We start from the raw sequence: 71,544 nt of genomic DNA, 5'->3' as shown, positions 1-71,544 counted from the left end.
TGGGGTTTGAACTCAGGACCTGTGCTCGCTAGGCAGGCCCTCTGCCACTTGAGCCAGTCCACCAGCTCTTTTTGCATTGGTTATTTTTGAAATAGGGTCTATGCCCAGGGTGATTGGGAGTGCATTCCTGCTATTTGTGCTTCCTGCATAGGTGCAATGACAGGCACATTCTACTGTGCCCAGTCATTGGCTGAGATGGGGTCTCGTGAACTTTTTGCCCAGGCAGGCCTTGAACCTCTGTCTCCAGAGTAGCTAGGATTATAAGTGTGAGCCACCATGCCTAGTCCTTTGTCCCAATTTTAAAATCAAGCCACAGGGCTTTAAGTGAGTTCTGTATCATCAAAGTATAAAATTTGAATGCTATTCTAGAACTTAGAGAGAAAAGGGAAAGTGAAAATAATTTTATGGAGCCAGAATAAAATTCACACCAAAACCTGACAAAGAGGGTACGAAAACAAAAGCCCATGTCAGTTGATACAAAAACTTGAAGTGTTAGCTAATCAAACCTGAAACAAAATATTAAAATAATGCAACACAACTAGGTGGGACTCAGCCCAAGAACGCAAGGATGTTTTACTATTAGGAAATAATTAGTATTTAAAAAATAATTGGGAAGTCAGGCATTGTGATACATGCCTGTAATCCCAGAAGTGGAGATAGGAGGATCCTGGCCTGAGGCTGGCCTGAGCAAAAATGGGAGACTTTATCTGAAAAACAAATGAAAGCAAAAGGACTGGGATAGTGGCTCAAGTGGCAGAGAACCTGCCTAGTGAGCACAGGCCTTGAATTCAATCTCCAACACTGCCAAAACAAAAATAGGGAGACAATTTCCCATATTAAAAGGTTATGAGAAAAAACAACAACTCAACCTGAAGCCAAAAATGACATTTATGGGGAAAAGGTACAGTCACACTTAAAACAGGAGATTGACACCTCCTGATTTTACCAAGAGAAACAGACTCCAAGAAAAAATGAACACTCTATTGAATAAATGGGGGGCTCCCCATTAAAGACAGAAATAAGTCAGGTACCCCATGTTACTTCACAGAATGCTGAAAGACTAGCTAATAGACTTAAAAATATCCTAAACTCCAGTGGCTCACTCCTGTAATCCTAACTACTTGGGAGGCTGAAATCAGGAGGACTGGAGTTTGAGGTCAGCAAAAAGTTCATGAGATTCTGTCTCCAAAATAATTAGAGCAAAATAAAATGGACTGGAGATGTGGCTCAACCAGCAGAGCACCTGCTCTGTAAGTGTGAAGTCCTGAGTTCAAACCCCAGTCCCACCCCCACCCTCCTGCAAAAAGGTAATAAGATAACAAAATTGTCCTTATTTTCAAGTGACTTAATTGTAGACTGGACAGAGCTGAATTCTTGTGAAAATTCATCAGGACAAGAAGGGAATTCAGTAAGTGTGACTATGAAATTGAAAGGAGCTCATTTTCCTGTGCTAATTCACCTGTGATGTCCCCTCTATTCCACACACTTTGTCTTGCACTAAAACTTGGCAGCTCCTATTGTTTTGGACAGTCACCCCTTTCTTCTAGGTTTTGTTTTTGCATATTCATTTCATATTTGCATTTTAGTATTTGCATATATATATTTGCATGGACCCAAGCAGAATACACTTTGTTATGTTCTGCTGCCGTTCTGCGGATTGAGTTGTGATGCTCATTCCCAGGGCCCCTCAGTCTGTTCTGGGTCTCAGGGTCTGAGCCTTATGGCTATGTCACCTGAGCAGCCTGGTGGCTGGTTGGCTTTCAGGTAGGCTCAGGGCAGGCAGAGGAGAAGGGGTCAGAGGCAGGAGTGCTCCTTCTATTCCTGCCTGCAGCTCCTGCTTGGGCCAGGTTCCTGTGTATCCTGTCCTGGCACCTTCAGTCCTGGGGTGACATGGATTCTAGCTGGTCCTCATGCCCAAGTGACCTGACTTCCCTCCTGGTTCCCATAACCCTGCCTGTGCCTCTGTAAGCAAACAGGTGAGCTGCTGAGGAATACGGGACATTGGGGATCAATGTCTGCAAACTCCCATAGGTGGCACTCTGTGTGCAGGGTAGTTTGTTGCACAGACCCCCCCCTCCTGTGTCATCATCATGGTGGTTTACATAATGGATCTGTTCTAAGTGGAGGGAGGAAAGCTGAGCCCCTTTGCTGCTGTTGAGTCTATTTCTCCTCAGATTTACTGTAGTTTTTCTTTTGTAATTTGGAGCCATGTTGTTTGGCACATCAATTTTCCTGACACTTAGCACTTTATTGTGTAGTATGTGCTTCATCACTACAAAGTGCTATTCTTTCTCCCATAATTCACTTCCAGCAAATCCTCTTGACTGCTCTGGATAGCACAGCCTGGATCTGCTATGCTCACCCTCATCTGGTCCGTGTCTGTCTATTCACTTTCAGGTTCTCCATGACTTTGTTTTAGATGTGTCTTTTTTTTTTTTTTAAGGTACTGGGTGAAAGAATAAAGCTGTCTCCCACTGGAGTAATGGCCCCAGTCCTTTTGTTTGTGTTTTATATTTCAGTAGGGTCTTGCTCAGGGCTGCCCTGGATCTCCCAGTCCTCCTGCCTCTGCCTCTGAGTAGCTGGCAGCATCTCTTTGCTTTCAGCAGGGAAATTCTTTCAGTGTGAGCTTGCCTTGCTAGGCTTCCTAGGCTTCCCGATGAATCTGTCAGTCTTAGCCCCATGACAGCCCATGTTGTTTCCTGAGGGTTTCGCCTCCACTTTATTGAGGTAGGTGACCATTAAACATTGTAAACATTAAAGGTATATAATTCAATGATTTCATAACTGCAAACATTAGCCACAACCAAGCTAATTAGCGTTCCTATGATTTCCTATGACTTGGTTTTGGTTTTTGTGCTAAGGACCCTTAAGATCTACCCTCTTGACAAATTTCAGGTGCACATACAATATTGTTAACTATAGTCACATCCTTGTATCTTAGCTCTCCAGGACACATGTGTCTCCAATAAAGGACACTTTGTACCCTTTGAGTAGCATCTCCCCATTTTACCTCCCCTAAGTCCCTGGGAACAACCATTGTACTCTGTTTCTAAAACCTTGACATTTTTTGATTTCACACATAATGAGATTTTGTGTTATTTGTCCTTCTGTGCCTGGCTTATTGTATTTAAAGTAATGTCCTCTAGATTCATTCATATTGTCATAAGTTGCAGGATTTCCTTCTTTTTATAGGCTGTATAATATTCCATTGTGTATAGAAGTTGCATCTTCTTTAACCATTCATCTATCCACGAACATTTAAGTGTATTCCATTTCTTTGCTAGTTTAAAACTACTGTAATCAGCAAGGGAGTGCAATGTCCGTGACACACTGATTTCATTTCTGTTGGCTGTACACCCAAAAGTGGACCACATGACAGTCCAGTTTTAATTTTCTGAGAATCTTCCGTGCCATTCCATAATGGCTGTGGTAATCTACACTCCCATCGACAACGTGTGCCAGGGTTCCCTCTCCTCCACATCCTGGCCAGCACTGATCTGTTGTTTTGAAAATAGCCAACGTTTCCAGTACTTGCATGTTTGACACTGTCTATCGCTCAACAGGGTGTAGCAGGATTTTTTTTTTGGACTACAATTTATTTCCTATGAATTTTTAGCACATTCTTCTGGATTCCTGGCATCCAGTGGTGCTGGGATGATTCTGAAGGCAGCCCAAATTTCCTGTTTTAAGAAACTTAAAATTTTACACTTTCCTCTAGACGTCTAAAGAATTTATTTATCCTGAATAAGGTGTACTAGAGCATCATTTGGCGTTGATTTTCCTGAATTATTTTCTCTGAAATATGGCATGTCCTTAATCTTCAGATACAACTCTTCCTTTCTCTCCAGACACTGTCTTCTCATTTACCATGGGTGTCTTCATTTCCATTTGGTAGAGTTGCTATTGTAGGTACCAACTATCTATAAGTTGGAACTCATTTGCTCTTCATGTCCACTGATTCCTTTTTAGTTACTTTTGTCTTTTCATTCTGTATTCCTTTATTTTTTACTTTTTCATTTTTTGGGGGACACTGGGGTTTGAACCCAGGGTTTTAAGCTTGCTAGGCTGGTTCTCTTACCACTTACCACGTGAGCCACTCTGCCAGCCCTGTTTTGTGTTGGGTATTTTTGAGATAGGGTCTTGCAAACTATTTGCCAGGGCTGGCTTCCAACTGCAGTCCTCCTGATCTCTGCTTCCTGAGTTGCTGGGATTACAGGTGTGCACACCAGCACCCGGATCTATATTCCTTTTGATTCTATTCCGTGTTTCCTCTATGGTGGAAGGTCAGTTGTCAGCCATCACTGTCTCACCATTCCTCTTTCCTACCATTCATCAATCCCTTTTAATTCTGGTGCATTTTCCAGATGCACCAGAACCCTTCCCTTTCCTCCACATTCCTCAGCACAACCACCTGTTTTCAGCCCTTTCTCTGGCTTTCTGTCCATGTGCAAATTTCTGTAAGAGGATGGATGTGCTGTTGTTCCTCCCCTCCCCCAAGAGCACAATATCCATCCTTTTTGCCTAGTGTGTTAAAAAATTAGATCGATTTTTGTGATGTCCTACTTTCCATACCTGCTGTGCTGTTGCTTTGCATGTTAACGTATGCAGATGGACTGTGAGTCTTTTTTGATGTAGTTGGGCGTGGAACACTTCTGCTGGTTTTGCTCTCTTCTGAAGTGTGACTCCTTGTGAGGGCTGGATGTATAGGGTCCTGATGATGCACTGGCTCCCGCTGCGGGGTGGGGTGCAGGGCTGCTGCAGCAGAGTGGGGACCCATGCCTGCCTCTGCTCTGCTTGGTCACTCTGAGGCTTGTCACTATGTCCTCTCCCTCTCAGGGAATGCTTACGTTTTTAACCCCAAGGGGCTTCCTCGGCTTTACTTCAAGTCACAGCCCCAGCTACCACCCTCCTCCACAGCCACCTCCTCTCCCAGCTGATGTCCCTGGGGGCAGAGGAGCCCAAGCAGACCCCTAGGGTGGGGACCCCACCTGTGCTGTCCTCCCAGGTACCTGAGTGCACTGCTTCTTCTCTTCTGCCCTCTGCTCTGCTGAGGCCACATTTATTTACTGGAGAACCAGTCCTTGGCGAGAACAGTGTTTGCGGTTTCCCCCAGGGCTCAGCAGGCTGGCATCCTGGGGCCACCTCAGCACTCATGTCCCCTCTGGCCCCTATTCCCACCACACCCTTGCTCGCCTAGTTTCCTCCAGGTTGGTCTCTTGTGCGGACCTGAGAGGGACCTTCACAGAGTTGTGTCAACTTCTCTGTGACAGCTGTAGCCCACCTCACCTCTTCCTCATTCCCACCATTACTTTGTCAGATGATGTTAAAGATATCACATATAAATTAAAGCAGGACTTCTCTCAGTTGTTATCAGGTACCATCCAAGCCATCACGGTTGCTATGGGAACAAGATGGGAAGGTCCCGGGTGCTCAGCTGCTCACCTGCCTGCTGCTGTACCTCAGGACTCCTCAGATGGGTTGTGCGTCCAACAAGCTGTACCTCAGGACTCCTCAGATGGGTTGTGCGTCCAACAAGCCCCCTTATCCAAAGAGCCAGGAATGATGGGGGTAGGCTGCTTTCTAGAGTGCTCCAGTTGTAAGGCATAAGTGCCGCCTTCACTCCTGTCCCCATGGGAAATGCTCACACCAGCCCACTCAGGACATTGCTTCCGTATAATGAGCAGGGTGGCATTTGAAATGGGACTGGATAGAGAAAGTCAAATCAAAGACCTAGGCTTAATAAAGAGCCTCTCACCCAAGAAGAGCATCAAATAAGAAAAAAGGCAAAGAAACCTCGAAAAAAACATTCACAGGACATGACCCCTCATTTCATGGAGGATGAAATCCCCAGTGGCTAAGAGGCATAGGAAATGTGCCCAGCTGACCTTGCTGGCAGGTGCCCATTAATATGACCACACGACACTACCAGCCAGGGCCTGATAATGGCGAGAGAGGTGAGGGCTGGGGCAAGGCAGGTCTCTCAGCTTGCCTTTGACATCAGCAGGGTGAGCAGTACTGAGGTCCAGTAAATTTGCCTCCCACACACCCCAGAATGCATTGTGATTCTCTCCCTCCAAATGCCTGGCCTGCAGAGGAGGGCGTGAGCAAGGAGGATGCTGGGTTTTGTTTATGACAGTCGAAGATTCCTCCAAGAAGGAATTGGAGAAGTAAATTCTGGTATATTCCTACACACATACTCCAACAGCAATTAAAATAAATGAACTAGAGATATAGGAACCAACTCCAAGAGAGCTTAAAGCTATAGTGAGTGAAGAAAGTTGTTTCAGAATTATAAATTCAGTATGACCCTGTGCAAACATGAACATGAACAAAGCCTCTGCATACCTTCTTTTGGGGTACAGACCCATAGAATGACGGGCAGCATTAGGGTAGGGTCTGCTTGTCAGCTGGGGAGGGGAGTGGACTTGGGGAGGGGCACAGCACTGACTTCAGTCACTGCTCTATTATTTTACTTCTTTGCACATCTTCTGGGCACTATGGGATTAGCATCTGTTAATTCGGGGTGATGGGTACAGTTTTGTGTCTCAGTAGCTTTTTAGAAAGATTTCATTACACTTTCAATGGTAAAAATCTCTAGAAATCTCAACAGGGTAGCATGTGGAAATGCACAGAGGGTTGGGGTAGCAGAGCAGGCCGCTGGGTGGCCAGGCACCTGTATGGTCCCTGCTGAACTCTGGACCTGAGATCCCAGGCCCATGGGCAGTCTGTTTCTTATCCCCTATCCTGGCCTGGCCTGGCCTGTACAGCTGCTCTGGTCACCTTGTATGGAGTAAGTGAAAGCAGTGAATTGTCTCTTCTCCTAACTGTCTCCTGGGCAGGGACAGAGTTGCATTCATACCTGTCTTCAGGGACCTGGCTCAGAGGGACCATCTACATGTGCCTGAAACTGCAGGGGGTTGACCCATCTCTTGGGCCCCCACCTCACGCACTCTGGCCCAGTCTTAACTGGAGCCGGGATGTCTATGAGCCTGGGAAGGGGCCAGCTCAGGAGGGCATTTGCTCGACAGCCCTGTCTGCTTTCCTCTCATTCCCAGAGCTCCATGAGACACCTTGGAAAGGACCAGACACAGGGCAGTGACTCCTTGTCTCCTTGTCTGCCTCAGGGACTCAGGAGCAGAGCTTCAGAGTGCTTCACGTGCCTGTCCTGGGCTTAGATTTTTGAAGGAAGACTTGTGGCACAAACAATAGCACTGTGGCCTTGTAATTTTGGATGCGAATATTCATTGCTCCACAGTCCTGGGCATCTCTTCAGGCATCCAGGTTGCTGACTTGTCCAGCATCAAGGAGGATGCCTCTGAAGGGAGTTGAACATAGAGAAGTGGGCATCTTCATCCCAAAACTCCCATGGAGGGTGAAGATGGGAACTGGACAGGTCAGGTTCAAGCAGCTGGGAGGACAAGGCTGGGGTCGGGGAAGCTCACCTGGTCTCCGTGCTTTGTATTTATGAATTTTGAGTTTTCAGATAAATGGTAATGAACCTTATTCACTCATTAATTCATACAGTAGAAATCTACATCTTCATCTGCCGTGTGCCAGGCCCTGGCTGGGTGGTTGGAAGGGTCACAGTAAGGGGTCCCCACCTCTATGTGGGAATCCAGCTTGGTACAGTAGTGTCTGAGCTCGGAGCTGGAGGCAAGTGAGAAAGAGGCAAATGAGATTGGAGGGAGAGGTCTGGGTTGCAGGAGCAGTTTCCTTGTTGGTAAAGTGATGGGCCTGAACTAGATAATTTCTAATTTGTGACCCAGCTCTGTAACATTAAAAAATGAGCTGTGCCATGTGCAAAAGGCACCCAGTTGTATATGAAGTGGCATGTGCCTGAGCTTTGTCACAGAATATAGGAGTCCTCTTTTACCCGGAGTTTCACTTCCTATAGTTAACCAGAATCCTGAAATATTAAATTGGAAATTCCAGAAATAATAAATGCATCATTTAAAAAATGCATGCTGTTCAAAATATAATGTTTAATCAAAAAAGAGAACTGAAAAATAGCCCTTTTAGTATGGCATCATTTATACACATTGTAGAAGCACATAAAAATACTCTATATCACTCACGTATACCCATATACAATATAAATCCAAGAAAAGATTACTGAAAAGATTCACATAAAATCTCATACCATTCTGCTGTGTCCTGTCTAGGATGTGAATCATCCCCTCCTCCAGTGTATCCACCCTGAATAATGCCTAAGTTACAAGTCAAATTTGATTACAGGCATGTATAGAAAAAACATATGCAGGGTTCTGAACTAGTCTCAGTTTCAGGCATCCACTGCGGGTGTTGGAATGCACCGCTTGCAGATAAGGGGGGGATGACTGTAGACATAAAGACTAAACAGACATAGAATAGAAGGGAGATAAAAAAAAGGCTGTTACAATCCTTTAATCTCAAAAATTTGCACCTCTTGAATTTTTAGACTTTTTTTTAAAGAGAAGTTTCTGTCAAATATTAGTGTCATTCACTTCTTCATTTTCCATTATCACTGGCTTCAGTAATCTGCTCCACTTTGTACCAAAAGCTCAGAGGCATGAAATGGATTAGCTCTTGGAAAACTGGGAGGTGAGTCTATTTTTCTACTGATTATAAAAGACACATTTTAATAGGGAAATTTTGGGAAGTTTAGAAAAATCTGAAGAGAAAACAAAAATCACCAATAACATTATCACCCAGAGGTCAGTATCATATTTTATGCATTTCTTCCTAACCTTCCTATGGGATACATACATTCAAATATAGAAATCTTAAAACTGCAGAAGATGATACACACTTGTATATCCACAGTGCAGTGTTAACGGCTCTCCATAGAGCCCACACTCATCAGTTTTACTTTCTAAGGAATTAAAACACAGTGTGCAGTTGGGACCATGGAACCCCCCGTTCCCCAGCTCACCCCAACCATCATCATGATTCATTGTCAATCTCTCCAGCCCATTTTCTTGGGTTTTTATATTATTATACAGATAAACATGAGTGATTTAGAGTATTTTGGTGTGCTTGTAAGATAAGAATGTCAATTAAATGATGCCATACTAAAAATGTCCATTTGAAGTTCTTTTTTTTGATTGAACATTTTATTTTTGAAAACTATCGAGGCTGATTGATAGAGATCTAGGCTTTCTTTATGTGTTGGTCATATTCAACAAATGAATATTCCCTGTTTTATGTATCCATTCTCTTCGTGTTGGACGTTTTGAGTTGTTTGCAATAGTAAATAACTCGGATACGGTGCCTGTGGGGGATGTTCATGTGTATTTCTCCTTGTGCACTTGAACTTCTGAAACCCAGAAGTGGAATCATTGGGTCACAATGGGCTCTTGCAGTTAGTAGTGTATTTTGAGCTGCTAGACTAAGTGTGTGCCTTCTCTACATATATGTAGAGAAAGAAAAGCCAAGAAACATTTCTCAATGAGAAATTGTGTATACTAACCATTCTTTAAAAACCTCATCACTTTAAATATTGACTATTTTCATTTTATAGATGTAGCAACACTTTATAGATGTAGCAACATGGCCTGGCATGTTCAGGTGAATTGGAGCTACGCAATCCTGGGAACCAGCACGATTACATTTGTCTGCCAGGGAGCCCACGGCATCTATGAGATTCAGAGTTTGCCTCTCACACACTGAGTGACTTTAGCAATTCCCTTGGTTTCTGGGAGTCTTGGAGTGCCTACCTGGACCAAGGCACTGTAATAATAGTCAGCGCCTAGGGCTGCTGGGGGTATGAAATGTGGACACAGCACTGAGCATCAGTGTCAGGTCATTACTGAGAGCTGCTGAGCATTTGGTTTACTGTCTCAGACTAGTTTTCGCCCAGTGCATTGGTTCTCCAAGAATGTAAAGGCTTCATTGGCTTTTACATGTATCAGGTCCAAAGCTTTTAAACTTCAAGATGCATGGCATCTCCTGAAGTGCACTCTGACCTGCAGGTCTGGGTGAGGTTAGATTTTGAATTGAGAGGCAGCTGTCTCCTGCTGGTGCTGCTGAACTGGGCAGACAGGGTCTGTGCCACTTGGTATCTTTCCGGGGCCTCACTTCCATCTGGACTCAGTCTTGTTCCACATGTAGGCAGCACGCATGTGTGGGCTGTGGTTAGGAAGTCCCTCTCTCCCTGGGGGGACCAGGGGCTCTTCAACAGCATTATGGTTGTAAGGAGCTCAGGTGCTTTTATTGGTTCTTGGTTACTATGAAGTCATAAGAAAACAAGTCTTTGTTCTCTCTGTGTTTCTTCTAAGTCTTAATTTTTGTAGTAGGGCTAGGAAGTAGGAAAACAAAATAAACAAAAACTTGGCCCATTCTGAGTTACTGATAAGTATTTCACTTAAATTAGATTCTCTGAGGCCAGGTGTGATGCCTGTAACCTACCTACTCAGGAAGTCAAGATCAGGACAGGAGGATCTGATTCAAGGCCAGTCTGGGCCCAAAGTTCATGAGCTCCCATCTCAACCAATGGCTGGGCATAGTGGTATATGCCTGTCACCTCCAGGTACATGGGGAAGCACAGGCAGGAGGATTGTGCCAGGCTGGCCAGACATAAAGCAAGACCCTATTTCAAAAATAATGCTAAAAGGGCTGGCAGAGTGGCTCAAGTGGTAGAGCTACCGCCAAGCAAGCATGAAGCCCTGAATTCAAATCACCAAAAAAAAATAAAAGGTCCTCTCAGCATTACTGTCCAAATGATTGCATCCTTCAAATCCAGATGTTGAAGTCTAAACTTCTTTGGGGGGCGATTGAGTAGTGAGGATGGGGCCCTCAGGTATGGGATTAGTGTCTGCTGTGGTTTGGATGCGTGTCCCCAAAGTCCTGTGTGTGTTTAAAGGTTGGTCGCCAGAGTGGTGTTATTTGCAGGCAGAGAAACCTTTGTGGCAGGTGTTTAGGTCACTGGGGCATGCCCTTGAAGGAAAGTGTGAGACCCTGGTCTTCCCTGGCTTATGATTGAATTAGTTTTGCTCCACATGTGATCCCTACCATTGTCATCTAACAACCCCACCAGATACCCAAGGTAATAGGCCCCCTGAATCTTGAACCAGAGTCTCCAAAACTATGAGCCAAACAAACCTTTTCTCTTCATAAGTTAACTGTCTCGGGTATTTCATCGTAGAGATATGACGCTGACTAGCACAGTCTCTTATAAAAGGACACTATAGGAAACTCTGTCCCTCTCTGCATCCTACCATGTGAAGACACAGACTGGAAGCCAAGAAGTGGGACCGCACCAGAACCCAAGCATGCCGGTGCTCTGACATTGGGCTTCTGTTCCCAGAGCTGTGAGGGTGGTTGAGAAGTCACCTGGTTTATGGATTTTGTAACGAATGGACTAACTCAGCAACATTTTGATATCATTAAAAATTTTTTGACCACTTGTTAAAAATAAAAAAGTATGCTTAACTTAGGAGCTGTGGATAAAGAATGGAGAGTGTGTCACCTGGATGTGACAACATCACAGAAAATGACATACTCAGCTTGTGGATAGGTTCTTGTGTCCACACATGCTAGATTGGGGAAAGGGAGAAGGGCATTTGCCTCCTCATATCCTCCCCCTCCCTCTCCCACCCTAGAAGGACCCCAAAGCAAACAACCTTCCCCCAATACCTGCATGCTTCCAGGTGCCTAGAGGCAGTGAGGTGAGAGTGAGTCCTGTGGCTGCATCTTGTGTGCCCTGGGCAGAGTCCCGGCCTCTTTTGTGTGACCTTTCTCTGCCTGGCTCTACCATACCCTGTTCTTGAGCTGTTTCTCTCACTGATATCACCTCTACTGCATGGCCACTGAGAACAGGACAGGGCTGTGTGGGGTCTGGGCCCTGCCCTGTTCCCTGAAGGTCACCATAGCTCCACTCCCTGCCTGGCAGTTCCCTTCCTGCCATGTTCTGCTCATATCTTCTCCTCTCCTAATTCCCTACATCTCGGATCGTCCAGTCATCTGACATGCTCCTGGAGATCTCAAGCTGTCTGCTTGTGGGTCCCCAACATTGGCTGTGGCATCCCTAGGCCTTTTAGCCCAGCAGTCCACTACCTCACCATCTGTGGTTGGCCCTCTGGGCTCACAGTTGCCCAGCAAACTCCTCCATCTGGGCATCTTCTCATGCCATAGCCACCTATTCTTCCAGGGGCAGTACTCAGGAATTTCCTGCATGGTGGTGCTAAGCAGCATGGTGCAGTGTGCACCATGTGACTGGGTTGCCTCCAGCCTCAGCAAGGCTGTTTGTGCTGCCAGCTGTCTGCACAGATCCTTAACTCTTTCTGCTCCTCAGTACTCAACTTTCATGCCCTTAGCTCTCAGTGCGGGGGCGGGGGGAGGGTTCAGTGCCTCTCCTTCTTTGTTTAACTAAGAACATCGGGTGCACCTACAAAGCCCCCCTTCATTGTCACCCAGTTTCACACACCCTGCACACATCTCAGAGGACAAGGTTTCCTTTTGTGTCCACTCAAAAGCATATTTCCTTGTGCCTTGTTCCCAGCTCCCTGATGCTGCAATAAGAGTTTAACATCTGTCCCCTCTCTGCACAGACCATGAGCTCCCTAAGGCCAGGGACCATGATTTCTCTTTCTAGACTTACTCTTGTTCAAGGATTTCCCATCCCTACCCTTTGTTCCAGTGGCTCTCCATTAACATTTGTCCAGCCTCCTTTTCTCACTGGCTTTTGGACTAGTTGACACAACCGGGATACAATTCTGGCCCAATGAGTTCTAAATGGAAATCACAGTCTTCTCTCTTAAATTGATACAAGCCCAGAACCACCCTCACCTAGCTGTCCACCCTAGAAGCCTGAAGCTGTTACTGGCTGTCTCCTTATCAAATGAGCACTGCTCAGTCACATTCCTCATCTGTCCCATTTATTTCCACCCTTCCTTTTCCTAGTATTCAGCAGTGGAGTTCAGGCTGGACCTGTTGGTGGTTGCCTGGATCTTGGGCACCAGCTATTCTGTTTCAGCCATAGAGCCTCAGGGAAAAGCCAGGGCCAGGCGCCCACCTTATCCCATGTTGCGATTTGTGTTGCCAACTAGGTAAAGGGGGTGGGTGGAACCCACCTTCATCTGGATGTCCAGCTCCCCTGATTGCCAGCAGTCATTTGGCCAGTAAAAACTCAAAGCTTGCTGTATAACTTAGATTGGAAGCACTGTCTATTCTGCAAAGTGAGAAACAATAATTCTACCAATTAACACAAAATAATAATCAGAAAGCATCTACAGAATATTTCACAAAAATTCTGAGTGACGTATTACTCAAAATCTATCTGATAAAGGCCCACTCCCCCAAATGTTAAACCCAGTATCAGGAGAAAAGAAAGGAAATCCCAGACTTCCAGCCTGTACCATTATAATAAAGAACTTTAGAAATATGAGAAACAATATTTTATTTTTACTGAATTGGTAAGCTCAATTCCCAAATTTTATGAAGATCAAATAGAGTCATTAATAGCATCATTAATCAACTCCAAGGAAACAGAAGAAGTCTGGGGAGGCAGCTTCAGGCTTCGTGCGCAGCTCCGTTGGAGATGGCTGTCCTCGCACAGTGCTCAGGGCTTACGCTGTAAATCATACAGGTTGATCATGGAGCCCAGGCAAAGGCAGCTGTGTTTGTTTCTCCTGCATCCTTCATCACTGCTCCCCAGCCAGCGCTTCCACCAGAGCCTGTTTTTTGTCTGGATGGTGGACCAGCGGTCACGGACAGCACACAGCACAGGGATTTTCTCCTTTCTACCACGGGGACCATTCTGCACTCCCCAGAGTCATGGGAGTGATTTCCTGCTGAGCCTTCTCTTTACAAAGCTAGGGGTTCCCAAAATCCAAGCAAGGAGCTGGAGGTGGTAGGGATGTCTGAAGGTTACCAAGATAGTGGTAAGCATGCCTAGCTCAGCAGGAGTGGGGGAGCCCTGCCTGAGCCCATGCATGCCTGGTTTCAGCCCTTGTCCAAGCCTGAGGGCCAATCCCAAGACAGGAAGCATGTGGGTGGCAGAGGGAACATCGTTGCCCAGGTTGGAGCATGCAACAGTGCCTGAGAGGGAGGGCCTTCTAGACAGCCGAGGGTGCTGTGGTTCTTTCTTTGGTCAGTGCTCTGCTCTTACAGCTGCCTCTCCCTTCGCACAGGTGTGTTGTTTACTAAACAGCTGATACTGTGGAGTTTCATCTGGTGATCTTATAGGCACTTGTTTTTGTTCTTATGGTGCTTAGCCTTGCGCATGCTAAGTCAGTGCTTGGCCACTGAGCTGCACCCCAGTTCCCTGGAAACACTTGTTGAATCACTTTTCTCCTCCCAAACCACAGGCTCTGAGATTCCAGTGACCTGCTTCAGGCCGCACACCATGGATAGGACCCTCACTTGCACTCCCTCCATTTCTTTTCCTGGTGTCCGGCCACAAGAATTGGGTCCTATTGAAAGGGACTCCTGCTCACCCATATGCTTGTCACAGGAACTCTGGCAGGCCAGAGTGAACCTGCCCGGAGTGAACTCCATAGGCTTCTAAGTACAGAGGACATTAAGACAAATAACTGCTCAATAACACTGGGAAGTCAAGTCTCCAGATCCATGGGATCCTTAAAACAGAAGGGAGAGGGAGTTTGTTCCTTCTCTTGGCCTCTGGGCACAGCCTGGGTGGCAGGGGCTCATCCTGGTGTTGGAGGTGCACCTGAGTCAGGCTTGTTGGAGCAGGCTGAGGGCTCAGCACTGTCCTCTGACCCTTGGCCAAGGCCGCTGTCCAAGGCTACTTAAAGAGGGTTCTGTCTGAGCTAATGTCAGCAATTGGAAGGCAGAGGCAGAGGGTCCTGGGCTCCAGCCTGGGCTACATAGGGAGACCCTGACTTAGAGAGAGAGAGAGAGAGAGAGAGAGAGAGAGAGAGAGAGAAGAGAGATTGTCTTTGTTCTGTTCATTTCCATTGATTTGTCTATCTTTATGACAATACCATCCTGTGTTATATTATAATTACTATAGCTTTATAAGAAATCTTGAAATCAGGGAGTATTTGTCCTTCTTTGTAAATTTGTTTTAGTTATTCTAGGTTCTCAGCATTTACATATAGATTTTGTCAGTAGGTATAAAAAATCCCTTGCCTGGGATCATTGTGAATCTATAGGTGAATTGAGAGAGAGAATTGACACCTTAATAATACTTGATCTTGACCCCCATGAGATACTGCATCCATGGCGAACGTCTGTGTAACTTGGAGGAGGGCAGCCCGGGCAGCAGTACCTACACCCGGCATGGCTACATTTTTTCATCACTTGTGGGCTGCCTGACCAAGACCAGTGAGAACAGCGCGCTTCCTGTGATATCCGTGATGAGAGAAACAGAGTCCCAACTACTTCCAGATGTGGGAGCTATTGTCACCTGTAAGGTCTCTAGCATCAATTCTCATTTTGCCAAAGTACACATCTTATACGTAGGGTCCACACCACTTAAAAATTCTTTTCGAGAAACAATTCGCAAGGAAGATGTCCGAGCAACTGAGAAAGACAAGGTTGTTGGTTGAAATTTATAAGAGTTTCTGCCCAGGTGACATTGTCTTAGCCAAAGTGATCTCCCTAGGTGATGCACAGTCCAACTACCTGCTGACCACTGCCGAAAATGAGCTAGGAGTAGTGGTGGCCCACAGTGAATCAGGTGTTCAGATGATTCCCATCAGCTGGTGTGAAATGCAGTGCCCTAAGACCCACACAAAAGAATTCCGGAAAGTGGCCCGAGTACAGCCTGAATTCTTACAGACCTAGGAAGCACATTTTACCCCAAGGACAGGGTAAGCTATTTCCGAGAGTATATGTATGAAATAACATAAGGATGTCTTGGTCTTTATTCAGATACCTGGGGTCAGTCGGCAACCACCTTTGAAACATTTGCCAGAAATTTATTATGTGTTTGGAACATTATTCTTGTGAAAACTTTTAGTGAATTTCACTCCTGAATGATGAAATTTTTCTTTTGGAGGCCCCAGCAAACAAAACTGTAATGTTAGAAATAGCCTATTCCTCTGACAGTCCTGATTAATGTATTTTTTACTGTGATCAAGAAAACATTTTTATTAAAAAGGTTTTATAGTTTCTGTTGTCTCGAGTAGGGAAAGGAATCTAAATGGTATCCCGACTTGTAGAGTCGTTAACTGACAACAATGCCTGATTGACTTTCAAAAAAAAAAAATACTTGATCTTCCAACCCATGAACACAACAGACATAATTTTTAATTTCACTTAGCAGTTTTTTTGCAGTTTCCAAATGTCTTGCCAAATTTCTCCCTGATTGTTTCTATTTTCTGATTCTACTTATGGTATCTAGAAAATTTTTTAACTTTAAATTTTTTAACTTATGAATTTTTATTGCTAGCATGCAATTGTTTACAATTTATGACAATTGTCATATAATTGGTTTATTTTGCTTATTAATCTTGTGACCTGCAAACTTACTATATTCAGTATTCATTAGTTCTGGTCATTAAATTTTATCCATTGGATTTTCTACATAGATGATCACAGCATCTGTGATCATGTCTTCCTCTCCAACCTGGATGACTTTGTTTTTCTTGCCTTATTGAACTGACTTGTCCTCCAAGGCAGTGTTGCATAGAAATGCCAAGTGGACGTACCTGCCTTGTTCCTGATCTTAGGGAACACATTCGGTCTTTCCCCTTTAAGTATGAGCTTTTGTAGGTTTTTCCCTCACACCAATTTAGGGGCCATACCAATCTAGGGTGGCCTTGTTTTAGCTTGATGACATCTGCAAGGATTCTTTCCAAATATGTCGTATTCACAGGTTCCATTTCTTAAGGAATATGCTTGATTCAGTGTAATAATATTCCCTTATTGCTCCCTTAACCTCTGCAGTAAAGTCACTTTTCTCTTTAATGATTTTGGTAATTTGTGATCTCTTTCTCTGCCTATAGGTTTGACAGTATTATTAGTTTGCAAGGAACTGGCTTTTGGTTTCATTGATTACCGTTTTTTCTGTATTTCTATTATTTCCTTTCTTACTTTGAGTTAAATTTTCTTTTTTCTAATTTCTGAAGAGGGAAGCTATGGTCCTTTCTTCTTTTCTGATAGAGGAGGTTAGTGTTCCTTTCATGACATCTAACACATTTCAGTGTTATGTTTTAATTTCCTGTCACTTGGAGCAGTTCCTGATTTCGCTTTTGCTTTCTTCTGTTTCCTGTTATTTAGAAGAGTGTTTCTTACTTTCCAGATACTTGGGAGCTTTCCATGTGTCTCTCTGCTAACAATTTAGAACATAATTCCCTTGTCACCAGAGAACAGACTTGGTATTCGTGAGCCCTTTCAGATTTGCACAGATCTGTTTTATGGCCACAATATGGTTCATCTACATAAGTGTTCTGAGCATATTTGAAGAGTGTGTAGTCTTTTTGTTGTGCAGAGCGTTCTGTAAATATCTTTTGGGTCAGATTGGTTGACAGTGTGGTTAAAATCTTCCATATTTGTACTCATTTCTGTCTATTATTCTGTCAATTATTGAGAATAGGTTTTGAAACTTCTGACCATAATTGTGGATTTTCCTATTGGTTCTTGCATTTCTACCAGTTTTTAACTGTATAATCTGAAACTCTGTGAGGGGCATAAATGAGGAAGTTCTTGTGTTCTTGTGATGAGATGACAACTTTGTTATTAGAAAATAAACTTTCTGGCCCATGGCAATATATATTTTTTTGCCCTGACACTTGTTTTTTTTCTGATATTAATGTATTCATGTCCTCCCTGCCTTTCTTTTGCTTAGTGTCTTCAGAATGACTTCTTTTTTCATGATTTTATTTTAAAATCATGTCTTTACTTAAAGTGAATTTCCTATAGTCAGCATATAGTTGGATATTGCTTGCTTACCTAAATGGACAATATTATCCATTTAATTGGGGAATATTTAGCCCATTTATATTTAGTGTGATTACCACTATTGTTAGGTTTGAATCTATTTCCTTGCTACTTGTTTTATGGTGCTCCATCCATTTTTCATCTCTTTCTCCTCTATTTGTGACTTTTTCTAATTAATTACATATTTCAAAAATATTTATTCAAAAATATTTAGTTAATTAAATATTTTTTTAAAAAACAACCTTGTGATTCATTTTGTTGCATTATTTTGGTGATTGCTTTAAGTTTTATAGTATATCTCTCTAACTTATGGTCTAGCTTTATGGCACCGGACTGAGAGCCTGTTCCTGAAATTTGAGGCCTGGGTGGCTCCCATGCTTGGTTCTAGTCCTAGCTGTGGTTTCCTGTTCCCATCTGCCAATTGTGACACACAAGTTAGTTGACTGATTTCTTTCTTGTGAGTTCTATTTTCTTGCTTCTCTTCATACCTGCTGATTGTCAGTCAATGTAGACATTATGGGTTTTACATTGTTGGGTCCTGGATACCTCTATAATTGCATCAACATTCTCAAGCTTTGTTTTGAGATCCAAGTTATGTACTTGGAAACGGTTTGATCCTTTGGGTCTTGCTTTTAAAACTTGGTAGGAGCATTGCTCATTCAAAGTCTAATATTCAGTACCACTGAGGCCTCGTGAACCTTGAGGCTCTTATTTTCAGGTGGTCAGCGGGAACAGGCCATGTTTGAGTGTCAGGAACTACTACCATCTCCAATCTGTTGGAGTGGTTCTTTCTCTGGCCCTGGGTAATTTCCTCAGGAGTATACACTGACCAGTCCTCAGCTGGAAACTGTGCCAGATTCTGCATAGCTATCCAGAGTTTTCTTTTGAAGTGCTTTTTCCTGCTCAGTGCTCTGGAGAGGTCCTGGTTTTCCTGGACTTTCAGCTCTATCTCTTCAACTTAGGGAGTCCTCTAGGCTTCTTCTGGATTCACCCTCCTCATGTCTTGGCCTGGGGCCTCTATCAGGACAATAAACTGGGCCAATTTTAAGGCTTATTTTATTTCCCCCATCTTTGAGGGCTCATTATCCTTTGTTGCTCTAAGTATAGTGTTCTGCAAATCTGTGATTCATTTATTTTGTCAGGTTTTGTTGCTTTGTTTCAGGTGTGCTATTTAGAAGTGGTTCGTCCCCTAAGGGTTCATGTGCTAGGAACTTGGATTCTAGTAATGTGATGTTGAGAAGTAGAAACCTATAAGAGGGGGTACCTGTTAGGAGTTGGTAGGTTGTTGGGGTTATTGTCCTCAAAAGGTATTAAAGAAGTTCTCCTAGCATATTCAGTCAATTCTTGTGAGAGAACTGTTATTAAAGACTGCCTGGCCCTGCTCCTTGCTCTGGATTCCTGTCCCTCTCACATGTACTCTCGTCATAATGCCATTACAGTTAGGTCCTCATCAAGGGCCAAACCAATGGGGCCACTGGATGTTGGATTTTCCATGTCTAAAATTGTGAGTTAAATGAACCTCTTTTCTTTTCAAGTTTTTCAGTCTCTGGTATTTTGTTATACTAACAGAAAGAGAGCTAATACAGGGTTGGAGGGTATAGGTAATCTTTGTTATCTCCTCTTAGCTCTATGCAGACTCCTCTATTCTGACTGTCATAAGGCCTGACTTTAAGCATGCACACCACTGCAGAAGCTGCATGAAGCTCAAGTTCACGTTATCTTTGGTCTCATCAGAAATATCTCTCATCTTCGAGAACTCTTTAAACTCTATTTTTGTTACTTGAAAGTCAGAATGTAATTCTCCTGTTGAGATTTAAATTTTTCTTTCAACTTTACTGCAATTAATTTGTCAGTGAGTCACTACAGATTCCAACAGAGTTTCACCACAAGTGAATAAAAATGGTCACTTTGTGAATGTCTTATTTACAAACTATAAATATGTTTAGCCACACACACATGATGTGTGCTATTTAAGGATATTGAAAAACAGAATGAAAAGTGCATTGAGTTTTTAACTGGATAGCTATGTAAACCAAGCCTGCTTTTCCTCTGCATCTGTATTTTGTAAGCATTAAATGAGATATGTGAAGTCCTAGAACACTTAGCCAGTGTTGGCAGGCCACCTTGTCCAACACCCCCCCGCACTTCCTCTTTCCCATTTTACATAATTTCATTTGGCTGAAATATGCCACAAACAATGGGAAATTGGGGCTTAAGAAACTGCAACATGCATGGAAATCCCTTTCTCCGATGAGTACAGGCAGGAACACACACACCATCTTGTCAGTTTTTTGGGGTGGCATTTGCCACATGGAGTGCTTTGCTTGAGGGAATCCACCCCCCTCCCCATATGGATTCCCACCAGCACATGATGGTGTCACAGCTGCTCATGGTCACCGGTCTCTTGAGGGAATTGTCCTGTGGATTGAGTTCCCTGTTGGGGAGGGGAAGAGGCTTGAGTGGGGCAAAGCTGGATTCCAAGGCTCCTGGTTCCTACTTCTGTGCTTGTTCTCAAGGTTTGAGATGTGCAGTGTACAATCGGCAGGGGATTATCAGAACCATGCGGGGTTCATTTGGACTGTGACTCAGGTCATGGGAGACTCACATGCTCTCAGCATCATCTTAGATCTGTTGGCAGCGAGGAGGATAAGTGGAATCACTGGCTCGTGTCTGTCCTCTTGCTGTGTGGGACACGAAGGGTGCCAAGTTAAATTATGCCCTCAGTCCCTGCTGCTCGCGATCCATAGTTCAATCCTCCCTTCTCCCTAAGCTGCCATACCCTTCACGAAGATCCCTCTACTTCCCTATTAATGAAAATTTGAAAGTGAGAGAACCAGAAAGAATAATTACAAAATTCCCACAGTCCCTTCTGACAAAGACAACCATTTTGGGATACTTTTTTCCATTTTTTTAAAATTTAAGTATGAGTTTTTGTTCTTCTCATTTTATTCTTTTAACACAGCTATGACCATACTCCATATACGTTTTCATATTCAGAAGTTTTCATCACATATTATAACAGAAAATCTCCCACATTTATTTTGCATTCTCTTTTTGTTTGCAGAACTGGGGTTTGAACTCAGGGCTTCACACTGCTAGGCAGGTGACTATCACTTGAGCCACTCTGCTAGCATATTTTACATTCTTTATAAAAATAATCTGTGGCTACAGACGATCCTACCCAGGCAATATTTTAGAGAACTTTAACAAGTTGGACATACAACTTTTACTGTTACCAAATTCTGGGTCAAAAATGATTAGAAAAAAGTTTAGAATGTTTGATGACAAATTGTTTTTAATGTGAAAATTCAGTTGAACATTGTAAAAAGCACATAAAGAAAAATAATAAAAAGTCTAAGAGAACACAAAATAAAAGCAAACTTCTCCATCTAACCATTTTCAATGCCCACCACCAAGTCCATTTTTAACCATTCGTAACTTGTTTCCCTGGAAATTTCCTTTCCAACTGGAAATAAGAGTTGTCAATCACTCTAAACGTCTTCAAAAGTAATTTTAGTCCTAGAACTCAGCAACGGCAAAAGTCATATGTCTTCCAATCAAGTCCCTGTCTACATCGCAGGGCCAGTGGCTGTGCAGCCACTAAATTGCTTTATAAATAATTTGTAATAAACAAGGAATCTAGGATGCTCTGTCTCGCTCTATCAACTTAAAAGGGTGATTTAGTCCCCAATATTAAATTGAGGGATGTAGCTCATGAAAAGTACCCAGAACTCCTATTCTTCCTCCTCTCAATTTTGATATTTACATTTTTCACCTGAGAGCTATTCATTATTGTGATACATTTCAGCTCTGTGCTTACACTTCTACTTCATGGGCCATGATTTTAGAAGTGTTTATGTCTAGCATGAGGAAAGATATGTACCACAATTCTTCTTCCCATCCTCCTTTCTTCTTCCCTGCTCTCAAGTTCTTGGGATACAGCCATTCTTCCATCAGTTATTACACCTCCAGAGAGGGTTGATGAGAGGCTGTTTGGAGCATCAGTGACCAGACAGGGAAGGACCACTCCAGCACCACACAATTAAGTGGAAGGTGGGGCTTTGTGATCCCATCCCATGAAAGGTGCTTGTCCAGCATAAAGGTCCAATACAAGAGGGGAAAAGTTGTAGGGACATTTGCTATGTTTTCCCACTGCCTGTCATTTGGTAAGGGACATCCTTCCTCCTGTCCACCCTCCCTCTGATGCTGGAAAGCTTGGGTGCCTCCTTCTCAGGATCTGTGCAGGTGTGTGATGGGGGGCACTGGGTAGCTGTCCCCAGCACAGGGAGGAGGGGTGCTTACCTCACTGATGACCCTCCAAGTGCAGGCTGGCTATAGTGCAGCCTCCGTCATGGTTGTCAGGTGGGGAGCGGAGGGTGGTTTGGGCCATCAGCATTCAGGTCTGCAAGCTGGCGGATTAATGTCTCCATCTCAGAGTTTGCTCAAGGGGATGTGTATGTGATATGCCCCTGGGAGAGCTTGGGGTATGGTCTGCATTTGTGCATATCTCAAGTAGGAAGTATTCACAGGTGAGGCCTTTGGATGATTGTTTTAATTTGGTGGTGCTGGGGATAGAAGCCTTGTGCATGCTAAGCAAGTGCTCTACCACTGAGCCCACCCCCCACCCTGCCCCACCCCACCCTCAGGTGCAGCTTTTGGAGAGTGATTAGGTCATGAGAATGGAACTCAGGAATAAGACCAGTGCCCTTGTAAGAGGAGACAAGAAGGGCTCAGCCTTTCTAAGAGCTGTCCCATATGGGGCATTTTTTCTCTTCTTCTCTTAATTAACCTCTTCTCTTTTGTTCAAAAAAAAGAAAGAACAGACAAGAGAGAACTGTGAGCCCCCCCCATCTCAACACCATGTAAGGACAGAGCAAGAAGGAATAGGGCACCTGTCTGCAAGCCTAGAAGAGCACCCTTCCTAGGAACCAGATCTTCCCAGTCTCCAGCCCTGTGAGAAATGAATGCTGGGTTGTTTCATTGGCCCAGCCTATGGTGTTTATGTCAGCCTGAGCTGACTCAATGCGAAAAGCCTGGGCACAGGCAATGAGCAGAACCTGACCTTCACCATCCCTGGGCTCACACAGCCATGCAGGCGCCATGCCTCCTCCCACGCATCCTTAGTGGAGGGCCTGTTTCCCCACATTGCAGGCTCTCCAAATACAGCTTACAAAAAGTCTGCCCTGAGGAAGATGAAATTCATTAGAGGAAGAGGGGATAATAAGCAAAATCAATGTCACCAAGGCAGAGAAGGGATGGGAATGCAGGGTGGATCCTGGTCCCCTGGCCAGTCTGCTTCCTGTCCCTGGCTCAGCAGACAGGGTGGGCTCCGGCCTCTGTGTTGCAGATGGTGTCTCTCTCCTGCATATCTGTCCAGCGCTACCGTCTAATCCCTGCACATGGAGGCTCAAGAAAGCCTGGCAAAGACATGAACGGACAGCACCAGTGACAGGAGAGGAAGAGCTTTGGGGTTCTCCTTGGGTGCTTCTGCATTCAGGGACAGCCCTGGGTATCCTGCATGAAGGTGACCTGGAGGGTGTCACATGCAGGCCCATTCTCTGCCTCTAGCACAGGCTCCTGCCAGCACATTAGATGGACCAAGTCTTCCATCTTCTGGCATGTGCAGGTCAGAGGCCAAGGGCTGGGCCAGGGGATCTGAGTTTCTGAGCCCGTACCCTGGTGTGGTATTGCTTGGTCCTCCCTTTCTCTCATTGTTGCAAGGAAAGCTGCTACCAGGACACAGGGACTGGGTCCTAGTCTGCACCCACCACTCACTTTGCCACTTCTGTCCTCAACTGGCACACCAATGAGAAACCCTGCCTTCCTCACAGTTGCTGTGCACGTGGTCCATTCAGAGGCTCATTCACTTGGTAAGTGTTTATTGAGTGTCCACATGTGCCAGCCACTGAGCGCCAGCACAAGGGGGCCCAGAAACTGTGATGGGGAGAGATGAGAGGGAGGGGTCACAAAGGAGAGTCTCTGGATAGAAGCCAAGGAGGAACTGGGCTGGAGAGTTCATGATGACTGAGGGAGTCAGATAGAGCTTCAGTGAGTCAAGAGAAGAAGCCACCTCAGGGAGGCCTACAGTGGCACTGCTCAGGGGAGTGGGGACACTGATAGGGACAGCACAGAGACCCGTGGCCTCAGAGGCCGTGGAGATGTTCAGTGTGCTGGGACTCAGGGGCTGATGTGAAAAGAGAACAGAGTTCTTTCCAGGACAGCTGGGGATGTCTTTTCATTATTCTTTTGCTCAAAATAGAATTATCTTTCGAAATCAAATGTGACAGGAGGCCCAGGCATTTTGCCTAGGCTGTCTGCGGGAACCAGCTTCCTCGCCTACAGATCCTTTTTTTTTTTCCTTCCAAAGGAAGAGTGGGGCCGCATTCCGCGGGTGTAAAAGAAAGTGGGAGGAGAAGGAAGAAATGGAGTCAGAGGGGTGAGGCCAGCAAGGGTGGGGCAAAGGAAGCAGGAATAAAAACCAAAGTACAGCTTGAAGATAGGGCAACACACACAGAAATACAGACCTCACATTGCTGTGGGCTGGCAAAGGAGGCATCCCTGGGCAGTGCAGGCTACACTCACTCAGCCCCAGCTCTGTTGTCATCTTGTCATTTCTCCCCCCAACCCCCAGCCTCCCGCTGGCAGTCACAGAGGTGGGGCAGCATTTGTAGATCCCTGGGGACCCTGGAAACACCCCACCCACCCAGTGTGGGCCCTTGGCTGATGGGATAGTGCATTCCAAGGCCTGATTCTGTGTGTGAACAGGCACCTGCTGCAGCGAAGGCAGGATGAGAACTGGTGTGAAGTCCAGCAGAGGAAAGGAAAGGGCAGAGAGGAACGCAGGGGCAGGGAATGTGGAGAGAATGGGAGGACACTCGCAGATATCAAGAGAGTGGGGTCTAGCTTGACTGGCCACTGCTGCCTCAGTTTCCCATCTAGGAGAGTGAGTGTACAGGCCTTTTTGATCCCTGCAATAGTGGCACACTCTGCATGGTGCTCGCTGCTGCAGCTTGGTCTCTCTACTTTCCATCAAGCTGCCTGTCCCCATCTGCTCTTTCCCTGGCTAAGTCACCTTGTATTTGCTCTTCTCTTGAGTCCACCTTGTGCCTGGCCCAGGGCTTGGCCTACACTGCATCCCTGATACTTATGTGGTGAATAGATGGGTGGATAAGCAGACACTAACCACCTCTGGAAACACTTCACTACAGGAAAGAAGGGGTTTCTTTGAAACGTGAACCATTAGACACAGCCGGCATTCTGTCTCCTATCAAAATTTCACTTGAAGGCCAGCCAAGGAGTGAAAAGGGCCTAAATTTCTAGGGAGGAAAAGAGCCAGGGAGGAGAAGAAATTTGGACAACCTGAGAGTAGATGGATAAATAGTAGACAACTTTACAATCCTGAAAAAGCTGAAAGCTAATTATGCATTAATGAGTATTAAGCCCCAGAAAGGCTGGAGAGTGGAAGATATCAGGGGCCCAAAAGAAGAACTGAAGAGGGGCACTGGAAACAGGAGACGTGGATGCTAGGCGCCGGTGGCTCATGCCTGTAATCCAGCTACTCAGGAGGCAGAGATCAGGAGGATAAGGGTTTGAAGCCAGCCCTGGGACAACGGCTTGCAGAAACCCTATCTCAAAAAACACCCAACACAAAACAGGGCTGGTGGAGTGGCTCAAAGCAATTGAATGACTAGCAAGCATGAGGCCCTGAGTTCAAGCCCCAGTACCGCAAAAAAAAAAAAAAAAAAAAAGTGGGTAAGTTTTTGAAGGAAAACTCACCCTGGCTCAAGTCCTGAAAATGAGCCCACTTTGACGGGCTGGTAGTCAGTGTCTCTGCCTCTTGCACCTGTGAGGAGACAGGCTACGACTTCTGGGCCTTGAGAAGGCTCAGTATGAGTGGCACCCAAGGTGGGCTAGTGACTGGATTTCTGGCACCATGCCTGGCCCACACCTCTCTGGCCAGCACATGGAGTAGCAATCACATTGCCTGGCTGTGATGGTGACTGCCTTCCTGTTGTCACTCCCCAGCAACCCAGTCCCAGGGTCGCCCTGTGGCAGATGACGCTGCCTGCCTTTGGGGTGTCTGTGGGCACCCACGCAGCTGCTGGTTCTGGCTTACACTTTTCCTGACAGCAGATGGCTTTATCAAGATGTGTTAGACACAGGCAGTCCGTTTGCCTTTTACCTGGGGCCCACGGCTAATCGGCAGTGCGTTACAGGCGCCTGGGCTGTGGCGGCAAAGCACTAAGCTGATTATGGAGAAGTGCAGCACACCAAGGCTGGGGAATTTTCAGTAGAGATAAGCATTTGCCAAGAGTCAGTGTGATGCAAACCAGGGTTCTTGCTTAGTCTTATGGCAGATGTGGCCTGTGGACCCTGTCCCTTGGTGGTCCTTCCAGACAGGACCTTGATCTGCATGTCTTAGGAGCATTCCCACCCCAGCGGCTGGGGTTGGCACCTGCTATCTCCACACATCGTCCCATGAAAGACAACGTGGGTTCTGTGGGGTGGCAGAAGCAAAAACACCTGGCCCTGGGACAGTCAACCCACAAGTCCTCTGGAGCTCACCTGACCATGCCTGCTCTGGAAGGCTGAGAGGAAAAGCAGCACCCCAAAGCACCCAACAGCACCCGCGGCCAAGGAGGGACCAAGGAAACAGTGTATCTGGGAACAGCTGCCTTGGCCTCCTGCAGGAAGGCTGTGGTAGGCTCCAGGCTGGTGACTAAGCCCTGACCCCTGCTTCCAGTGGAACTCTCTGAGTGCCTCACACGACCCCACAGATGGCCTTAGGACCGCCCAACACCTTGAGGTTTCCAGAGAAAAGACAATGGAATCTTGGGCATTTAGCAGTGGGTCACCAGAAACTCTTTCCATGTGGGAAGTCTACCTCATCCAGGGGCTCTGGGCAAAAGTCGGGAGTGGCCTTGTGTCCCCTGTGTCTGATACCCCCACATCAGCAAATTCATCCAGGATCAGGCATCTTCTTGCACTGTCTCCACTTGGCCCTGGCACAGGGGTCCAGCATCTCTGGTATTGGAGTGACCCTGCTACACTTGAGTCCTGTCAGGTCCTACCTGTCCTCAAATCTCCCACTGCTCCCGCCACTGTCAGAGGAAAAGCAATGTCCTGAAACATGAATCAATGACTTCATTTAACTTTCTTGAAAGGCCCTGCCATGCGCTGTTCCTGAGGTGCCTCAGGCCCTGGTCCCTTGGCTGACTCTGTCTGAGGAGGGGAGCTCCACCCTAGCACTTCCTGCCACCCTTCCCTGTTTGTTCTCCAGGGCGCTTGCTGTTAGCTGGCCTGGTTTATACATCTGTCCCCCTGGAAGGTGGACAAGCTGTGAACATGACCTTGTTGGCTTTCTTTGACAGCTGCTGTCTCCACAGTGCTCACAGAAGCCCGGTGTGTGGCACTGCTCACCAGGATTTGGTGACAGGCTGGGACTTCATGAAGGTACGCAGGAGCACTGGCCCACCTGACTGAGCATGCATTATGGACCGAGGGTGCGCTTAGCAAGGTCTTACCAGGTCATCTGCAGCTGGCAGCCACTCTATGAGTGGAATAAATGCAGCCCTGTAGTCTGACTTTCTTACAGGCTGCCTTGGGATCATATGACTGTGGCAAGAGGGGTTTTTAGCCCTGTTGTTCAGAATGAGGGGTTCCTGATTAGAATCCACCTGGGCCCAGAGCTCCCCTGGAGGGCCCAGGAATGCAGATACTCCTGGTGCCATGTGGTGAAGGGTCCTTCTGTTTTTGGCCCTCACACCAGACCTCTGCTCCTGGAGCCTCATGAAGCAGAGTACAGTGTTCTAAGAGAAAGCATCCCAGGAATTCCTGGGGGGGGGGCGGGGCAGAGAGCCCTAGATGGGAGCTATCCCAGGCTGGGCGGAGAGGATGAGGGTGTGGAAGTGGCTGTAGGCCAGGCTCTGAGAGTTCAGCTCCCAGACTGTCTTCCCCAGCCTTGCAGCTGACTATTCTGGTGGTCCTGATGTATCTGCTTTGACAATCCCTACTGACCTCCTGCTGGACCCTGAACCAGACCACAGTCAGAGACTGGGACAAAGAAGCAGTGCGATGGAAGACACAGGTGGATGGCAGGGAAGTGCCCAACTCAGGGAACTTCTGTGGCGGCTAGGCAGAGAAGCCTCCAGATAGACTGACAGTAAGCAGTCAGTCAGGCCAGCCGGCCCCCCAAAAAGGTGACTGTGGTACAGGCCTTTCTGAGGAGGACAGGGCAGAGGCCAGAAGAGCTATGTGTGTGTGTGTGTGTGTGTGTGTGTGTGTAGCTCTGTGCAGTCAGGGAGGACTGTGTGGTATTGGGAGGTGGGACACAGTACGTAGGGATCTGGGAAGGATGCAGTGAGTTTGGAGACTGGTCCTTTTGAGGGCCTCAACCTGGGGAATGATACAGACTGGGTTTGACATTGTGGAGGACTGTAGTTTGCTGAGAGGGTAGTTGGAGACATGAATACCGTGAAGGAGGCAGTGGCAGCCATCCCAGCCAGGTGAACGGTAGCACTGTGATGGGGAGGGAGTCACAGGATAGGTGGATGGCTGATTGGGAGGCACTGAGGCCCAGGGTGTGGTCCTTGATTGGACATGGAGGACAAGCCAATGGGAGGGGAGTGGAAATACAGGAGGCTAGGAGTCACACAGTCCAGCCCTCTCAGGACCGTCTTCCCTGGGTGGGGCCTGGGTAGTCAGAAGCTTTGGGGCCTGGTAGCTTGGAGCACTCACTCCTGAGCTGTGAGCCAGGCAGGCGAAGTACTTAAATATTTATCAGAAACAGAAATTGATGTTGGAGAACTAAATTCTGCAAAAGGAAATTGAAAGGAAAGGAAGGTGGGGCCTCTGGATCCCAGTTTGTAGTGCATGGCCTCTGCGCATTTCATTAGTCCTCAGAGTGCTGCGGAGCAGATGTTCAGGATGTGCTGCGGAGCTCTGCTGTTCACACTCTGGTGCTCCTCCCTGGCAGCAGCTCATTATTCTGGGACTGTGTGAGGAAGGTCAGATGCAAAAATGATCGAAAAAGGGAGAGTGAATGAAACCATGATGGGCTCTACTTGTTGGGGGAATAATAAGCTATGAGAAACAAGCCAGGTATGGTGTGCATGCCTGCAATCCCAGCACACAGAAGGTGGAGGCAGGAGGATTGTGAAATTCAGGCCAGCCTGGGCTATGTAGCAGACCCTATCTCAAATAACAACAAAAAAGATACAAGAAACAACTTGAGAAATGAAATGAAAATCTGGAAAAGGCAGTGGGAGTTTGGAAACAGCACTAACTTTAGAATACATCAGACCTTTATTCTTTTGCCAGCTCTGAGAAAATGGTTTATGTCTCTGAACTCTGTGAAGTACAGGTAATATAATCTACAAACATCACCTCCCCATCACCACTGCCCTCGTCACTATCACCCTCATCACTACCATCATTCTCACCACCACCACCACCATCACCACCATCATTTCTACCATCTTTACCACCACCACCATCACCACCACCATTATTATCACTGCCAGCATCTCTATCACCATCACCACCACCACCATCACCACCATTTCTACCATCTTTACCACCACCACCACCACTACCATTATTATCATTGCCATCATCTCTATCACCATCACCACCACCACCACCACCATCACTATCACTACTGGATATCACCACCATCACCATCACCACCACCGCCACCACCACCATCACCACCATCATCTCAATTACTGTAACAATGACTTATCATTAGCATAGTTTTCATCATGTTATACGTTCCTAACACAGGAAATAATCCACGAGCTCTTCCTTAAAACATGTCACTGCAGACTACAGTCATGCTCATTTCACAGCTGAGGAAACTGAGGGCTAATAAATCCAGTGACATTGGGTGGCAGAGTGCTTGAGGACTGCTGTGAGCGTTGCTGCAGTGAAGCTGTAAGTCTCTGGTAGAAGATCTCATTACCCACAGTTCTTACTGCTGTGCGTTGCCACTGGAGAGCAGGTGTGTGACACTGTGAGTCAGGTGACTCCTGTGAAGCAGAAGCAATGCCCACAGATGTTTTTGTGACCCTTTCAAGTGCTGGGCACCGTGCAGACCAGGGCTGTATTCTGAGGCACTCAACAGCACGTCTCCACATCTCTGTGGCCAGGTCAATGAGGTGCTTAGCTACCTAGTGAGCCATAGCCCTGTGGCTGCCAAGTCACATCCCAGAGACCAAGCCCAGCAGAGAGGAGCCTGGACAGGGACTGCAGTGCAGGCAGCACAGGTCACAGGCCTGGCACCTCCTGCTCAGGTGCCCAGGCAGTTGCTTGGTGGCTGTCCCTAGCCTTGACTTGTCAGCAGAAACGGCTTTAATTGCAGCATTAGTCACTGATATTTTGAGAACAATCAGCAAATGGGTTTGAGTACATTTTGATCACTTTAGTAAAGCACTGTCGGCGACATGCATTTTGAGGGGTGACAGAAGAGGGGCCTTGTAATTATTCCGCCAAACTGCATAATTTATTTCATGCGCCATGGAATAACCTCTGATATTTAGAAGTTGTCTACTGTGCTTTTGGCAAGTGGGAAAACAGGCAGAAAATGGACAGCTTTTATCTTATCAGGTTAATTAGTCTCACCCACCTCATTAAAGTGTCTACATTTATTTTCAAACCCCATGTCAGAGTTTCCCTCCCAGATTATCCATTTGTTAATATTCTGTAAATGTATCTTTCCAGTCTTTTCTCCTTAACATTTTTATTTAGAAAGGACAGAAAAGCATGATAGCAAGTTAGGGTTAAGAGGCATTTGGGGGCTGGGTGCCGGTGTAACCCTAGCTACTCAGGAGGTAGAGATCAAGAGAATCACAGGTCTAGGGCAGTCTGGGCAAATAGTTTGAGAGATCCTCTCTTGAAAATACCCATCGCAAAAAAGGGTTGCTGGAGTGACTCAAGTGGTAAGAGTGCCTGCCTAGCATGTGTGAGGCCCTGAGTTCAAACCCCGGTACTGCCAAAAAAGAGAGAGAGAAGTATTTGGGGGTATGGAGGAGCCCTCAGGGACCCTGGAAGGTGGTGTGATGTCAAGAAAATGAACTGTTTTGTGGTCGCATAAGTGGAGGTTAGAGCCCACCTTGCCTGTCACTAGGACAATCACTCCATTTCTGTGCTCTATCTCCCTGGGAGCCTCCTCTTCAATGGAGAGACGTGGTATCTTGCTGTCAGGGACTGGGTAAGGGTTATCGAGGTGTGCTGGGAAAGACCCTAGCAGGGTATGCAGAGATGGTCAACTCAGGCTAGGTCCTTCCTGCCAGGGTTTCAATGTCCTATCCAACACTAAAGTTGAAACTTAATTGCAACAGTGGTGAGAAGTAGAGTTGGTACAAAGTGATTAGGTCACATGGGACTGCACACACACCACTCACACACACCTCTGAGGTTACATACACAAGCATACACACACACATTTATGAAGATGCTCTCCTCCCACCTGTGAGGATGTACACACACACACACACACACCTCTGTGATGCACACACGTAACAGTGAGGATGCACCCAGGCACCCAGGCCTTGGGGTGGCTCTGTAGTCTCAGCTGAGGACCCAGATGACCAGGACAGTGTGTTCCTGAGGTGTCGTACACAGGGTGTGCCATCCTCCCTGCTGCAAGAGCTGTTCACAGCACCCAGAGCCTCCATCTGGACCTTGCCATTGGGGGTTCAAAGAGAGGAAGCTCCACTTCTGCTGGGGACTCCCTGGAAAAAGCAGGCCATCAGGTGTGTGGGCCATTGTAGCTGCCCTCCTGTCACCTGGGGCTGTCAACTTTAACCCACCATCAGCTGCCAAGGCTCTGGGAGGCTGGGAGTCAGTTCCTGTGACACTGGGGACTGGGAACCATGTGTATGAGACAGGCTGAGTGCTCTTGCCCCAAGGGACACTTGTAATAAAAGGGTAGCTGCATGGGAGTGAGGACAGAAGTGTGTGTGGACCCAGCCTCCATGGCTCTGGGGACCCTGGGTGTCTCAGAGAGGAAGCTGAGTCCTGATGTGCTCCATTCTTGTCTGTCTGTGCAGGGCAGTGTGGGGGTAGTGCCAGCACTCGATCAATGACCTGACTGGTAGCCTCATTCTGAAGACCTTGCCTGGGGCTGGTGTGTGAGGTTCTGGAGTGCAGGCAGTGGGGAAGCTGAAGTGTGCTCCCTTCGGGGCGGGGTGGGGCTGGCCATATGAGCCAAGGTGATGAGTGAAGGGCATGGAGAGTGCCTGCCCCCAGCACACACAGGGGAGGAGGACGAGCTGGGCTCCTTAGAATTCTCCCTCTCAGCCCTTCCATTGTGCTCAGAGTGTTCTGAAGTGCCCATGCCTGCCACCTCTGTTTCACAGGCTGAGAAAGTAGAGGTGTAGAGAGGCCAGGTGGCTCCTCTCCTGCTCTCCCCAGAGCCATTTGTGAGACAGCCATCCTCTTTGCCACACTGGCCACAGAGTAGGGGGATTGGGACTTAAATTGTAGAAAATGGGGCTGGGTACAATGGCACACATCTGTAATCACAGCTACTCGGGAAGTTGAGATCAGGAGGTTGCAGTTAGAGGCCAGCCTGTGCAAAAAGTTAGTGAGACATCATCGCAACAAAACAATCCAAGCATGATAGCATGTTCCTGTATCCAAGTTACATGGGAGGCCATAGGTTTTTGAGACTAGCTCTCAAAAATGAAAGACCCTAACTGAAAGATAACCAAGAAGCAAAAGAGGACCAGGGCCATGGTTCAAGTGGAAGAGTGCCTGTCCACTGTCCTTCAGGGCCCTGAGTTCAAACCCCAGCACTGCCAAAAAAAAAAAAAAAGTAGGAAATTCGAACATCCAGACAGGAGGATTACCAGGAGGGTGGAAAGAGTGGGTGCTGCATATGTCCTGGGGCCCTGCTGCTGGCAGAGGCTGTGGGGTTGCTGTGGAGGTGGAGCCAATGCCCCATTTCCCAGTCTCCACCTCACATCTCCACACTGTGGGCCTGGAGGTGTTGGTAGCAGGGTCGGAAGTTCTATGGTGCAAGCATGAGGGCGGGTGTGCCTCTGAGTGTGTGTGTGGGTGTATACTAGGGTGAGTGTGTCACAAGGAGTGCACACGAATGAACGTGTATCTGTGAGTGTGCATGTCAGGGAGAGCACTTGGAGTCCTGACTTCTCCTTTCCAGAATATCTGAGCACACTCCTGCTCCAGGACCTTTGCACTGTGGCTCCCTCTGCAGAATCTGGTCCTCACTGACCTAACTCGGAACAACTCTTCTCTTCTCCCAGTTCTTGAACTCTTGCTTTATTTTTCTTCTGGACAGACCAAATACAACTGTTATGTATTTACCTGGTTGTTTTGCTTGTCTCCTCTCAGAGACTCCAGTGCCAAATGACGCCTGCATGGATGAAGTTAGCAGCTGGGTGGGATATAAAGATTCTGAATGGGGTTCCTGCTTGGAGTTGTGTGTATGTGTGGGGGGCTGCCCATGGAGGAAGAATATTCTTTTCTTCTTAGGCTGGTTCTCACTGGCCCCTTTACTGCATTGCTTGCTCCTCCCTGCTCCTCAGGTCCTGACCTTGGGACCTAAGGAAAAAGACATTGTAAATATGATCTCTCTGACTTAAAATTAAACTCTGCATTTTCCTGAGCTCGTGGGAATTGATGCTGTCATTAGTCTGTAATTGTTTCTCCAAATTCTTCTATTTTAAGAAATAAAGTAGGAGGAGCAGAGGGTAGAGCACAAGAGGGAAGGGAAGAGGCAGGGAAGAAATGAGGACACCCCAAAGTAGGCAGAATGGGTTGGTGAGAGATGCCAACTGCTCCTCCACACCCCCCATCCCCGTGGTGGCACTGGTATTTCTCAGCTGGGAATGTCTCTATCTGCCAGGGCCAGGTGGCTTTGGGCAGAATGCCTTTCACTGTAGCACAGTCTGGGCTCACTCTGGCAGCGGTGGTGCAGTGACCAGCTTCAACCTTAAGACCTCATCAGGTTAGAGCTGTGCAGCCCTTCCCAGAGAGAGCTCTGCCAGACACATCAGAGCTCTGGCTCTCCTGGGTCCCTTGGGGAGCTCTGGGCATAGGATGTGTGCCTGAGTCACACCCCATGGGCTCTTCATAGGAGTAGAAGGGTGTGGTCAGGCTACCCTGCCGTAGCAACTCCCCCAGGCATGAGAAGCTGCTGGTTCTTGACAGCTCTTATATTTTTGCCCTAGAAATGAATCCACTAATTCCAGTTAACCTTAGAAGCAGTCCCATTGAAAAGAATCATCTGGGATCAAGAGATTCCACCACTGGGTACTTACCAAGGAGAGGAAGTCAGTATGCACAGCAGCACGGTCCACAGCAGCCCAGGTGAGGAATCTGAGTGTCTGTCAACACAAGAATGATAAAGAAAATGTGGTACATGCACACAATGGAATACTAGTCAGCCACAAAAAAATAACGAACGCCTGCCTCAGTGTATGAACGTTGAGGATGTTATGCTAAGAGAAATAAGCCAGGCATAGAAAGAAATGCCATGTGATCTCACTCATTTGTGGTCTGAAAAAGTTGATTATCTAGCAAAGCAGAAAGTACAGCAATGATTACTTCAGTCCAGGAAAGGTCAGGGACTAGGGGAGAGATTGGACAATGGATACAAAGATACAGACAGGAGGGATCAGTGCTGGTGACTGCAGTTAACAAGGACATACTGTGTATTTCAAAATAGCTACAGAGAGCACTGTGGGTGTTCTTACCACAAAGAAATGATAAATATTTGAGGCAGTGGACATGTAATCACTCAAATCTGAATGTTATTCAATGTAGACATGCCCCAGGACCCTACAAATATGCACAATTATTATGTGTTAAAAATGAGCTGTTAATAATAAAAAAATCAGCAGGGCCAGTGACAGCGGTGCCTCCATCTGGACAGGGACCCGTCCCCGCCGCTGGGGGAGGCAGGGAAGGCACCTGAACCCCGGTGGTCGCTTTGGGCTAAGTGGTGTCCAGGCAGAGATCATTTGATCAGCTGTGTTCAAAGGCCCTGAGGGCAAAAGGTCCTGGTGAGTCCTGGAACTGGAGGAGAGCCCTTGTTGAGTGAAATGTGGAAAGAGAAGCAGGAGGTGTGTCTGGTAGCCCCTAGATGCACAGTGCAGGGGGACCCTGGTTTTCCCTGCCTTACAGAAGAATTGCGCTGGCCACTGTGTCGGAGGTGACTGTCTGGGCCAAGGGTGAATGCAAAGGTGTGTTGGGAGGTGGGAGAGGAGGATGGGTGCAGGGCAGGGCAGGGATGGAAAAGTGGGTGGATTAGGTACATGATATCAGAAGGGCAGAGCTCCTGGGCTTGCCAACGGAGTGGGTAAGGAGTGGCTGTGGACTATGTCGCATGGTGGCAGCATTGAAGCTCACATCTGCCCCAGTTCCCAGGATGACAGTCTGGGAACCACACTAGGCGCCCCACCTTTGCTTCTCGAGTCTGGGCGCCATAGCTAGCCATGGCCTCTTCACAGGGCAACTGGAAGCCTCTTGGTGAGGGTTTAGGCACCACAGTTCTCAGACCTGCTTCCCATGGGGGAAACCGTGCTCTTGGTTCCTGTCTGGCCCCTGCAGCCTGCAGCCTTAGACCAGGTTCTGGAAGCTTCCTCGAGCTACACTCAGGGGTGCTGAGGACAGTCCTTCACTGGGCCTCACTTGTAGCAAGGACTGACCCAGTAGGACATTCTGTTTTGCACCCAGGGCTAAATCTTGGGGCTTTTGTCCAGGTGGAGTCACAGCTGAGAAGAAACGTGTGGCCTTTGCCTGAGCTGACTCTGTCAGTGCTGCCGGGGACAGTTCTCACCTCTGTGGGCCTGCGTACAGGTCCCTTGGCAACTCTCCGAGGAGCCTGGCACATCAGAGCCAAGTGGAGACGCCCCTCCCCTCTAACAACGGCTCTTCTGAGAGCATCACCCTGTGTTTGTTTCCTGTTTGCACTTAAGGGCTTTTTTCTCCCCTTGTAGCTTCTGACTGCTTTTTTAAATTGCTATTATTGTACTGTCATTTAATTTTTGCATCTCCAAACTTCCAAGACTCTGGATTTTTCAGAAATTCCCTACAAGTCCCTCACCTCTCTGCCCCCCTTTCTAGCACTCTGTCGGAGCTCTGTCCTTGCCCAGGACCAGTCCCATCTGCAGCACAGCTGTCCTGGGGCCACCTTACCTTTCTCTCCCATGGGAGCCAATGTTGCCTAGTCCTGTGCCTTCAAATTTCCTGATTTTCACTCTCACTTTACCACAATCTGTTAGCTTTAGAGTTAATTCAAAAAATTCTTCCAACACAATCATGAAAATATTGCCCTCACATTTTGTGATAGTTTAAAGAACTGTAGTTCGGTAGAAAGGATTTCTTCTCAGATGTCCTCCACTGCCCACTGGCTCTTGTATCTTTACTGGTGTGTGTGGGAAGATAGAAGTGGGAGGCAGGGTGTCTTTTGTCTGAAGGGATCAGCAAATGTCTCTGTGATAATGTTTGGATAATTTTCCCTCCCTTTGGAACTTTGATTGTTTATTGGTTAGTTGTCAGAGAGTCTAGGTTGTTCTCTTATGAAGCTTATCTTCTGTAAAGTTTATTTTGCCAATGCTTCTTTCTATCTTTAGGGAAGTTTTCTTGTTTTTCTCTCCCCATCTTTCCTTTGAATTGTTTATTTTGCATTGTGTGTTTGGTATTCCTAAGCATGGCATCCTTTTTTATTTTTATTTGTATTTTATGACAGTCTGCATTTTGGATGCCTTCCTTATTAACTCTCCCTTGAATACTTATTCTCTTGCTCTCATTTGAAGAGATCTGTTTACTAAGTTCTAACTATTTCATTGAGATCATACCTCTTTTTCTTTTTCTTCATGGTGATGTTCAATAAAAATCACAGGAAGCCATCATTTTATTAGTATTATTATTGTCATTTTTATTATTGATATTGGTGGGACTGGAGTTTGAGCTCAGGTCCTCATGAGGCGGTTGTTTTAACCTAAGCTCCTTAACTGGGTCGCACCAGAGCAGGCTAAATGAGGAAAGGGAGTCACTCACGCTAAGGTTCCAGCGTGAACCTTAGGTTTCACCCAGCTGAAACCTAGCTCTTTTTACCTGACCTTCTTAGAAATCAGTATTAGAGAGACGACAGCTGCATTTGCCAAATAGGCCAGTTGTAATTGGCAGAGGTTTCCTTTGCATTAATCCTTTCACAGAGCAGGTAACATAAAGTTGTTTCCTCATTGTTCTGTCTTCCTGTCCCTGCCTACAAGGAAAGCAACTTTGAGGTGGTTGGTCCCCTTTATTTCTTTGTGTTTTCTGTCTTCTGCCTTTCTCTGTCTCACCCATTCCTACTAGGCTCATTGGAACACTTATTCTATTTTTTGGAGTCAGGTGTTTCTGGACTCTAGAATCTCAGATGAAGCTGATTAAGATATTTAAACCTGTAGTTGTAGTTTTGTCTTTTGTTGGTGGTGCTCTTGGGGCCCATTCATATTTGAGGAGGAAACATATAGGCTGCCTGTTCCTCAGCCAAGCATCTCTGTAAATGACACTGGCCGTTATTTAGGGCACTTCAAAGCCCTGAGGGCCTTGGTCTGGGCCCTCAGACCAGAGAACAAAGGGCCAGGCCGCCCTTTGTTCTCTGGTCTGTCACTTTCTTCTGTGCCTGGCTCTGGTCCCTCCTGTGTAGGAGAGAGAATGCCTTCCTACAGCACTCCTCTCCCTGACTTACAATCCCTTAGGGTACCCAGGGTACCCACCAGGCCAGAGAGCCTACCGCCCTTTGCCTCCCAGCACCTGCCTGCTCAGCAGTGCTGTAATGCGAGGGTGTTCCACACACAGGTGTTTTTGAGGGAAAACAAAGCAAAACAAACAGGCAAAGCCCTCCTTGGCCCTCTACTCCCCTGCAGGACTTTTCCAGGCAACACCTCTTACCAAATCTTAGATGGATGACAGTGCCTGGCCATGGCTCCCAGGGGCCCTGCCTATTTGGAGGGTTCCTTCCACTCTCAGCAGGGGGCATGACAGTCTCTCTTAGCCACTCTCTCTCAGCTCTTTGCCCACCTCCACAGCCACCCATGCTGTTTCTTCTCTTGGTTTCTCTTTGTCATTCTGATCTAGCAGTGTTGGGGAGTGGGGGCTGTCTCCTGGTCTTCTCTCTTGGGTCTTTAAGGTCTCTCATTCAAAGTCAGGGTCCTGAGAAACAAGTACACACTGAACCTCCAAGGTTGGTCTCCAGCCCGGGCTCTCCCTGACCTGGACATCCAGCTGCCTGTCCTGTTCCACTTGGATGAATTGTCCTGGACACCCAACCACTACTTTCTCTGACTTTCTGTCCTGTCCTACCTTCTTCTTCCTGCCCTTTGTCATGCTGCACATCTAACCCATTGGCAATTCCTACTAGGAACTTGGAATTGTGTCTAGAATTTTCTCTTCTCTCCACCTGTATTTCACCACCTTGTCCAAGCCATATCCTTTACTCACCTGGCCTGCAGCCACTGCCTCATCCTCGCCTCCTTATGGTTGTGTGTGAGGTCTTCTAAACCTTCTCTGTGACACTTCATGGTAGCTTGTTTACATATCTGGCTCATGTGCTACAGTTTCTACAAGGCTTGCTCTCTCCCTCCCTGCCTCCCTTCCTCCCTTCCTTCCTTCCTTTACTCAAATATTTTTAAAACTTCATTGTTTTTTTAAAAGTTTATTTTGAATTGGCAATCATTGTGTTTATTTATGGAATACAATGTGACATTTGATACATTTACAAAGTACAGTGATGAAATCTGGATAAACAAATTTAGCACTTATCATTTTTTTACATACAGGGAACATTTCTGGCTCCCTGCGGCAGCTGACCCTTAGGTCAATGGACACAGGGAGGGTCATTTCTATTCCATGGGTGGCTGCTGCGTTTTAGGCTGACAAGTGTATGGGCTACCCCTCCTCCCATGGCCACTTTTCCTTGCTGTAAAATTCCTGTTTATAACCAGAGTTTTAGAGAAAGAGCCACAACTCTGGGAGTCCCAATGGGACAAGTCCCGGTCACTCATCCCAACATGCTAATTAAAGAGATGAGTAGTGGTGAAGGGCAGAGAAAGATTTGTTCAGTGGCCACATTGGGAAGAACATTTGAAAAGGGGTCCAGTGACCCTACGTCCATTTTCATGGTACAAGCTTTAGGTTGAAATAGAGGAAGACTTGGAGCAGGAGGCAAGAGGCAGGTATCATTAAATGGTCTTGACCAAAGGCGTGATCACCCTCTCAGGATTGGTCTGTGGGAGCTTTGTCACAAGATAATCTCTGGTGCCTATGGGGTAGATTTGACTCTTGTCACAAATATGTTCATGGATCAGCACTGTCTTCTCAGAATCCAAGGTGACTGCAGGGGCAATGTTCAGAGCAAAGGAGACAGATGCAAAGATGGAGGCAGGAAAGCCGAGTTTTTTTCCTGTTTTTAGTTACCCATTGGACAATTGCAGGCCTAAGTGAAGAGTCAGTGCTTGTAGCTGTAAGGCATTCACCAAAATGTTGGAAATGTAGGTCCCAAAAGTGACCATGTGGAGAGGAGTGATCTGGCCAAAAGATTCTTTATTGCTGGGTGGGAGAGGGAGAGAGCCAAGAGAGAGGGAGAGAGAGAGAGAGAGAGAGAGAGAGAGAGAGAGAGAGAGAGAGAGAGAGAGAGAGGCAGGGGCTTAAATACCCCTCAGTGAGACTCAGCATGATCTGATTGGTTAGGATCTTATGGTTCATGCTGATTGGAGGTTGGGGCAGAAGGAGGATTCAAGCTAGACTTGAGGCAGGACTGTGACCCTGGAAAACAGAAGCTTAAAGGTGCAGTAAGAACTGAAACCTATCGTTATTGCCAACATTCCGCCCTTTTTTTGTTTGTTAAGGAAGGGGGCGTTGTGTTCGCTCTGGCTTCTTCGAGCTGGCAAGGGGCGGCGTAGGGGAAGGGAGGGTTAGTTGGCAAACAATGTTGGGGTGCTGACCCTCATGATGGCGTACACCCAGGCTCCGAAAATGAAGATTTCCTCTTCCCTGAAGTTGAGGAAGGTCCCTTGTAGCCATAGGTCATAAAGAGTCTCGAGCCAATCCTCCGACCTCCGCATGATGGGTATCAGCCAACTATCCTTGTGTTTTGGAGGGGTTGGTATCCCTGGAGGTACAACGGGTTAAACTTTTGATTAGCAATAGCAGACATGTAGTATGACACAAGGGAGGAAGCTTAAGAATAGGAGAGGAAGAAACATAGGCATTAGGATGGGCATTGGCCAGGAGAACCACTGTGAAATGTTCCCTAGACAATTTCAAGAGTCCTCCAACTACAGAGAGAGAAATGGGTGGCCATACATTATCTAAGATCCAAATAGGAATATGAGGAGGAGCAAAAAAAGGTGTCTGTTCAGGGACTACATACCTAAGGATCTAAATTCTGCAAAATCCTATAACTGCCAGGAAAGCTGTAAGCTGTCTTACGGTATGGGGATTGGGAAATGGAAGATTGGGTTGATGCATTTATGACTCAGGGAGTAAGTCTGTCCCTTTAAGGCCACACCTAGGTAGGTGACCTGTGGGAGGCAGGGGCTGTCAGGATTTAAATGTAACACTCTTGGATAAAAGAGAGCTTTAGCTCATTATTTTATATAAATTGACACTTTTAACCTTTTAAATGTTTGTACCATATTTAGATAAAGTATAACATAACACTGTTACAATGTGGTCATTTTAGACACATAAGCAAATATGTAAATGAACTCTGATTTAGTAGTACTTAAAAGCTTGACAAGATCAGCAGAAAACAAATAATTTCTTTGATAAAATTTTTCTTTGTAATGGTTTTTTGTAGATGTTACTCAGAGCAGAACAATATTAAGATAACCTTGTTATTTCATAGACATAAAGGATTTGATTTTAGTTTGACATGACCCTAAAAATCTTTTAGGCAACTCTTAGATTATATTCAACTTTAACTTTATCACACACCAAAGTTTTATTATACACTTTTAAAACTTACTTAGACCTTCATACAACATACTAAACCCTTTGATGGTTTGTCCTTACCCTTCCTATTTGAAACAATCTTTAGGACAAACCCTTCTTTCCAAAATCCCTTCTCATCCAAAAAACCATTCCTTTTTCCTTTAACTTCTCAAAAAATACATTTATTACCTATCTATATCCTTTCCAGTTGTTTACTTTGTAACTTGTATTTTAAAATTAACTTTTATAAGAATTTTAAATTTATTATATTATAGGGGCTGGAGCAACTAATTAGTAGCCCTTACTGTTTTTAGAAATAGGCATAAGGCCTTATCGTCCCTCAGGCTTGAGGGGATATTGTTTTGGGTGTGGAAACTGCAAGGGATTTTTGAGTTTTATTTGAATAGGGAGGGCCATCCTGGCTCACCCTATACTCATCTCATCAGTCCACACTGTGGAATCTCTTTGTTCCTGAAGGAGGGGGCAGCAGAGATAGCTGCCTGGGGGGAGGAGAATTTGAGCTTTAATTGAGATATAAATCCCATCCCAGCAGGGACACTGGGGTTTTAGGTACTATGAGGAAAGAGTGACAAAAGAGGAGGTCGCCCCAAGAGCAGGCCAGAGGCCAGGTAAACTAGCGCTCTAGGGGCTAACCAGATTTGCCCCGAATGATAACTTTTGTCACTGGGCCAGGGACCAGGAGAAAAAGGTAAAACAGAGAACTGGGCTCCACTGTCTAGGAGGAAAATGACCTTTTGTTTTTCTGCCATTATGGCTCCTCAACATTGATGCCAAGAAGTGGAGTGTGGCCAGGAGGCTTGGACCCATCAATCTATAGAAGGAGGCATCTCGCCTTCCATCTGGTGATGGGGGCACTTAGACCTCCAGTGGTTACCCTTGCAGAGGGCAGGGTCCCATTTGGGGGTGGGGCTGTCTCCCGGGCTGTTCCCCCTTAAGCATTCTCTGCAGAAGTGCCTCTACTGTCCAGCATGGTAGCAAGTTCAGAATGCAGGCCCCAGTCGGGTGGGGCCCTCTCTGAGAGCAGCAATGAGGCCATGGTGTCTCATCTTTTTCTCTCCTGTTAGTAAGGTCCGGGACATACAGACATAGCCATAAATACAGACATGGCTAGCTGTATTACTTGGTTCAGTGACTTTTTCCCTTCAGCCACAGTCTGAATTTTTTACGAATATCTGGGACTGACTGTTAGAAATTTATCTTTGAGGAGAACCTCTCTCACCTGTGACTCTGAGTCCACCATGGTATGCTTTCTGATAGCGTCCTTAAGATGCTGTAGAAAGGTAAGAGGATTTTTTTCTTTTTAAGTTGTTGCTGTAAAGTAGAATTGTTATTTTACATTGACACCTGACTCTCTGGAGAGCAAGTCTCTGAACTGTTCTGGGCTTCAGTTTCCTCACTTGAAGAATGAGGGATCTGGTCTAGGTTAAACTATGTTTTTCCACTATGAAATGGCTGAAGTGACATTAATGCCACTTATCTTCTTTACCATTTTTAACTTTTTTAGTAATGTTGGGGAATTGAACCCAGGGCTTTGCACATGCTGGGCAGACATTCTCCCATTGAGCTACTTCCTCAGCCCCAAATATTATTATTATTATTATTTTTTACTTTGGCTGTACTGGGCTTGAACTCAGGACTTTATGCTTGTAAGCAGCACTCTACTGCTTGAGCCATATAATCATTTCCAACCTGAGTGGCCTGGGCCAGAACCCATTGCTTTTCTAATGAGATAAGAGTCTGGTCTAGTAGAAGCAAAATATCCTTTCATGTCAGTTGAAAGGTTTGGATCACAGAGATAAAGGCTTGGATGTATTTGTCTGGGCATCAGTACAGCTGTTTAGATGTTTTTAAATTTCCCTTAGATCTGATAACTGGAAGGGGACGTAAAACTTGCCCTCTTCCTACCATTGCCTGTTGAAGAGGGAAGCACTTGTTTAGAGGTTCTGAGTATTGGGGTGGCTTAGAGGGTAGAAATTTGTATAGGGGACCTCAGTTTACTTTTTTACTTTTACAGAAAAGGTCTAATTGGAGTATGGTATTGTAATTTAAGGAACCCTGTAAAGGCCACTTCTCTTGGTCACCCAAGGCATACTGAGGCTGTATTCAGTACAAAGCTTCCAACATCTACCAGCCAGAAGACTGGAAGATGCAGGTCCCATCTAGAAAGAACAAAATGCTAGGATCCTGTCTTTTAGCTAACAGCAGGCAGCCTCTTTAATAAAGCCTACCTTTTTAACAAAGAAGTCATTTGTAAAGTTAGAGAAGGGCATTCAGAGGGCATTTCAGGCCAATAACAATACCATATGGGACAACTAGTGTTAATATCTGGAGGGGAAAATTTATGCTGAGGCCAAAGGTATAGAAAATTTTAAATGAGAAGTTTAGAGACCACAGTAATGTCTATTTTGTTATTTCTGGAACTATAACATTGAGCTAACAATTGGCTGGACCTGATGCCCTGAGGTGTGAGGTGGGGCTAGGAGCAGGACTTGTGCAAGGTGCCACTCCCTCCACACACACCTGGGACAAATGACCCTGACTACCTAGGCCTGATCCTGTGGCTTGTTGCCCCTCCCCGCTTCCCGTGTACTCTGTGCATGTTTATTCTAGGGGAAGTGGTGGTGGGCTGCAGCCATCGCCACATGTGTGTGGCTGGTGGCCAGGATGTACTGGGTCCTGTCTATGGATTTTCTTAGCTATGGCAGGTGCTTTTGCTGTGTCCAGGAGCTGGCATCCTGTGCACAGTTGCACCTGTTTGCTTTCCCTCCTCCCCTTGTGTGGGTGGAGTTACAGCATGAGCATGGCAGCTGCAGTTTTTTTAAGCACTTTGGTAAAGCAGCTGATTTAAAGTTACTTTAGACTGAGAGGCCTGGCAAACTAGTTGGAATAACTTAAGTCATAAGGTACCATGCTACAGGTTTTTCATGGGAGGCAGGGTCCCAGTAAGCCCAGGGAGGAGAAGGCAGACAAAGGACATGTGGTGAGACCTTGGAGGAGGCAGCAAAGGTGAGCTGACATCTTAGGTAAGGGAGGGGAAAGCAGAGTCTGGAGACATGATACATGCTTAAGGGATTAGCCATTACCTGTGTCTCCAGGTTGCTCCCATTGATTGGTACTGGCAGGCTTTCAGCAAAAACGAAACCTCCACTCTCTGGTCGCCAAATAAATCATAGGCTTGGTCTCAGCCCAGAGGAAGGGAGCATGAGCTCTCCCAGAGCTGGAACCGCCTTGAGGCCAGAATTGGCAAGGAGTGGCTTGCTTAACTCCATGACAGGGAAAGTTTTTCAGGAAGATAGGAGGAGATAGGTATGGTAAGCAGTGCAAGAAGTCTGTTTACGTGGGGAAGGAGGAGGTTTGGAGAGGAATTGGCTGATTTAGAAACTGGTTTACAGGCTGATAGAATCTGCGCAGGGGAACAGAAAGTACAGAGGGAGGGTTTGAAGTCAGAGAGCCAGATTTAGACAGAGGTATGAAAAGGCTTGGACATAATGGAATCTCTCCCCATCGTCTCGATCACTCACAATAGTTATATAGATCCCGTAAAAGGTTGGGATCTAAAAACCTGAAAAGGGGCCAGTGACTTTGGTTGTCTAAAGGATAAGTGGGCCAAATTTGGGTGCAAAAGTGGATCGAGGTTTTTGGTTTTATGTCTGGGGTCAAACCCAAGGTGACCAAATTATTGAGGAGGCATCTCAATGGGGAGTCAGATGGCAGAGAAGATGTAGAGGCACCCATTATGAGGGACCCAGTCCCGGAATGGGAGAGGAGGATATTATGTACTGTGGAGCATCCCTGCGCAGCACAAATATTGAGAAAACGCAAAGTGCACGAGAATCAGTCATCACTGAGTTCAGGTGGTTTGCAGGCCAGAGGCTGGCGGCTTGGATTACTTAGGCCTAGGTTTTGTAGGGTCCCGGATCCCGTAAAATCTAAGCCCTGCAGAGAAGGGGATCCCTCTACCATCTGAGCTGCCCAGAGATAGCCCAAAGCAGGGGAAGTGTTCTAAAACCCCAGAGACACCAAAGGGAGGGACCGCAAAGGGAGCCCAAGAAGGGTAGGTGGACTCACCAAAGAATGTCCGGTGTTGGATGCAAGTGAGGGTGATCGGGAGGATGAGTCCTGGCCAGTGTTGTCCTCAGGGTGGTCGTGGGGCGAGTCGGAATGGGGGTCCCACCAGGATTAGTGGGGAGCCCCCATCCGAGTCAAGGCACCAAATGTAAGGCAAATGTAGGCCCCAAAAGTGACCACGTGGAGAGGAGTGATCTGGCCAAGAGATTCTTTATTGCTGGTGGGAGAGGGAGAGAATTGAGAGAGAGAGAGAGAGAAGGGCAGGTGCTTAAATACCCCTCAGTGAGACTCAGCATGATCTGATTGGTTAGGATCTTATGGTTCATGCTGATTGGAGGTTGGAGCAGAAGGAGGATTCAAGATAGACTTGAGGCAGGACCATGACCCTGGAAAACAGAAGCTTAAGGGTGCAGTAAGAACTGAAGCCTATCGGCGTCATTATTGCCAACAGTAGCAACAATAGTTTTTAAGTACCTGTTACACTTCCCCCTATGTTTAACCATTTCTCAATTCTGAGGGAATTGGGGTTGGCCAATGTGGCTTGTAGGTTCCTGGCTCGGTGATGAACTGGTACTTGAGAAATAGAGCAGTAGACAAGTTCTAATGGACTAAAGTATAAAAGTGAAAAGAGTCAGTAGTTTAAGCCTAAAGCTGTTATAACTCGTAATACAAGAGGAGTCCAAAGTCAGAAGAGATTTAATTAAATAAATAGTGCAGGGGATCCTCTTTTTTATAATAACTCTGTGAGTATGGAGTACAAAAATGTGGTTGGAAACAGTGGAAATAGTCATTTTCTCATCTCTGTTTAAATAGAAGGTTTTCGCCAAAGGTATGAGTTTGCCTTCTATGCTAAGGTGTCTAGTGGAACGTCACCTTAAACATGCATGAGATGAACTAACAAAATGCAAAAAATGAAGCAGCTACAGGTCTATTAGTTATTTCTGGAAATTCCAGGGGCAGATTAAGTTTTTCTTGTTCAGTGCTGTTGTGTTGTAGAGGCTCATCTTCTTTTATTTTATTTTTAATCAGCATACACTGATAGTACAAGGGGGTTTTATTGTCATAATTCTGTAGATTCGTATGTGTATTTTGGACAAGTTCACACCCTCCATTATCTTCTCTTAATAGAGGCTCATCTTGATCGTGAAAGCAAGTGTCAACACTAGAGAAATGTTTTGGATTGGTAATGAGTGCTGCTTAGTGGGGATTCCTTACCAGACAATCACCAGTAGGCCAGATATTCTTTTATATGTCTTAGAAAGCCACAACACAAAGGGGCATGGGTGACCATGGCCTTATGTGCACCTTATGGATGAGCTGCTGGGATTTCTTCCAACCTAGAAATAGAGCATGTTTTTCTCATGTGATTCTCTCTGAGGCTGCTGTAGATCATGGAGTCAGACCTTCCTGACACTTGTTAAGACCTTAGCCACCTAGAGACATGCAGAGTGGGCCAAAGGGAGCATTTGTCTCATCTCTTTGGAGTCTCAGGACTCTTGTGTAGATAAATCTTGAATAGGTCTGTCTCTACTGCCATCAAATTTTTAGTCTCCATTAAGTCAGTCATCATAGACTCAACTAACACACAAATGATACATAAAGACAATTACATTAATTCAAAGTATACTCTTAGATAAACCTTCCCATGGCCTTTTTTTTTGGTCATGGTTTTACAATTATAAACCACTAGAATCCTCCTTAGGGAGCTCCAAGGTAGAGTAAATACTTTGCATTCTTATGCAAATCACAACAGAGATCTCAAACACCCTGGCTTCCTGGTGTACCTTATATCCCTTCCCTGCTAATTATCAATACAAAGTTACCGGATCCAAATTTTCCTGTCACACAAATGGCAGAAGCCCAAAGTAATTCAAATGAACCTAAATGAATCAAAAGAGCCCTAAATGGCAAGGGAAAGGAAGGACAAGGCCTGAAATGTACTGCTTGGGGAGAACTTCTCAAAGTCAGACTTTGGGTCCTGTACAGTCCAAACAGTCATTGCTCTATCTCACAAATGATGGCAAGGAAGCAGTTGATGCAGTCCAAAATAGAAGGAAAAGGAGGGAGTCTAAAATAAATGTGATTTGGGTAACTGCCTGGGACCTTCCTTTGCTTCCCTTTTCATCTAGGGTTTACTTGCTGTAAGTGGTATATTGCCTAGCAAAGGTATTTTATCTTGGCTGGCTTGTCAAAGTTGTGACTAGACTTTGAGGCTTGGCCACTTGTCCCAATGTACCAAATAAAGAGATGAGTATAGTGAAGGGCAGAGAAAAGAAATGTATTCAATGTGATGATATTGGGAAGAATAGGTGAAGGGGTCCAGTGACCCCAAGTCTGTCTTTGGGGTACTGATATAAGATCTAGGTTGAAATAGAGGAAGACTTGGGGCAAGGGGCAAGAGGCACGTTTCGTTAAGTGATCTTATCAAAGGTGTGCTCACTGTCTCAGGATTGGTTAGGTGGAAGCTTGTCACAATAAGAAAGTCCTTGGTGCCTGTGGAGTAGATCTGACTCTTGTCACAAAGCTGTTCATATGTCGGTCCTATTTTCTCAGACTCCAAGGTGGCTGCAGGAGGCAAAGACACAGGAAAGGAGACAGATGCAAAATGGAGGCAGGGATGCCAAGCTTTTCTCCTGTTTTTAGTTACCCATTGGACATTTACAGGCTGGCTCATGAGAGCCAGCGCTTTTAGCAAAGCTGCCTGTTAAACATTTCATTCTGGTATCTGCATTGGCTATGTGCTCAAGGAAGAGGGTGCACAGACTGTGGGGGGACTTCACGTTTGGTTTGAATCAATCATAAAAATCCATTTCTCCATCAGGGACTGGTTTAATGGTGAATACAACTCAGTTCTGATTAATGTAACTTGAGGGTAAGTCAACTTGGCACTATGCGGGAGGGGGCAGGGAGTAGGATGGGGGTGGGAATGTTTTTTTCTCTTACAAAATGATTGGGTCCCACAGGGGAAGGCTCTTTCTGCCACAGCCTGCCTTTCTTCCTGCTTCCTGTTATGTGAGAATGGTGTGCACATCATGCAGCCACACTGGGCTCATGAGGAAATGCAAGGGACCCAGAGGCTGGAGGAGTTTGAGCCATGGGATGAGTCTTGGAACCACGGGCTTCCAGACTTCTTGACTCTGACTGTGGCTGTCAGTGTTCTGTATTTGTACCCCAAAGCACCCTAAGTTTACTGTCCCCTACCCCATCCTGGAAACAGAGCTGGGAGGAGGAGGGGATCTCATGTTCTCATCTAAAGCTTTTACTGTGCAATGCCAGGGGTTTACTTGAACACTTCGGCTTGGCCTTGGACCTGCAAAAGGAGGCTTCATGCTAGATGGGGTGCCTTTGCCAGAAACCAGAATTGTTTTGAATTTTTCTCCTTAGGGCAGGGGCCAAGGGAGAGGCAGAACAGAAGAGGCTCCGTGTGGGAAGGCCCAACTGAGACTTTTCAACTGAGGACTGTGCACTGTGCCATAGCAAGGTCTGCCATGCAGCCTAGGGGACTGCCTGTCTCCCTAGACCTGAAGGAAGGCTTGCTGTGTAGACAGCCCTGTATGTTTTGTGGTTTGTGCCCATCTGTGTGCATGGATCCAGGGAAGGGGTTAAGTTTGCTATTTCAATCATATGAAATGAAAATCACAGAAAGCATCATTTTGGACTAGGTTCTTGCTATGAGCCCCAATAGACCAAGTTAAAACTCAAAATGGAGTCACTCTTGCTAAAGTTTCTTGTCACCAGCAACCAAGCTGAACTGAAGATGTTTTGTATCTGACCTGAATGCCAAAAAGTCAGGATTAGAGAGAGAATAGGCAGGCCGGCTTCCCAGACAGGCCAGCTTCAATGGGTGTGGTACTGAACTTCTCTCTGCTTTGATACTTGTGCAAAAAATGGGAACTTAAACTGATGCCAGCCAATCACTTACTTTCCTGTTCTGTCTCCCTGTCCCTGGCTTCCAGCGAAGGTAACTTTGAACTGACTAAGGCTCTGTTTTGGTCTTCGTTTCTGTTTTCAAGTCCTTTTTATCTATAAAACCTATCTTCAATGCGCAGCTCATTTGAACACTTACTGTATTTTATGGAATGAAGTGTTGTCCAATTCTAGAATCACAAATAAAGCCAATTGAGTTCTTTAAACTAAATTGCTGTAATTTTGTCTTTTGACAGATCATTGCCAAGTGATGATTTGGCGACAGTTGGCAAAGCTGACAAAGGAGAGAAAGTCTTCATTGAAGGAGGCAGTCAGGACTGAAGGGGAATGGGCTGCACGAAGCCTCCTGGAATTTCCCAGAAATACTGAGGAGGACTTTAGAACTTTGACTGAGCCTTGCATGGGCCAAGCCGGCTTCTCCAGCTTTCCAAGGATCCTCGAGCTGCTATTGCATCTTCTCTCTGCATCCTCCTTTAGTTCATTTAGCTAGACATTGTGTGGCAGATAGAATTGTGTTGCTCCCCCACACACCAGATACCCACAACCTAATTCTAGGACCTGTGAAGATGTTATTCTACATGGCAGATGTGATTAAGGTAAGGACCTTGAGACGGGAGACTTTCCTGGATTATATGGTCTAATCTAATCACAAAAATGTGGAAGAGAGGGTTGGAGGAGTAACTCAAGTGGTAGAACACCTGCCTAGCAAGTGTGAGTCCCCGAGTTCAAGTCCCAGTGTCACAAAAAACATAGGAAAAAATGTAGAAGAGGAAGACAAAAGAGTGATGTAGAGAGAGGTGAGATGAGAAGGACTTGGATACCATTACTGGCTGGAGATGGAGGAAGGGAACCATCAGGCAAGGGATGTGAGCAGCGTCTGGAATCTTCAGCCACCATGAAAATGGGACCTCAGTCCCCAACCAAAAGGAAATGAGTTCTCCCCTGGAACATCTGATAAGGAACAAGCCCTGCCAACACCTCAACTCTAGTGCAGTGACACTGCACTAGAATTTTGTCCTCCAGCAATACAAGGTAATTAATGGCTTGGTATTGTTTAAGCCCCTACAGATGTGGTGGTTTATTATAGCAGTGTGCAGTAAAGGGTGAATTCCTGTGAAACCCTAAACTCTCTGAAAGTCTAAGGGTGGGCCTTTTCCTGGCTCCTGGGAGATAACTTCTGAGTGCTTGGGATTCCAAGGCATTCCTGCCTGAGAGGAGGATGTTTGTATATCTGAAGCTTTGTATCACACCAGACAGTTTGCTAACAGTATGATATATAGCTTAGTCCTCTCAGGTTGTTATAACAAAGTACCACAGGCTGGGTGGATTATAAACAGAAATTTGTTTCTTCATAGTTCTGGAAGTTCTTAAGTGTTTCTCAGAGGCCCGTGTGTTAAAGGTTTGGTCCCTAATTTGGTGCTATTGGGAGGTTGTGGAACCTTTAATAGGTGGGGCCTAGTGGGAGATCTTCAGATCAGTGTATGTGTGTGTGTCTGTGTATGTGTGTCTGTATATGTGTGTGTGTCTGTGTGTGTGTATATATGTGTGTGTGTCTGTGTCTGTGTATATATGTGTGTATGTCTGTGTGTCTGTGTCTGTGTGTCTGTGTGTGTGTATATATGTGTGTGTGTGTGTGGGGGGGGTGTTCCTGAAAACTATAGTGCCCAGGTCCTTCCTCTTTGCCTCTCTCTTTCTCACGTTTTCCTTTTTGCATCTGGCCGTTAGGTGAGTAGGTTTGCTCTCCCTCCCACCATGAAGTGCTGCCTTGCTGCGGCGCCAAAGCAATGGGATCAACCAATCATGGTCTGAACCGTCTAAACTATGATTCAAAATACATCTTTTCTCTTTACAGGCTCTCACAGATCCTCATTGCAGTAAAAGCTGACTAACATAAGTTAGTCAAGGTGTGAGCTGGGCTGGTTTCTCCTGAGGCCTCTGTCCTTGGTTTGTAGATGGCTGTCTTCTCTGTGTGTCCTCACATGGTCTTCTCTGTGTGTGTCTGTGCCCTAATCCTTTCTCTTCTAAGGACACCACTACTATTTGGGACCCACTCTTATGACCTCATTTTATCTTAGTCACCTCTTCAAAGGCCCTATCTCCATGCTATCACGGGGTTAGGGCTTTAACATATGAATTTTGGGGCAGCATAATTCAGCTCAGAATAGTGATGAATGGCTGCTTTTGTGTGCCGGGCTCCTGGGCTATCCTGGACATCGTTTGACTTATCAGGGGCTGGAGGGAATAGCTGAATCAGTCATATGGGCTCTGCACGTGCCTAGGACTGACCCCCGGTAGAAACCTTGGATGGTCACATGCCACATAGTATAACTTGGAGAGTTAACTACACTGGGAGGGGACACCTGAAAGTTCTCTTGGTCTTTTGTGGACTCTTCCCCTTGTTCCTCTGTTCTTTGCTGACTCTAATCTGTATTTTTTCATTATAATTAACATAACTGGGCACTAGCAATTTTTCTGAGTTCTGTTCTTCTAGAGAGTCACTGACTGAGGGACCTCAATAAAGCAGCTGTAGAAAATGAATACATGTGGCAGAGAAACCCAACTGTGACACAAGTTATGCTGCGATAGGAATAATGACAGCCAATTAAAATCTGGCATTTCCCAGATGTGTCAATGTGGATAATAGGGTCTCTGACTTTCCTAACTGGGCCGGGGCAGGGGTCAGGTGGCAGGAGAAGGTGCTGAAGGAGGGTCACAAGGCATCAGGACAGAATGGGTAGAGGTCTCCTTCCCTGGCTACACCCTGGGACCAGCTACTTCCTGATCTTTGCTTTCCTTGTAAGAAAGCATGTTCTGAAAAGAATCTTGAATCCAGGTCTGAGGGAAGGGCTCAGTCCCCTTCCCTCATCCATGCTGAGGAGCCAGTGGCATAGCAGTCGAAGAGGTGCCCTGTCTCTCAGAGGATCCTGAGAGGAGAATCAGGATCCATAATCCCAATCCCTACCACCTTTTAGCAGTTCCCAGGCACAGCAGCAACATGGCTGTCCACAGAGAGCACTTAACTCTCCGTGCTGCACAAGATGTGTGCCCATCCAGGGTTTCCACAGGTCCTAGGTGTGGAGAACCCATATGGTTGATTTAGCTATTCCTGCCAGCCCCTTAGAGGTCAAACTATGTCCAGAATGGCAGCTGAGTGAGCCCTTTTTTGCAATGAGCTCATGTATGGCTGAAGATGCCACATGGGAGTCAACCCCCACGCAGCTGTCTCCACCACTCCTTGGCCATGTGCCTTGCCTGACACCAGACCCCTCCTCCCCCCAACAGGGACACCATGTCTTCCTATTTGGCTCTGTCTGTCCAGCCTGTGCCAGCTGCTCACTTGGGAATAGCTCTGAGGAGATTCCACTGGGCTCTACAGTTTGTGAACATCTCACAGTAGCCACACTGTGCTGACTTCTTGATGGATGTCAGGCTGGGTCTAGGGTGGGGAAGACAAGCCTGCCTGAGTGTGTCCTGAATGTGAACAATGGTGAGGGCACAGACTACAGAGGGAAGGAGAAAGGGACCTGTCACAGGGATGGAAGGGAGGGAGGTGGGATCACACTGATGACTTCTCAGGGACTCCCACCACCTCAGAACCCAGTAGACACCACAGGGGCCCTCCTAGCCAAAGTAGGAACCCTCTAGATTGGCAGAGTAGATATTTCCAAGTGTCTATTGTGTGCCAGGTTCTGTGCTGGGAACCCCTTGGGGTCACCTTTTAATTTTCACAGTAGCTCTTGAGGTAGTCATCGTGATCTTTTATTACCAGTCAAGGAACAGGCCCAAAGAGGTGATTTCTCTATGATAGATAGCAGGAGGCAGAGCTGGATTTGATTCAGGGCTCTGAAGCCTTCATTCTCACTGGTGATGCTAAATACCACCAAAAAACTTTCTTTTTTTCTGGAAAAAACTTTCTTCAGATATCAGAGGTCCTCCAGTGCCCACAGTGGGCAGGAGCTCTAAGCAGCTCCTGTGCAGACACGTAGGTGCTGCCTGCCCTGACAGTCCAACACTGATGTCAGGGCCAGATCCTTCCCTGGGGATTGTTGGTGTGGGGACAGTTCAATCATTTGTAATCTTTGCTACAAATGTGAAGCTGTGTCCTACCAAGCATGACCCCCTAACACTACAGCCCCCACCCCTCCAGATGTTTCAGGTCCATAGAGGGTGGCTGTGCACTTGACCAGCAGCTAGGCAAGGTATCCTCCTTTGCCAGGCCCAGGGCTCTCGGGGAATTGGTGTCTGGCCCCCTTACTTCTGCCCTTAGCCTGTGCTGAGACCCTCCTGTTTCTTTTGGACCTCAGATCCACTTTTGCTATCCAAGGACTCATTTTCCCTCATGGTGGACCTCCCTGGAGTCCACTCCTGGGCCTAGCTCCTGAGAGCAGTGCATCTGTCAGGCTTGGCCAGGCTTCTCCCTCAACGTCTCCCAGTGGACCCTGACTCTGGGATCAGCCACATGTCCCAGTGCACAAAGCAGTGGCATAGCCAACTCAAGTACACACATACATACATGCACACACATGTACACACAATACACATGTATGTGCACATACATGCACGTACTCATGCACCCTGCGATTATGATTTTCCCTAGGGCACACATCCTTATTCTATCTGTGCTTCAAATCCGATAAAACCGAATTCCAGACTCCTCCCAGCCTTGCTGTGGATGACCCCTAGCCTGTCAGCCTAGCCTGGTATCTGGCTGCCACTAGGTGAGCACCCTACCTTGACACATTGTGCCTGGACTCTGGGCTGTGAGGGTAGGTGTGAAGGGAGTGTGGAGCAGGTCCCCAGGCAGAAGGGGTCAAGGATAGAGGAAGAGGGAGCAGAAATGGGTGGCTGACTGGAGCCCCCACTCAATGCTATCTTTGGAGGGGGAGAGGTGGCCTCTGCCTCCTGTTCTCAGGGCCCCTTGGCTGGCTGAGTGCACTTCCTCACAGTGGGTGGCCTGTCCTGGGAGGCTGGGCGGATTCCTCCCTCCCAGGCCTCTCCTTCCTTCTCAGCTTCTGGTTCTCAGGAAGGAAGGAAGCAGACCCTGCCAGTGACTGCACAGACCCTCTTCTCTGACCTAAGCAGGGAGGTGTCACCACTCCTGCCCAGTGAGTGAGCTCAGAGAGAGCCCCTGGGCAGCACAGCCAGGAGGTGGTCTGGGCCTGTCTGCCCCAAGGTGACCTCTCAGAGTGCCTGGTTGGGGGGGGTCTGTCTCAGAGCCCTCAGCCCTGCCCCCTGTGTGCTGGAGACAGGGAACTCAGTTGCTGTGGAGTGGGGCATCTTTCAGAGAAGCACAGTCTGCCTGGGGCAGCTTAAGGCTGTGGACTTCTCTTCCATTCCCTGGTGGTCTCTCCAAGATCTGCCCACATTCTGAGCAACTCCTTGCAGGTCAGGGACCACAAGGCCATGTCTGCCTGGGTTTGAGAGTGGAGCCTTCCTCCTACCCTGGTTGTGTAGGCAGAGGCCACACAGGATCTCTGGGCCCAGGTCTCTGTCCTGCCTGTCCTGGAGAGCACAGCAGGGAGTACAGAAGACTGTTTGTGTTCCCTCCTCCCCATTCACACTTCCAACCCCATCCCAGTTATTAATGTAAGGAGGTGGGGACTTTGGGAGGTGATTAGGTCATGAGAGTGTAACCCTCCTGGATGGGATTGGTGCTCTTATAACAGAGAACTCAGAGAACTCCTTCGTTTTCTCACCAGGGCACAGTAGAAAGGTACCATCTAGAATAAGGAAGGGGCCTCACCAGACTCTGAATCTGCTGGTGCCTCGACCTTGGACTCCCAGCCTCCAGAACCATGAGAAATGCATATCTGTTGTTCATGGTGCTTTGTTACAGCAGCCTGAATGGACTAAGTTACTGTGAGGCCTGCTCTGGCCCCTGCTGCTCTGCCAGCCCGCTCATCCTCAGGTTACTGTTCTCATCCACCCTCTCCAGACACTTGGTCAGGCAGATCATAGGCACATCCCTGCTGTGCACTGCCCACTTCTTAGCTGTAGTCCTTCCCATTGAGCCCGTGGCCCTTCTGATGGTGACATGTATGCCACAACTGGAAGCCTGTGTGAGCTACCTACCCAATGAGTGGCATGTGATGCTGTGGATTTGTTGTTTCGGGAGCTCTGACAGGATGCAGAGGGGACAGCCTGCCTGTGCTGCATGAGGCCTGCATCTAACCGGGAAACTGGGAGGCCAGGACTTTGATCATCTGGGTGGTCTCTCCTTGTTTGGTGGTTGACACAGCCTATAGGCTGGAGTGGCTGGTGGTAACCTCAGCATATGGCCTGTCCAGGTGACTAGCTGGATTCCAAGAGAACCAGGTGGAAGTAAGATTGTCATTTGGTGGTCACACAGTGTCACTTCCCTGTAGTTACAGGCATTTCCAGATTCATGGTGAAGGGACATAGACTTGCTCCATAAAGGGCTGCCAGGTCACACTGGGAGAGAAGGATGGGATGGGAGAGATGGTGCTGGCAGTGAGAATATAACCAGCTACCATACACATGGGCAGAGCAGATTAATTCATCCAGCATATTGTCCAAGCTCCTAGTGTATGCCAGACCCCTGCTAGCTGTTGGGGACACAAAACAAACACATACACATGGTCCTAGCAACCCTGGAGCCCGCAGTCTACTGGGGAGGTGGAAAAAAATGGAGAGCAGAGCTGAGTTCTGTGTGGTCCTGTGCCTCTCACCAGATACCACCAAACATACACCAGGTCTTAAAAGCTTTGTTGCAATGGGTCAGAATGCAGAAGTTGGACCTGACACGAGATTTCAATGTCTGCTCTCTCAGTCCCTGTGGGCTTACCAGTTGTTAGCTGGGGGACCTCAGAGCAGGGGATGGGGTTCAGCATCTCTCAAGGGCAGGCTGGGGCAAATGCTGAGGCTGACCCCCCTCACTCTCTGTCTCTCTAGGTCTCTCGATCTTACTCTCTCTTAGTCTAACTCTGTCACTACTCTCACTCTCTCCGCCCCTCCTTCCCTCTCCCTTAACTTTCTCACTCTCTTATTCTCTCTTCCTCTCCCTCCCTCTCTCCCCTGGTCCTTCCCTGTCTCACGCACATGTCACTCATTCTCTCTCCCCCTCTGCCTCCATTTTTCCAACACAGGTGTCATATGTTTCCTATCATAGTGTGAGGCACCAGAATTGTATTGTGAATAAGACTTGGTCTTGCCTTGCCCTATAGCCTGAATCACTAGGGAGACCTTCAGATCAGGGAAGCCACCAGCTCAACTTACACCCTTCCGACTTTGTCCTGACCTGGTCTTTGTGCCCTGCTGGGAGATGAGGGCATCCTGGGGAAGCTGCTGTAGGGCACAGGGGACTGGGCAGGACGTTAGCCTCAGCTCCCCTACCAGGTGGGATGCATAGGCTCGGCTTGCTAACACTGTGCTTTAACCCTGGCATGGCGACAAAGTAAGGCAGTGCAGAAAGAGTTGGCCAGGATTCCTAACTATTTTTTGAACCATGCACCTTGTTGGCAATTTGATGAGCCCTCCTCAAAATAATGGTTTGGATGCATCAATAAAATCCAGAGGATCATAAAACAAGTCAATTACATTGAAATACAGTCACCAGACTGCTTAAAAGGAACATTTTGCTTTCAAGAGTATATGAGTTTCTTCATTACATGTTACAGGACAAGCTGTAGCCCCAGTAGTGATGAAGGTGATGGAGATTTCGTGGAATGTGGTGTGATTTTCTACAGGTGCTTGGTGTTCTCCATATTTACCTGCAAGGAAGTCTGAAGCCTCATCCTGCCCAGGGACTCAGCTACTCAGTAAGCTACTCAGTTCCATCTGAGCCTAGATGCGACTTCAGTCTGTGGTCCCTTGGCCCATCCTGTGGGTCATCTCCCATTCTCCCCAGTGGTTGCTTTTCCTTCTGCTCTGAGCACAATCTCCTCACATTACACAGACATTTGGGGCTGAGGTTTTGGCTGCATTTTTCAAAATTTCTCTTCATTCGCACAGAAACCTGAGCAGCTCCTGCAGCTGATTGCATCATCAATCATTGCATGACTGTGCTGCACGCCCAGATGGAAAATCTGTTATTCGTTTCTTTTTCCTCTTTGAATTTTCTCTCTCTGCCTCTGAATGGGGATTAGAAATCAGAGTCCTTCCTCTTCCGTCCCTGCCCTGGTCTGTCCTGATGTCCCTTTCCCTGTCCTCTGAGTGAGCCAGCAGGGACTGTCAACTTGTATCACCCCTGTGGCCCAAAGGGTGGGATTGGTACCTGTACCCCTCCTTCCCCCCACCATAACCAGGTGATGTCTTTGTTCCTTTCTAAGAACTGCTTGGCTTACAGCAAATGTGCTAATTAATCCGGGTGAGATTCACTAAGCAGGGAAAAATCACAGGACAGACATAACTGGCTTTGTAGAGAAGATCAGAGCACACTGTCTATGTCTCCCTCACCTGAATATTTCAGTGAAGAGGTGACAGAGGCCTTTTCTTTCAAGGGCTGGCTTATGGCTTGACTTAATTTGTAGTCCCATCCTTGGCCATGGCATCCATTTCATCCAGGCAGGCAATGTTTTCCTTGCAAGGGTTCTGGCTGTGGCTGACATCGGCCTTTTCTCTGGCTAGGTCAGGACTCTCACCTCGTCCTCCTCCTCCAGCTAAGATTGGACCTCCCCAGCACAAGTGGCTCAACCATCCCCCTACAAGTGATCCCTGCACCCTGGAGTGGAAGCAAGCCCACCTTCTGGAGAGCAGGTAGTCCTTCTCATGGACACATCTTCAAAGTGTTCAGCTCCTGCCTGGGCCCAGCTCCTTCACGATGAGTGCTGGGGGAGGGGAGGCTTGTCTTCTGGTTAGGGAAATGCTCCCCTCCCTTCCCCCAGGCCTGGCCCCAAGACCCCAAGGACGCAGTTACATCCCACCAGAGTCCCTGTCCCTTCACTCTGTTACATTCATGAATGTGGGTGGAATGCTGAGGGTCTCTCTCTCTCTCTCTCTCTTGCTCTTTCTTGTGCTGGGAATTGTTGCAACCAGGGCTTCATGCATACTATACTTAAACCATGTTCTCAGCCCTCTGGCTAACTCTTTAAAGTGATGATGTTCTTTTCACAAGTGTTCATTATGGGCCCAGATGGAAGAGACAGGTGTCCTCTGACTGGATCAGTGCATTACAGACAAGTCCTGCTTTTTGTCCCCTGAACTTTGGTGATGAAGAGCTGGAGCCCAGCATAGCTCTGAGTTTCATCCTCTGGTTTCTCTGTGCAGGAGAACAACCAGTATATCCCAGGCAGTCTCCTTCCCTTGAGGGAGCTTGGTCTTGTCATTGGCAAACAGCTCTGCACTGGAATTGTCACTTACTAGCACTAGAGCCTGATGACTTAAATCCAGGTTCTGAGCACAGAATGAACATAGGAAGGCCATCGTACATACTCAGGTTTGGGCCTGTTCCATGACTTAGTTTCATGAAAGGAAGGAAAAGGGAGTGAGTGACAGGATGAGGTATATATCAGCTTCCAGTTACTGTAAAAAAAAATACCTGAGACAATAGACTTATAAAGAAGGAAGGTTTATTTTGACTCTGTTTCAGAGGTTTTAGTCCATGGTCCCTTGGTCTGTCGCTCTGAGACTGTGGTAGGCAGAAAATCATGATGGAAAGTGTGTAGTGGAGCAAAGCTGCTCACTTCATGGTGGCTGGGAAGCAGAAAAATATAGGACAGGGCTGTCCCCGATGACATAACTTCCTTCCACTAGGCCCCATCTCCTACAGGTTCCGACATTCAAACCCCTTTGGTCTTGCACCTTGCTGCAGCAAGGGAGTGGGCTGGTATCGTCTGGAGGCCCCAGGAGAAGCTGGAGACTAGGGTTTCGCACCAGTGGTGTTTCTCATGGTTGTATGCAGGGGTCTCACAGCCGTGTCCAGCCAAATGGGTGGAGCCCCGCCCACTTCTCACAGGATTGAGGGTCATCTCAATAGATGAGGGGCCAGGGAACACGGGGCGGTGGGGGGAACAGGGGGCTGGGATACTGTCGTAGTCACCCTTGGAAAACACATGGTCCATTGTCTGCTCACAGCAGTCTCTCTCCTGTCCCACCCTGAGTCAGCTCTGAGTCCCTCCTACTGTCCAGGAAATCCATAGCTCTTTCAACACAACTGGATTCACTTTGGGTCTCTCGGTGTAGCACAACTAAAAGTGCTGGAGGAAGTGTGCAACCCCTGTCTTGCTGGTGTCATGTTAGTTTGTGATCGGAATGCTGCCTAGCCATCATGTCCTTCCTGTGGCTGTCTCCTCTGCTGGCTCAGCAGGGCATCTCCAGGCTCAGCCCTGCAGGCTGACTTTCCTGGGAAGAGGGCGCTTTTCACTTAGCCCAAGAGACAATTCCAGTCAAGAGCCATGGCAAAACCACCTCGGTGTAGAAGGCACTGGTGGTGGGGCAGGGGCTACCTTCCTCCCAGAGCAGTCGCACCCTTGGGTATGACTTCGAGTCCAGCCCCAAAGTCCATTTCTAACACCTCCCCTGTTCCCTGTTGCCTGGTCACTCCCTTGTGCCCGGTGGACACGCTGCATTTCCTCCCCCACCTGGTGACCTTTAGAGTCTTCTGTGTGCAAAGGCCGAAGCCTATGTGACAGCATCTTGCTTGCAGCCAGGCCCATACCTTAAATTCTTTCTTCTCACCAGTCAAACCCATTTCCACCTCCCACTGTGCCCACCCAGGTCCTCGCAGCAGGGTGAGGGGAGTCTGAGGAGCCCACAGTAACCCTTCCCGAGACCAAGGCCCCTGATGGAGGCCCCTCAGATGAACACGAGCTCAGTTCTTCAAGGGTGTGGGCATACCCAGTTGTCACTTCTCAAGTGATTTAAAGTAAATTGCCAGCGTGCTGGGTGTGGTGGCACATGATGGCTGTGGTCCCAGCTACTCAGGAGACATTGGTTAGTGGGAGACGATCTGAAAAATAAACTGAAAAAGCAAAAAGGACTGGGGGCATGGCTCACATGCCTAGCAAGGCTAGGCCCCAAGCTTAATCCCCAGAGCTGCACTCAATCAGTGAATCAAGTAAATGTGAAATATGAACACCACATGGTGGCTCCATTCTTACCTTCTGGTTTGACCAGTGCTCTGGAGAAGAGCCCATGTGTGCATATGCATGCACACACCTGCTCAAGAATGTGTGTATGTGCCTGTGGCATGTGCTTGCATCTCAGCCATGCAAGCAGTAGGAGTGCATAGTGAGCTGTGTACCTTGGCACTGGAGTTCTCTGTGCGACCCATTTACAGGTGTGGCCCAAGGAGCCTGGCCCAGTGACATCTCCCAAAAAGGGAAAGAGAAGAAGGGCAGGGGAAGAGATGGTGTTCTAATTCCCTTACTTCTGGGTCCCTTTGTTCTGGCCCTCCATTCTGATGGAATGGAGGTGTAGGAAGAGCACACATAGTGTGACTTTTTCCATGCAAGGAAGGCTGAGCACTGCACCCCTATCTTAGTGCCCCTGCGAACCTATCTGAGAGGATTGGCCTCCGGTTCCTCTCGGCTCTGACATTCTGAACATATGGTCTGTGTGACTGCTGTGTGGGTGGTGGAAGATCTGTGTGTTGGGAAAATGGGCTTCACGACCAGGAAAGCAAACGGAGCGCAGTGTGGGATGTGACGGCAGCATGGGGCGTGCCTCCTTCTGCTCCTGGGTGTCTGAGCTGTTCCCTTTTTTCTGGGAACCTGCTCACCTTCTGCTTTTTCACTGAACACCTTTGCACTTCCAATGCTGCGTTCTGGGGTCTGATTAGGTCATGAAACACAATGATTTCCCATGGTGGGGATTGTTTGCTGCCTGGCAAACTTGGGACAGATCCCTGAGTATGTGTTGTCCTGGTTGTGTGGAGACACAGGAGAAGGGAGCCCTTCCTCTGGCAGTCACCACCCTTGAGACCCCCTCTTCCTACCCCACACTGATTGTACTGAATGTAGACCACCAGCCAACACCTTCATCTTCATAGCCTTTCTGTACAATGGTGCCCACAAGACTGGGACAAATGTCTGGGTAGAATTTTGGGCAACAGAATATATGCTTCCAAGTTCAACATACTTCTTCACCTCATGCAGCTTAGTAGAGGCCAGGATGAATGTGTACACTGCACCCCAGCCTGTCTTGTGAGGCTGCATTCTGGGGACGAGCTCATGTCACAACAGAGACAGATTTGCAGGCGTCATCTGCATCACAGGAATCAAGTCTTCTGTTCTTTCTGGGATGGGGGACTGACCTGTGTTACCCAGGAGGCTTTGGTGGGTGTAATTAGTCCTCACAGACAGTTGAGATGCTGGGGCCAGCACCAGTTCCCCTTTGGGACTTGTCCCTCAGCAAGGACCTGTCACCTTGGAAACTCCTGGGTTGGGTTGTGTGTTGATCATGAACTCTTCCAAGGGCAGACAAAGTTTTTCCAGGAGTTGTGTGGTCCTTGTATGCAGGGATGGCATTCTTTCATCACTGTCTGCAAGTTGTGGCCCCTAGCAGTATCTGGCCAGGATTGGTGAGGTGACCACTGGTCACTGAGGGAAACTTCCCTGCTTGCTGGATCCTGCCAGTTGCAGAGTCCACAAGAATTACAAAATGGGTCAGGTTTGCATGGCCAAAGCTGAGAAGGAACCTCCCCTCCCCCCGTGACCAACCTCCTGCTGTAGCTCTGGATCCCTGGGGAGAGAAGGGTTCCCTGGTGGTAGGAGGCAGTGTTCTGCCTGGCTAGGCCTCTAGTCTTTCTTACCCTGGCTCCATAGCCTGCTTTTCATCCTGCCCAAGGAGATAGGAAGACTTTTGGATGTGACAAGAGTTAGCACGTGGCTGGCACTTCCTGAATATTCAATAAGTAATAATGATAATTATCCTAATGATAGGCCTTCTGCTCGCTGACGGCTTCTGCCCTCCTCTCTGCCACACTCTGCCAGCTCCCGCTGAGGGCTCCTTCCATCCCCTCTGCTTTCCTCCTTCTCAACTCGGTGGCCACAGTTGGAACTGATTCAGACCTTCCATGAGTTCCCCAATTCATCTCACCTCCCTGGGGCCTCTTTAGAACAGCTACAGGCAGAAACAACTCTCTTTTCTTCTAAGACTCATGTTTTTTTTTTTTTTTTTTTTTAATAATTTTTTATAGGGTTACCCAGGAGAGTAAGGCTTGTGGAGCTGGATGAGACAGTGTTTTCTAGCATGTCCTAGGCAAGTGCCCTCACTGAGTGCCAAACAGGCACCAAGCCCTTGGATGTGCACAGGACCTGTCCTGCCTCCAGCGGTCGCCAGCAGGGCAGGCAAAGCTCACAGTTGCCTCCATCCTGCCCCCCTGATTCACAGAAGACTGGCCTGGACCTGCCACACCCTCTGATGGGTCCCCTCTTTCTTGTTCATATCTGCCCACCCACAGTTGCTGCCTACCAGTGACAGGGGCCATCCTTTGACTATGCAAGTTTGAGCACACCATCCCATGCTTAGAATTATCCATGGCCTCTAGTGGCTTCTGTCAGGGACAGAAGCAAAATCCTCGGTGAGGCCTGCCCCAGTGAGGCTATGGGACACCGCCCTGCCTGCCCCAGCCATCCAGTGCAGGGTGCTTGCCTAACCATAGGGGAACTCCTGTGAGTGTCAAGCCTCTGCTCCCTGCTCCACTGAAGCCCAGCCTTCATTCTGGAAACACTGATATTCTGTAAGATTTTGTACCCAAAAAAGGGTGCATGTTATGTCCATATGGGTTCTGAATCATAGTTGTGAAGCAGTCCTGGACTTGCCACCCATCTTGGGAGCCAGAGTGTGGTGGCGGCCTTAGCTGGTCATCTGAACCCATGGCCTATACCCTCTGTCACCTTTGGCCTCCCTCCTTTGCTTGGTCCCCAACACTCTTACCCCTCTCACATCTTCGGGCTTCCCCATAGTCAGAGCTTGGCACTGTGTGAGGACATGGCTGGGGAAAGCCCACAACCACCCCAACAACTTCATGGGAACTGTGTCTCTTCCTGCCTCACTTCCTGCTGGGGATGCCTGGCTTCCGGCTGACTGTGTTCTTCCCCTCTGCTCCAATGACACCCATGCTTCCCACTTCTCTGAGTAGATGGCTATCATCTGAGAGAACTGCAGAGCATCCTGCACCACACCCACCCTCCTCTGTGGCCTCGAGGCTGTGCCCTCTGCTGCTCCTCATGCTTGTCCCTAGGTCCCGCTGCCTCTGCCCAGTCTTCCCTCTCTCCTACATCATCCAGGTCTCCTCACAGTTAAAACAAGCAGTAAACACAGGCAAACTCTTGAGTGTTCTTCCTGGAAGGAACAGGCTGTCTACACAGCTATCTCTCTTCTTGGAAGAAGGACTGGCCTCCTCCTGCCCCAGGTTCCTGGTGTCTTCACAGTGCAGGACACCACTCAGATCTGGTGGATGGAAGTAAGATATTGAAGGACAGAAAGTGCTGGGGACTTGGTAAGATAGGATTCCAGGCTCTGCAGCAACCAAGCATTCTTCTACATCTCTCTGTGACAGCTCAAGAGATTTCAAGGACAGCTAGCCTAGGACAGGACAGGCACAAGATGGTGCTGCCAAAGACTTTGTGCAAATGCAGCAGGATATGACCCACCCACATCCAGGGGTCTTGTCATCCTCCTGGGGTGTCATGCACGTCCCCTGCTTGCCGTGCTGGTCATCCGAGCCTCATGCAGCCTTGGAGTTACCATAACCCTATTCCTAACAGAGAAGTGTGAAGTTCCAGTGACATGGTTACAAATGACTTCACTGGGAATAAAACCCAGGACTTCAGCTTCCAGATTCTGTGCTCTTTCCAGCAGCGAACAGACTAAAGGGCAACAGGACAGACCCCGGGTTCCACCGTCACAGTACAATCAGACACAGCTGCAGCTGAGCTCCAAGAGAGTGAGTGTGGGCCAGCCGTTTCACCTCTCTGAGTCCCAGACCCTATCTGCAGGAGAAGATGACAATCTCATCCTCCTAGGCGCAAACGGATGTCACTTGACCCTTGGGAGCTCAGGGAAGGCACCTGAGTGGACAATGATTCTGTGTTTTCTCTGATCATCCTGGTTAAGAAAGATGGTAGCAGTGGAAAGAGAGCTTGGGTAGGGGAGGCTGAGAGCTACCGAGAAGAGGTGGGGGCTTATAAGATGGCTGAAACAAATAACCTCAGTGAGCTAAACAATGACCACAAGGATGTATGACATCCTAATCTCCAGAATTTATGATGGTAGAGCTATGTGACAGGTGCAGTTAAGGTTGTAGGTGGAAATAAGTTTACTAACTTAGTCAACCTCAATGGAACCACATGGGTGCTCACAGGTGGTGGTAGTGGGGAGGCTAATGGGGTAAACCAACATTGCTCGCTTTGAGGATTTGGGCAGCATCTGAAAGTTGGCAAGGGCAAAGAAATGTACACTCCCGCCCTGCCAGAGCCTCAGAAAAGAAAGGCAGTGGCCCTGTGGCACCTTGATTTGAGCCCAGTCAGATTCATTTCAGACTTCACACTTCCAGAATTATGGACAACAAATTTGGGTTGTTTTAGACAGCAAAGTTTATGGTAATTTGTGACAACGGGGAGAAGGAACTAAGCAAGACAGTTTTATTGTTTGTTTAGTTAGAATTTTGGTTTCAGGTGACGGAATAGCAACACCTTTAAAACCCACAGCTAAGACACACATTTCCAGATGGTTAGGTAAGGACCGATGAATGATGGTGATTTGACAAGAAGTGAAGTTCTTGTCCCCAACAGGCAGAGCCAAGGAAGGTGGCAATGCTGCTGCAGGAAGGAGCTGGCTTACAGCGCCCCATCTTGAAGCTCTATGAACAGTTCAGTAAAGAATACAATTGCCAAAATCCACATTTAATTGTGGCATAAAGGATGATAAACAATTCACGAGTCGACCTGGCCCCTGGAATGTGCCTCTGGGATTTGGAATTAGGACCGTGGGTTCTCAGGGCAGGATGTTCCCTTTTCCTCTTTCTAATACCTCAGCCCCTGCTTGCTATTCAGATGACCACTGGAACACAACTCTATGTGTCCTAGAGAAGGACCTCAGGCAAATCCCTAAGGCTCTCTGGACTTCCTTTTCCTCTAGGAAAGAAAAGGGGTGTTGACAGCCCTTCTATATGTGGTATGGAATGTGTGTCCGTGCGTGGGCCCCAGCAAAGACTGCAGAGGGCAGGCTCCTGCCTGAGTGCCAGGTCACCTTCAGTGCTGGCCAGGGACCATAGCTTCCTTCTGAAACCAGAAATGAGGTTGTGCCAGGAGAAGGGCTTTCCTGAAGTCACAGGGTCCATATCTCAGAACCAGGACCAGGCCTCAGCTGCTGGACACCCAGACTAGTGTTCAGTACTGAAGGATGGACAGCCTGCCTAGACTGTCTGCCTTCTAGGGGAAAGACCCAGCCATGTCCAATCTCCACTGTGATTTTTCACCTTCCTGGGGAATAAATAAATGTAGAACTGCCAGTACAGAGAGTTCCCTATGCCCCAGGTTCCAGATGCCTTGTGGTGACAGGAAACTTGTAAAGAGTCCACACGTTGCCCTGTGTCATAGCTCTGAATAATGTGTGTCTAAGTCCACCTTGGGTTGATATAACAAAAGTACTTAAAGCTGGGTACTTTGTAAAGAAAAGCAGTTTATTTACATCATAGTTTTGGAGCCTAGAAGTCCAAGATTGAGTGACCACCCCTGTTTGGCCTCTTGGGAGGGTCTTCTTGGTTGTGTCACCAACATGATGGAGAAGCAGGAATGAATTGGCCATGTACAGCAGTGGCAGGTGTGTGGGGTGGCCTTGCTTTACAACGACCTTCTTTTCAAGAGTTAGCTGCTCTTGGAAGGGTGATTTGGTGCTCCAAATCACCTCCTGATAGGCCTCACCTCTTAAAGGTTCCACCACTTCCCAACATGGCTGCACTGGGGACCAAGCCTCCAGCCGGTGAACTCTGGGGACACACACTCAAACCACACCCAACCCACAGAAGTGTGGCAATATGTGAAGTGGTGATTTTTATACCCAGTCTATGTGTCCACAACATTCTGGGGTGAGAGAAAGTTTTTCTCTTTCTGTCTGATTTATGGGGTTTATCAAAGAACTGCTTTATTAACAAAGGTTTAAGTTGAGCCACCATTGGATTTGAATCCTGGTGAGTGTAAGGGCATAGGGCACAGAGTCAGGAGAAGTGAGGCTGCCACATGAGGAAGTAACCCTGAGCCAGACAGTTGCTGTCCACCACCTGTGTACCTGAGGCCCTGCCTCATGCATATAGCTGCTTGCTCCACTTTGGGGAAATACAAAAAGGTACTGGATAGAGATGGCCTTAGGAAAAAGAAGGGGAGAGACTGGGGACAAATTAGGACTTTTACAGGAAGATGTCGCTAGTCTCTAAATCTTCCTTTTCACAAAGTGCCTGGTACTTTACACAGGCTGTCATCTTTAATTCTGTCCACCTTCCTGGGCCAGGTAAGGCTCAGAGACAGGCAGAGGTTTGCCCAAGGACACACAGTGAGTGAATAGCAAAGTCAGGATGTCAAGCCTTACCAACCATTATGGACTGAAGTATGTCCAGCTTAAATTCTTATGTTGAGGCCCTGACTTGCAATATAACTATTTGGAAACAGAGCCTCTAACAAGGTTAATTAAGGTCAAGAGGTCATACAATGGGGTCCTACTTCAATCTGACAGGTGATTTTCATGGCAAGGAAGAGAGGCCAGGGAAAAGGCCAGGTGAGGACATAGCAAGAGTGCTCTGGGAGAGAGGCCTCACCAGAAACCAAGCCCACTGACATCTTGATCTTGAAATTCCAGCTTCTGGAACTATAAGGCAGTAGAAATAAATGTCTGTTGTCTAAGTCACTGAGTCTGGAGTACTAGTCTGCTCAGCAGCAGAGCAGACTAAGACACCAACACTGGAGGCCAAAAGGCTAAGCCATGAGGCTGCAGTGACTGTCTAAGTGACATCCCATAGATGGCAGTCTGAGCAGCCTCAACTTCTCCTTTCTAGTTTTCTAGACTTCGAGAACATTTGTGACTGCTCTACATCTGCTCCTACTGTTCGAAATACGTAATTTCTGTCCATCTGGCTGGATGCGGATTGATAGGATCAATGTAAGTCATGGGTTTTGAAGTTAGACCTGTGTCTAAGTTGAACTTTGTTACATTCCAGCTGTAAACCCTGCTGCTGTAGCACCCAGACCCCACAAGGCAAAGGCTCAAATGAGGTGGAGTTCATGGGTTTCTACATGACTGTCTGAGTTCCTTCAGCAGGTGGCCTGTCACCCTATACTTAACCTCCAGTCAGGTTCCTTCCATTTTGTTTCTCCTCTCAGAAGAAATTCCCTGGGCTTCTGGTCAAGTCTGGGTCCTAAGTTTTTCCATGCTCAAGTTTGTAATGAAAGGAATAAGATTAGCAAGAAGCAAGCTCAATTTTATAGGTTTTGGTTAACAACTTCTGCTCCCCTTGAGCCTGACAGAGAGGAGGCTGGGGTATGTGATGTAGCTGTCCAGCCAGGTGCCAAGGTGCAGTGCTATTATGATTATTATTTTTTTTTGACAGCCAGCACTGGGGTTTGAACTCAGGGCCTCACACTTGCAAGGCAGGCACTCTTACTACTTGAACCTCTCTGCCAGCCCTTTTTTTTTGTGATGGTTTTTTTTGAGCTAGATCTTGAGAACTATTTGCTGGGGCTGACTTTGAACCACAATCCTCCTGATCTCTGCCTCCTGAGTAGCTAGGATTACAGGCGTGAGCACCAGTGTCTGCTCTGCAGTGCCATTATTAAAGAGGAAGGATGATGGATTTTGGTAGAACCATGGCCATCTCACAACTCACTTTCAGGGTTGTGGCAATGAGTCAGGACGTAATATGAATGTCACCAGGTTCCTATTACAGCAGTAGTTCCAGAACCCCTGCACTAAGGTCAGTGCCCACTGTCTACCCAGGACCTGGTCCCCAAGTGGGTCCCAGTCTTGCTCCTGGGGAAAGACTCAGATGTGCCTGCACCTGCTGCCCCTCCCAGTCACAAGTTCAGCATTCAAAGTGAGCCAAGAAGCACCATCTCCTCCTGCCTGTTTACCCCAACCTTTGTGAACAGCTTTCTTGGTTTATAGTTACAGGCTGCTTTCAAATTGGAGTTCAGGACAGGCAAATTACATCCTGTGACAGAGCAGATGGTGGGCGAGGAAGGAGGCTGTCTCTTCCATCACTGGAAGGCCCAGACCCAAAGGTGTAATTTGTCATTCCTTCTAAAGGGCTCCTGTTCCTGTGTGGCCTGGACACAACTTCACAGTCCCAGGGTGGCCAGGGGTCGTTGCCATGGCACTAGAGTTGTGTTTCTTTCTTGCTTTCAAAGCAGGCTGGGGCTGCACAGGAAAATGAGGGTTCCTCCTCCCTGGAAGGCTGGGGCCCTTTGTTCCCTGGTGGCCCCTCCCCTGAGTCCCCAAAGAACCACAGGCCCTCATTATGCTGCTGTCTTTCATGCTATAATTTGGATGACAAAAAGAGGCTCAGGATGGATGGGAGCCATTTCATTTCTTGGCATCTTGGCTGGAGCATGAACTTGCTTCTAAGGTTGTGTGTGATCGGTCCACACAAGAGTAAGCTCGAAAAGTCGAGTCTGAGTCTACCGAGGCGTCAAACTGCTCTCTTTGGTCTCATTTTTACATCTGATTAGCTACCTACTTTGTCATTACCTAACTTTCTCTCTCCAGCTTCTCTCTGTCCTCTTCGCTCTGCCCCCACTCTCCACCCCAGCCCCTTTCCTCCTCCTTCCCTCCACTCCACCTCCTCTCCTCTCCCTCCCTCTTTTCTTCTTCCTTTCCACAAACAGCATTAAGCACCTGGCTGGCCCTGCTGTGGCCCAGGTTATGGACACAGATAGATGAGAGATAAGACTCGCTCTCATATTGCTGACCCCAGTATGATGGAGCCAGGAGAAGGTACTGGGGAAGGGAAGGCAGGTGTTTCCATGGCTGCTGAGGTGCTCAGAGTGAGAAGGGGGTCAGACAGTGCCTGGGCCTGGGATTTGAGTGCCTGGGCCTGGGTGGGTTGGAAGGGAGGATCTCTGATTTGTATTTATTTATTTATTTTATTTTATTCATATGTGCATACAATGTTTGGATCATTTCTCCCCCCTGCCCCCACCCCCTCCCTTACAACCCACCCCCCCTCCACCCCCTCGATACCCAGCAGAAACTATTTTGCCCTTATCTCTAATTTTGTTGTAGAGAGAGTATAAGCAATAATAGGAAGGACCAAGGGTTTTTGCTAGTTGAGATAAGGATAGCTATACAGGGAGTTGACTCACCTTAATTTCCTGTGCATGTGTGTTACCTTCTAGCTTAATTCTTTTTGATCTAACCTTTTCTCTAGTTCCTGGTTCCCTTCTCCTATTGGCCTCAGTTGCTTTTAAGGTATCTGATTTAGTTTCTCTGCGTTAAGGGCAACAAATGCTAGCTAATTTTTTAGGTGTCTTACCTATCCTCACCCCTCCCATGTGTGCTCTCACTTTATCATGTGATCAAAGTCCAATTCCCTTGTTGTGTTTGCCCTTGATCTAATGTCCGCATATGAGGGAGAACATACGATTTTTGGTCTTTTGGGCCAGACTAACCTCACTCAGAATGATGTTCTCCAGTTCCATCCATTTACCAGTGAATGATAAAATTTCATTCTTCTTCATGGCTGCATAAAATTCCATTGTGTATAAATACCACATTTTCTTAATCCATTCATCAATGGTGGGGCATCTTGGCTGTTTCCATAACTTGGCTATTGTGAATAGCGCTGCAATAAACATGGGTGTGCAGGTGCCTCTGAAGTAACCTGTGTCACAGTCTTTTGGGTATATCCCCAAGAGTGGTATTGCTGGATCATATGGTAGATCAATGTTTAGCTTTTTAAGTAGCCTCCAAAATTTTTTCCAGAGTGGTTGTACTAGTTTACATTCCCACCAACAGTGTAAGAGGGTTCCTTTTTCCCCGCATCCTCGCCAACACCTGTTGTTGGTGGTGTTGCTAATGATGGCTATTCTAACAGGGGTGAGGTGGAATCTTAGTGTGGCTTTAATTTGCATTTCCTTTATTGCTAGAGATGGTGAGCATTTTTTCATGTGTTTTTTGGCCATTTGAATTTCTTCTTTTGAGAAATTTCTGTTTAGCTCACTTGCCCATTTCTTTATTGGTTCATTAATTTTGGGAGAATTTAGTTTTTTGAGTGCCCTATATATTCTGGTTATCAGTTGTTTGTCTGATGTGTAGCTGGCAAATATTTTCTCCCACTCTGTGGGTGATCTCTTCATGTTAGAGACCATTTCTTTTGTTGAGCAGAAGCTTTTTAGTTTTATGAGGTCCCATTTATCTATCCTATCTCTTAGTTGCTGGGCTGCGGGGGTTCCATTGAGAAAGTTCTTGCCTATACCTATTAGTTCTAAAGTATTTCCTAGTCTTTCCTGTACCAACTTTAGAGTTTGGGGTCTGATATTGAGATCCTTGATCCATTTTGAGTTAATATTGGTATAGGGTGATAAACAGGGATCTAGTTTCAGTTTTTTGCTGACTGCTAACCAGTTTTCCCAGCAGTTTTTGTTGAAGAGGCTGTCTTTTCTCCATGGTATATTTTTAGCACCTTTGTCAAAGACAAGTTGGTCATAGTTGTGTGGCTTCATATCTGGGTCTTCTATTCTGTTCCACTGGTCTTCATGTCTGTTTTTGTGCCAGTACCATGCTATTTTCATTGCTATTGCTTTGTAATATAGTTTGAAGTCAGGTTTCGTGACACCTCCAGCATTGTTCTTTTGACTGAGTATTGCCTTGGCTATTCGTGGCCTCTTGTGTTTCCATATAAATTTAAAGATAGATTTTTCAATCTCTTTGATGAATGTCATTGGGATTTTGATGGGAATTGCATTAAATATGTAGATTACTTTTGGGAGTATACACATTTTACTATGTTGATTCTACGAATCCATGAGCATGGGAAATCTCTCCACTTTCTATAGTTTTGAGGGATGACCTCTGGAGAATGCAGGGTGCCCCAGAGGTGGGGAGAGAGCTGTTGGAGGTTATCACCAAGGGCAGTGTGGGACAGGCTGGGTGGTGGGCAGGGTGGCAGGCTTTAGCTCCCAGAGGGTATGATGGATTAGCAGAGGGCACCTACCTGGGCTCTAGCCTCTTGGTGCTGGGGAGCCACTGAGGGATTTTGAGCAGAGGAGAGCCATGGTCAGACTTGAAAAGGTCTAGACCCGAAGTCCTGGGACCAACTGGATGGGCTTAAGGTCCCATCTAGTTGGAGGAGATGACAGAGAGGTGGGGGTGGTTAGGGACCAAGAAACATGACTTCCTTCAGAACAAGGCTCACACTGGGCCCCTTACTCAGAAATGACACCATTTCCCCTCTCAGCACCTAGGATGACATGAGTGCTCTTCTCATTTAAGCACGAGGAAACTGAGGCTCACAGAAATTGAGAAGCAGCAATCACACAACTAGTGAATAGCAGAATAACTGAAAATCCAGGTCTCGACCCCAGCCCATGTGCTGCACTGACAGTTGATGCTCGCTGGAAAGCTGGGACAAGTGGACAAAGCCAGACCAGGGGACCCACAGCTTGGGCTGCTGGGGCCCGCCTCCTGCCCTGGGTGGCTGGGCGGCTCAGCCTGGGACCTCCGATTTCCACAGGGCCTGTGAGAATGGTGAGTCCCCCTAGGAAATGTGGCTCATTTCTCCCTTCTCGATGAATACCAGATCTGAGAACTAAAATGCTCTGTTCAGAAGGCCACTAAAGAATGCAGCTAAGATGGCAATATCAGGAC

The 71,544-nt window shown here is 47.2% G+C and overlaps 1 long non-coding RNA gene and 1 pseudogene across 4 annotated transcripts; both read left to right on the top strand.

Moving 5' to 3' along the window:
• The first annotated feature begins 15,134 nt into the window (after positions 1 to 15,134).
• On the top strand, positions 15,135 to 16,053 carry LOC141422689 (exosome complex component CSL4 pseudogene; annotated as a pseudogene).
• An 11,689-nt stretch (positions 16,054 to 27,742) lies between these two features.
• LOC141422546 (uncharacterized) lies at positions 27,743 to 68,830 on the top strand. 4 transcript variants are annotated; one of them, XR_012447166.1, is made up of 6 exons: positions 27,743 to 28,022; positions 34,020 to 34,158; positions 49,026 to 49,821; positions 56,427 to 56,567; positions 57,376 to 57,504; positions 61,886 to 68,830. It is a non-coding gene; the product is annotated as an uncharacterized lncRNA (long non-coding RNA). The 4 variants fall into 4 exon arrangements; XR_012447165.1 differs by lacking the exon at positions 61,886 to 68,830 and having other exon boundaries at positions 27,744 to 27,910; positions 57,376 to 58,704; XR_012447164.1 differs by lacking the exon at positions 61,886 to 68,830 and having other exon boundaries at positions 27,744 to 28,022; positions 57,376 to 58,704.
• Positions 68,831 to 71,544: the final 2,714 nt, after the last annotated feature.

This window comes from Castor canadensis, chromosome 4, assembly GCF_047511655.1.
Source record: "Castor canadensis chromosome 4, mCasCan1.hap1v2, whole genome shotgun sequence".
Lineage (NCBI taxonomy): Eukaryota > Metazoa > Chordata > Mammalia > Rodentia > Castoridae > Castor > Castor canadensis.
This window is presented reverse-complemented; position numbering and strand designations above follow the sequence as displayed.